General features: G+C 35.2%; 5 protein-coding genes across 5 annotated transcripts; 4 read left to right on the forward strand and 1 right to left on the reverse strand.

Moving 5' to 3' along the window:
- Positions 1 to 17,359: 17,359 nt before the first annotated feature.
- On the forward strand, positions 17,360 to 21,194 carry LOC130954425 (mitochondrial phosphate carrier protein 2, mitochondrial-like). Its single transcript, XM_057881162.1, has 6 exons — positions 17,360 to 17,765; positions 18,489 to 18,850; positions 19,141 to 19,184; positions 19,834 to 20,048; positions 20,161 to 20,285; positions 20,800 to 21,194. The coding sequence occupies exons 1-6, from the start codon at positions 17,493 to 17,495 to the stop codon at positions 20,882 to 20,884; spliced, it is 1,104 nt and encodes a 367-aa protein (XP_057737145.1). The 5' UTR covers positions 17,360 to 17,492; the 3' UTR covers positions 20,885 to 21,194.
- Positions 21,195 to 21,820: 626 nt separating this feature from the next.
- Positions 21,821 to 26,338, reverse strand: LOC130954424 (putative disease resistance RPP13-like protein 1). Its single transcript, XM_057881161.1, has 2 exons — positions 26,258 to 26,338; positions 21,821 to 25,955 (listed from the first exon to the last, which is right to left on the reverse strand). Exon 2 carries the CDS (start codon positions 25,929 to 25,931, stop codon positions 22,203 to 22,205), a length of 3,729 nt encoding a protein of 1,242 aa, XP_057737144.1. The 5' UTR covers positions 25,932 to 25,955; positions 26,258 to 26,338; the 3' UTR covers positions 21,821 to 22,202.
- A 3,142-nt stretch (positions 26,339 to 29,480) lies between these two features.
- LOC130955003 (UDP-glycosyltransferase 73C6-like) lies at positions 29,481 to 31,093 on the forward strand. Its single transcript, XM_057881785.1, has one exon. It carries the CDS (start codon positions 29,562 to 29,564, stop codon positions 31,032 to 31,034), a length of 1,473 nt encoding a protein of 490 aa, XP_057737768.1. The 5' UTR covers positions 29,481 to 29,561; the 3' UTR covers positions 31,035 to 31,093.
- A 2,316-nt stretch (positions 31,094 to 33,409) lies between these two features.
- Positions 33,410 to 35,113, forward strand: LOC130954914 (UDP-glycosyltransferase 73C6-like). The gene has a single exon (XM_057881683.1). It carries the CDS (start codon positions 33,424 to 33,426, stop codon positions 34,918 to 34,920), a length of 1,497 nt encoding a protein of 498 aa, XP_057737666.1. The 5' UTR covers positions 33,410 to 33,423; the 3' UTR covers positions 34,921 to 35,113.
- Positions 35,114 to 44,097: 8,984 nt separating this feature from the next.
- LOC130954256 (UDP-glycosyltransferase 73C6-like) lies at positions 44,098 to 45,610 on the forward strand. Its single transcript, XM_057880993.1, has one exon. It carries the CDS (start codon positions 44,130 to 44,132, stop codon positions 45,600 to 45,602), a length of 1,473 nt encoding a protein of 490 aa, XP_057736976.1. The 5' UTR covers positions 44,098 to 44,129; the 3' UTR covers positions 45,603 to 45,610.
- Positions 45,611 to 72,089: the final 26,479 nt, after the last annotated feature.

Genomic DNA, 72,089 nt, shown 5'->3' on the forward strand with positions numbered 1-72,089 from the left:
GGGTTTACAGAGATGAGTAAATGACATAAAAATCCACTTCCGGGCCCACTTGGTGTGTGCTTGGGCTGAGCATTGAAGCATTTTTGTGTAGAGACTTTTCTTGGAGTTAAACGCCAGCTTTTGTGCTAGTTTGGGCGTCTAACTCCCATTCTTGTGCCAGTTCCGGCGTTTAACGCCGGGCATTCTTGAGCTGATTTGGAACGCCGGTTTGGGCCATCAAATCTCAGGCAAAGTATGGACTATTATACATTACTGGAAAGCCCAGAATGTCTACTTTCCAACGCCGTTGAGAGCGCACCAATTGGGCTTCTGTAGCTCCAGAAAATCCACTTTGAGTGCAGGGAGGTCAGAATCCAACAGCATCTGCAGTCCTTTTCAGTCTCTGAATCAGATTTTTGCTCAAGTCCCTCAATTTTAGCCAGAAAATACCTGAAATCACAGAAAAATACACAAACTCATAGTAAAGTCCAGAAAAGTGAATTTTAACTAAAAACTAATAAAAATATACTAAAAACTAACTAAAACATACTAAAAACATACTAAAAGCAATGCCAAAAAGCGTATAAATTTTCCGCTCATCATTTTTCAATCATTTCTTTTTTAAATCATATCTTTTTCAAATCACATCTTTTTAAATTCTAATTTCAAAATCTCTTTCTAACTTCTTATCTTTTCAAAATTGATTTTCAAATCTTTTTCAACTAATTACTATTTCTTATCTTTTTCAAAACTACCTAACTACCTTTCTCTCTCCAATTTTTGAAAACCACTTTTTCAAAATTCCTTTTTTAATTATTTTAAAAAATTTATTTTTTGTTTTATTTAACAATTGTTTTCGAAAATTTTCCCCCCTCTCACCTCCTTCTATTTAAGGACTAACACTCCTCATCAATTAGCAATTCAGACTCTATCCTTCTTTAGATGTTCGAGTTCTTCTTCATTGGATCTTCCTCCACACAACTATTGGGAGCAACTCAACACCTCTTTGGGAGATTTGAGTTCCAATATAGAGTAACTAAGGATGGAGCACCAAGAGCACTCTATTATTCTCCATGAAATTAGAGAGGATCAAATAGCCATGAATGAAGAGCAACAAAGGCAAGGAAGAGACATAGAGGAGCTCAAGCGTTCCATTGGATCTTCAAGAGGAAGAACTAGCCGCCATCACTAAGGTGGACCCGTTCTTTGATTTCCTTGTTCTTGTCTTTCTGTTTTTCGATTTTTATGCTTTATGTTTGTCTATGTTTGTGTCTTTATTACATGATCATTAATGTCTAGTGTCTATGCCTTGAAGTTATGAATGTCCCATAAATCCTTCACCTTTCTTAAATGAAAAATGTTCCTAATTACAAAAGAACAAGAAGTACATGAATTTCAAAATTTATCTTGAAACTAGTTTAATTATGTTAATGTGGTAGCAATACTTTTTGTTTTTCTGAATGAATGCTTGAACTGTGCATATTTTTTTATAGTGAAATTTATGAATGTTAAAATTGTTGGCTCTTGGAAGAATGATGAACAAAGAAAAATGTTATTGATAATATGAAAAATCATGAAATTGATTCTTAAAGCAAGAAAAAGCAGTGAAAAAGAGAAAGTGGCGAAAAAAAAGCGAAAAAGAAAAAGAAAGAAAAAGAAAAAGCAAGCAGAAAAAGCCAATAGCCCTTTAAACCAAAAGGCAAGGGTAAAAGGGATCCAAGGCTTTGAGCATTAATAGATAGGAGGGTCCAAAGGAATAAAATCCTGGCCTAAGCGGCTAAATCAAGTTGTCCCTAACCATGTGCTTGTGTCATGAAGGTCCAAGTGAAAAGCTTGAGACTGAGTGGTTAAAGTCGTGATCCAAAGCAAAAGAGTGTGCTTAAGAATTCTGGACACCTCTAACTGGGGACTTTAGCAAAGCTAAGTCACAATCTGAAAAGGTTCACCCAGTTATGTGTTTGTGGCATTTATATATCCGGTGGTAATACTGGAAAACAAAGTGCTTAGGGTCACGACCAAGACTCATAAAGTAGCTGTATTCAAGAATCAACATACTGAACTAAGAGAATCAATAACACTATCTAAAATTCTGAGTTCCTATAGATGCCAATCATTTTGAATTTCAAAGGATAAAGTGAGATGCCAAAACTGTTCAGAAGCAAAAAGTTACTAGTCCCGCTTATCTAATTGGAGCTAAGCTTCATTGATATTTTGGAATTCCATTGTATATTCTCTTCTTTTTATTCTATTTTGTTTTCAGTTGCTTGGGGACAAGCAACAATTTAAGTTTGGTGTTGTGATGAGCGGATAATTTATACGCTTTTTGGCATTGTTTTTAGGTAGTTTTTAGTATGATTTAGTTAGTTTTTAGTATATAATTATTAGTTTTTATGCAAAAATCATATTTCTAGACTTTACTATGAGTTTGTGTGTTTTTATGTGATTTCAGGTATTTTCTGGCTGAAATTGAGGAACCTGAGCAAAAATCTGATTCAGAGGCTGACAAAGGACTGCAGATGCTGTTGGATTCTGACCTTCCTGCACTTGAAATGGATTTTCTGGAGCTACAAAAGCTCAATTGGCGCGCTCTCAATTGCGTTGGAAAGTAGACATCTTGGGCTTTCCATCAATATATAATAGTCTATACTTTACTCGATATTTGATGGCCCAAATTGGCGTCAAAACACTGGTCAGAGACCTTTTTCTGGCGTTAAACACCAGAACTGGCATAAAAGCTGGAGTTAAATGCCCAAACTGGCACCAGAGTTGGCGTTTAACTCCAAGAAAAGCCTATGCACGTGAAAGATTCAATGCTCAGCCCAAGCACACACCAAGTGGGCCCCAGAAGTGGATTTCTGCATCATTTACTTATTTCTGTAAACCCTAGGTTACTAGTTCACTATAAATAGGACCTTTTACTATTGTATTTTCATTTTTTGATCATCTTTGATCTTGGGATCAGGTCTTTGAACCCTTTTTTGATTGTTTCATGTTATTTGGGAGGTATGGCCATTCAGCCATGCCTAGACCTTGTTCTTATGTATTTTCAATGGTGGGGTTTCTACACCCCATAGATTAAGGTGTGGAGCTCTGCTGTTCCTCATGAATTAATGCAATTACTACTGTTTTCTATTCAATTCAAGCCTATTTTTGTTCTAAGATATCCATTCGCACTTTAACATGATGAATGTGATGATCAAGTGACACTCATCACCATTCTCACTTATGAACGCGTGCCTGACAACCACTTCCGTTCTACCAGAAAACAAGCTTGAATGCATATCTCTTGGTCTCCTGGTCCACGACGCATGGTTGCCTCTCCTGACAATAGAGCCCTCCATTCCGTGAGATCAGAGTCTTTGTGGTATAAGCTAGAATCAATTGGCAGCATTCTTGAGATCCAGAAAGTCTAAACCTTGTCTGTGGTATTCCGAGTAGGATCTGGGATGGGATGACTGTGACGAGCTTCAAACTCGCGAGTGCTGGGTGCAGTGACAGTGCACAAAAGGATCATTGGATCTTATTTTGACACGATCGAGAACCGACAGATGATTAGCCCTACGTAACCCGTAGCCGGACCATTTTCACTGAGAGGACGGATGGTAGCCATTGACAATGGTGATTCCCAACATACAGCTTGCCATGGAAAGGAGTACGCATGACTGGATGAAGGCAGTAGGAAAGCAGAGGCTCAGAGGGAACAAAGCATCTCCACACGCTTATCTGAAATTCCCACCAATGAATTACATAAGTATCTCTATGTTATTTTCCGTTTTATTTCTCTTTTAATTATCAAAATCCCATAACCATTTGAATCTGCTTGACTGAGATTTACAAGATGACCATAGCTTGCTTCAAGCTGACAATCTCCGTGGGATCGACCCTTACTCACGTAAGGTATTACTTGGACGACCTAGTGCACTTGCTGGTCAGCTACACGGAGTTGTGAAGAAGTGTGTGTATCATGATTTCGTGTACCAAAGGGTATATGTCCTTCCAAGCCGTGCAAGGCCAGAGGATCTTTGGGCGTTTTGAGGACTTATTCCACGGCTTCAAAAGCACCTTCTTTAAGGTCAGGCCAGTTTAGGGTTACCATCCGTTCTGGCTGACCCTGGAAGAAGAGAGGCGGATCCCCACCTATTGGATCTTTGAGGCTGGCTCTGACTACTTAATAAAGGTGACTTATGATGGATTACACGAGGAGGACCACCTGATTGCCGACATCTTGTTGGTGATCTTTGGCCCTCAAAACTTAATCCCCATTTGTTACTGGGTGATCAGGAAATTGGTCAGGCCCATGTCGGTAGGTTATTCCCCCGTTCTTTCGATTCATCTTTCCTTTTCGTTTCCTTTGGAGTTTCTCATTAAAAACTTGGTTCCTGACTTTTTTACTTGCGTTTTACTTGTAGTTTCTATGGATGACGAGAAGACTACCATGGCGGAGCTGATGGCCCACTTTTTTGATGAGAGCGATGACGACGACTCCTTAGCGACCTATTCAGATGTCCCGGGTCCCAATGTCGTCGGCGAGGGTAGTGGTCGGATTGCAGCTGAGGATCAAGGTGATTCCCAGCCTTCTGGTAGCGCCTAACCCGATCATCCTCCGAGGGGTGTTGTGGAAGAGCCGATCCAAGAGCAGGGGACTGGTTTTGAGGCTGACCCTAACTTGATCATCGTTCCCAACCCCAAGAAACGAAAAGGTCCTATTGGAAAGACCTTGACAGTGATGGAGAGGAGCTTTGATGCCGGCCATTTTATTGATTCCCATCTCCTTTCGGGGACTGAGGAATGCTTTCAGGAGGAGGACCTCGCTGCTCAGGTGAAGTGGACTTATCGCAGTCTCCTTCGAGCCGCAGCCATTGCCCGAAAGGTGGAGCCTGTTCTGACTCAGTGTCAGGCTCTAGAGGGGAAACTTCGCGCTTCTCAAAAAGGACATCGCTGAGTTGAAAACCTAACTCACCGAGAAAGAGAAGAGAGCGGAGGAAGACACTTCCGAGATCAATAGGTTGGTGGAGCGCGACCTCACTGTCTCTAAGGAATTGAACACTGCTTGGGGACAAGCCGTTTTTGCTGAGGCCAAAGTTAAAAAGTTAGAGAAAAAATTAAAAGAGTTGGAGGAGAAGCACAGCGAGGTCGAGAAGTCGGCCCAGGTTGCTCAGCAAGAGGTCGCTTTTCTGAAGAAGAAGAACAAAGACCTTGTGAGGGATGCCAGGAAGATTGTCAAGGCTACCGAGGACGGGATCAAAGCCCAGGTTGCTGTCCCATCTCCTGATCTTGATACTTCTTTGATTAGTGCTTTCAAAATGGTTTAGGACGGAAAGATTGTGGACATCCCCAAGAAGTCGGGACCCCCTTCGTAGCTTTGATATTTTTGGACTTGTCCTGTAATTTTAATTTGTTTCTTTAACTTGTTAGGCCGATGTGATGCCCTTGTGTTGTAATACTTTGACTTGCCGGGCCGATGTGATGCCCTCATTTTGTGACATTTATCACGACTTGCTTTATATTGTTTTTGGACCAATTAGTTACCTTTGGAGAATATTTGTAGCTCTCTATTTCCTAGCTTTATCGTTTGGCCGGTAGGCCATAGGCTTTTGCCTGTATGGTGCTCGTTGCACCGACTGGGGCTTCTAGGGTGATCAGTCCCGGTTAGCCGTGGAAGGGAAAAATAAAGAGAACATGTAACTTCAAAATTTGTGAAATGACACAAATGCAAATGTTCGTGGTATTTATAATGGAACGAGATAACAAAGTAAGATGACAAAGCAACGAACAGTAATGAACGAAATATTTATAATGAAAAAAAAACCGTTAAATCACGGGGTCGTATTTTAAGAATAAAATCTTTTAAAGTTTGTTGCGTTCCACGTTTTTGACACCTCACTCCCGTTCAAACGTTCCAACTTGTAGGCCCCCTTACCGAGTACTTGTCTTACTCTGTATGGGCCTTCCCAATTTGCCGCTAGTTTGCCTTCTCTTAGAGTAGGTAACCTGATGTCGTTTCGTTGTAGTACCAGGTCGTCTGGTTCGAAACTCATTTTTAGCACTTTGGCATTGTACCTTAAAAATACCTTTTGCTTTAACATAGTTTCTGTAAAATGGGCCATCTACCTGGTTTCGTCGATTAGGTCTTTTTCCATTGCCTTCTCAACAGCCCCAAGAAGCAGCTTTGGGCTTGGTTCCATAATTTCCACAGGGATTACTGCGTCGACTCCTTAGGTAAGCCGAAAAAGCGTTTTCCCGGTAGAAGATTACGACATTGTCTTATATGACCACAGGACCAAGGCAAGCTCGTTTGCCTATAAGCTCTTTTTCTGATCTAGTCGTCTCTTTAGGCCTTGGAGGATGATCTTGTTTGCCACTTCTACCTGACCATTGCTTTGTGGGTGTTCGACTGAAGAGAACTTCTGCTTGATCTCCAATCCTGAGAGGAACTCGCCAAACTTCTTATCCGTGAACCGCGTCCTGTTATCTGAGATAACAACCTGAGGGATTCCAAACCTAGAGGCCACTTGTCTCCACATGAACTTTCGACAGTTTGCCGACGATATGCTGGCTAATGGCTCTATTTCAATCCACTCGATATAGTAATCAACTTTCACGAATAGATACTTAACCTGGCCAGGAGCCGCCAGGAACGGACCTAGGAGGTCGACTCCCCACTGAGCAAGGGTCGGGAGGCCATCATTGAGCTTAACTCCACCGCCGAGTACTTGTGAAAGTTGGCTTTCTCTTGGCATCTTCTACACTTCCTCATGAACTCTTGTGCATCCGACATCATAAAAGGCCAATAGTATCCAGCTCTAACAATCTTCCTGGCTAACGCCTTTCTCCCGATATGGTGGCCACATCATCCTTCGTGGATTTCGCTAAAGACGTTTGATTAAGCCCTCGTTTGTACATCTTGCCCTGTATCGCTACGTACTTGGCCGCATCCCGTCTTACTGTTCTAGCATCCTTCTCGTCCTTCGGGAGTTCGTCGTCCTCCAAGAAATGGAGGATTGGATTGATCCACGAGGGAGGGCTCAGTGCTTGTGTTATGTAGAGGGTTACTGACGGCTCCTTTACCATCCCTTGAATCAAAGATCGGTTTTCCATGCCTGGCTTTGTGCTTGCCAGCTTCGATAGGAGGTTAGCTCTCACATTCTTTTCTCTGGGTACATGTTGAATCGTGACTTCTTCAAAATCTTCGCACAACTTTTTCACCTTTTCCAAGTACTTCTGGAGTAAGGAGTCTCTAGCTTGATATGTCCTGTTGACCTGGGAGGTAATGATTTGGGAGTCACTGTTGACCTCGACTCACGACACTCCAACTTCTTTGGCTAGGAGCAAACCCCCTATCAAGGATAGGGGTGGCAAGAGTATCCGACCCGTCCCAACCCGGTCGGGGCGGGTTTAAACCCGACCCAAAGCGGGACGGGGTCGGGGTCAGGCTAAACCCGCCCCTACCCACCCCGAAGTACATATATATATATATATATATATATATATATATATATATATATATATATATATATACACACACAATTTAAACTTTTAGGGTTCCTTATCCTCACAGCCACTGAGCCACTGTCCTCATACTCATTTACGTGTCCCTTCATCCCCGACCCTAGTAGAGAAGAGGGAAGAAAAGTCACTTCTTCTTCTCCCCAAACCCCAGTAAACCTCAGATCTGGTCACCTTCACAACTTCACTGCACCGTCGAGCCTTCCACCGAGCTTGTCGCCATCGCTGCGCTGCCGTCCTGCCGAGCCGAGTCGCTGCCGCTACGGTGTCGTCCTGTTGACGTCGTGTCGCCACGCTGCCGAACGCTCGAACCTACTCATCGTTGCTGCACTACCGAAGCTACTGAGTACTAAACCAGTGAATCCCTCTTTCTCACCGTCTTCCTCCAATACGTAAGTTTCCCTGTCTCTGCGCTGCCCTCTTAGATAATATTTTTTCAGGGCTCTGAAATGTTCATATCCTGCTTATTGGTTATAAAAATTTGAAGTTAGAAACATTGGCATCAAGGTATCTATTCCATTGACTACTAATATGGTAATTTCTTTTATTTAGATTTATCATGTTGTCCATAAAATGTGGAGCATGCAGGCAATTTGCATAAGAGAAAGATTGATTAAGAATTTTAATCTTGTCTATCTTGTCAAGCAAGAGCTTAAAAGAATTTAAATTGCATTCTTTTAAGGTGTACTGTTGAATTGCATTGCTTAAAACTATAGTTTCAATGATTGGTACTGGTTTTTCATCTTTTGTATGAATGCTGGTTTTTCCAACCTATCATTTAAGATGATTTGTGCATGTTGTTGCTAACTTGATAACTTTTTCTTTCATTGCATTCTAGTGTACTTCTTTTATTCATTACTTTATTTATTTATTAATCTAAATGACTCAAAATTGAGGATGGCATACTGAGAATCTATATTACCTCCATTGGACATCAAAGTTTTTATGTTGTTTTGCCTAGCTTTTCTCTAACTTTATTCTCATTAAATTAATGTGCGGCTTCGGGTATATTTGAAACATGGACATAGATTTGTAAATAATCGAATTTGATTTGCTTCAGAGTCTGATGATATCTTAGTCAGGCCAATCTGTATTTTTGGTTATGTTAAAAGTAAATATCTGCATGGATTGAAGAAAAAAGAGCTGTTACCAAATTTGTTTCTGCATTTTTCTTTAATACCATTTACTTAATTTGTCATTTTTTCTGCTTAAAGTTAGCAACTTACAGGCTTGATGGGGTTAAAGTTTTGAAATTTTGTGCTGTTTAGTTCAATTTCTATGTCAATTTGTGTTCAGTTTATATAATAAAAATACTTTATATGATTTGTGTTTGCAATGTAGGTTTGTTAAGATAATTTCATGGCTAGTAATGCTAAAGAAGACACACTAAACAATAATGTTGCACCTACCAATAATGAAGTTGAAGTTTAGAGTAATGCTAATCTAACTTCAGAAACTCCACAACCAACGGATAATAATGCCTCAAATCCAGAAGGATCAACTCCTGTTGAAGGTGACAATAAGACTAATGTTAAGAGTGCTTATTGGGAGTATTTTAATCGATTAAAAGTTGAAGGTGAATGGAAGGAAAAATACAAATTTTGCAAGAGTGTGCTTAATGCAAATCCGAAGAATGGTACTAAGTCATTGAGAAACTATGTGGACTGCTATTGTAAGAGAATAAAAGTGGTGAACTCAAGGCAATCATCAATTGTTGAATAATTAGCAAAACAAGCACAGGTGCAAAAGGTAAATGAAGATGGCTTTGTGTTTGATCCTTCAAAGACAAGAAAGTGTGTCGCCGAAATGATTGTCCTACATGAGTATCCTTTGTTGTGTGGACCACCATGGACTGAGGTGAGCGTCTGCATCAATGCAACCAACATTTAAAATGTCTAGTCGCAACAGGGTTAGGAAAGACATCTTGAAGATGTTTGGGTATGAGAAGCTGAAGTTAACTCTTCAAATAGATGAAAATGATAGTAGAGTTGCAATAACTAGCGACATGTGGACTTCCAATCAAGAAAAAGGTTACATGGTTGTCATAGCTCACTATATCGATAGTTCGTGGAAGTTGCAAATGCGCTTATTTAGGTACTTCAAAAACTTCAAAAACTTCTATATATTGTGTTGTCTTTGTATGTTGACATCTAAAATACATGCATGTTTGTTTTATTTTTCAGCTTTTTCTATGTTCCTTGTCCCCATACAAGTGAAGTTCTTACTCAAACATTGATGAAAATATTGTTAGAATGGAATGTTGATAGAAAATTGTCTACTATTACATTGGATAATTGTTCTACTAATGATGCTATGATAGATGAATTGTTGGGGCGGCTAGATTCTTCATTCTTGATGTTGGGGGGTAAATTATTGCATATGCGTTGTTGTGCTCATATATTGAATTTGATTGTGATGGATGATTTGAGTATAGTTAAGAAAAGTATTGAAAAGATTCGTAGTAGTGTATTGTATTAGACTGCAATGCAGAAAAGGAACGAAACTTTTGTGAGTTGGTGTGCTAAAATAGCGATTTTATTTACTAAGAAATTGGTTCTTGATTGTTTGACTAGGTGGAACTCAACTTATTTCATGTTAGACACTGCATTATTGTATAGAGCCATCTTTCCTAGGTTAAGGCAGAAGGAACCCCAATATAAAACTGTGCCAAGTAATGAGGAGTGGGAACTTGCCAAGGAAATATGTGATAGATTGAAGTTGTTTTATGATGTTATGCAACTGTTTTCTTGTTCTAAATTTCCGACTGCCAATCTTTATTTTACTCTGGTTTGTAAAATAAAAGTCTCATTGGATGAATGTTAACTTTCTAGTAATTCTTTAATTTCTAATATGGCATCTAGCATGAAGAAGAAATTTGAGAAGTATTGGGATGAGATTCATGGCATTATGGGTGTTGCTGCTGTTTTAGATCCTAGGTACAAGATGGTTGAGGTTGAATTTCAATTTGAAAAAATGTATCCAGATCCAATAAAATGTTCCAAGCAAGTTGACAGAATTCATCAGTTGTGTAATGAGTTGGTTAATGAATACAATCAAAAAATGAGTTCTGATGTGTCACATGTTGGTACAAAAGAAGTTGATGAAAGTGGAAATACAAGCTTATTTGGGGGTGATGATTATATGGTATATCTTAAGAGAAGAAAGATGACAAGGGGTTCATGTGTGAATGTTAAGTTTGATCATTATCTTGAGGAGTAAATTCATCCTCCAAATGATCCTAACTTTAATGTTTTGAAATGGTGAAAGAACAATCAAATGAAATTTAAAATTTTGGCAAAAATAGCCAAGGATATATATGTCATTTCGGTATCCACTATTGCTTCTGAATCTGCTTTTAGTACAAGTGGTCGTGTGATTTCTCCTCATCGCGGAAAGCTCAAAGAAAGCATAATTGAAGCTTTGATGTGTGGCCAAAATTAGTTGTGGGCAGCTTTAGGGAATAAAGGTGACATACTACTTAATATTCATTTATGTTAATTTTTTACATAATAGTAATTAGTTTATTAATTACCATCTCTTTTGATTTTTAGGTTTAAATCTTGATCTTCAAACCTTTAATGATGATGAAGATGTGGAAAGTGATCAAGAATGAGGATTGAAGACTTTTTAATATTTTAATGATGTAATTTCTTTATGTTTGTATTTTAATTTAGTTATTTGACATTGTATGAATCTTATGTTTGTATTTTAATTTAGTTATGAATTTTAAGTTTGTATCTTAATTTATATATGAATGTGTAATAATTAAAATGTCATTTAATTTTTATAGGGGCCGGTACCCGTGGGGGCGGGTTAGGGTAGAGTAGCCTACTACCCGCAGGTAGGGGTGGGGGCGGGTAGTAGTGGAATGCAACCCCCTACCCGTCCCATTGCCACCCCTAATCAAGGCTTTATATTTCGCCTGGTTGTTGGAGACCGGGAAGTCAAACTTGACTGATTGTTCATAAGTCATCCTAGCCGAGCTTTCGAGGATTATCCCTGCCCCTCCAAATGCTTGGTTGGAGGCTCTGTCAACATGGAGCTTCCACCATGTGCTCGTGTTCTTGGGTGTATCACCAACTACCTCTACCAGGAAGTCTGTCATTGCCTGGGGCTTAATCGCGTGCCTGGGTTCGTAGTGTAAGTCGTATTGTGATAGCTCAACTGCCCATGTCATCATACAGCCTGCAAGGTCGTGTTTTTGTAACACTTGGCGAATGGCTTGGACAGTCTTGACAGTGATCGGGTGTCCTTGGAAGTATTGCCTCAACCTCTGGGACAAGGTTAGCAAAGCATAAGCCAATTTCTCCAACTTAGTGTATCTGAGCTCTGCTCCTTGGAGTGCCTTGCTGATGAAATACACCGGTTGTTGAATCTTACCCTCTTCTCGAATGAGGATGGCTACCAAGGTATGGTCTGTTACTACCAGGTATAAAAACAATGTCTCCCCTTCTTTTGGCTTACCGAGGACAGGGAACGCCGATAGTATCCATTTGAAATGACTGAATGCCTCTCCACAGGCCGGGATCCATTCAAAGGCTATTCCCTTTTTCATCAAATTGAAGAAAGGGAGGGCATTTGCTGCCGAGGCACCGAGGAAACGGGATAAAGCGGCGAGCCTCCCAGCCAACCTTTGCACATCCTTGACGCACCCTGGGCTCGTTATTTGTAAGATGGCTTCACACTTGTCTAGGTTGCCCTCTACTCTCTTCTGCGTTATCATGAAGCCGAGAAACTTCCCAGCCTCCATGGCAAAAGCGCACTTGAGGAGTTTGAGTCTCATGTTATGCTTACGGAGAGACTCGAAGACAGCCTCTAGGTTTCCGACCAGGTCACTTGGCTCGCTAGTTTTTACCAGAATGTCATCAACATAAACCTCAACCGATTTACATCTATCGATAAGATCGCTAAAAACCTTGTTCATCAGCCTTTAATAGGCTGCTCCGGCGTTTTTTAGTCCGAATGACATTACTTTGTAACAGTAAGTACCAGTTGACGTTATAAACGCCATTTTCTCCTCATCAGGTCGGTGCATGGGTATTTGGTTATACCCAGAGTACGTGTTCATGAAGCTTAAGAACCGGTATCCCGCTCCTGCGTCAACCAGGGCATCAATGTTTGGAAGGAAAAAGAGTCTTTCAAACACACTTTATTGAGATCCAATTAATTGACACACATCCTCCACTTCCCGTTGGCTTTCTTGATGAGTACTACATTTGACAGCCATGTCGAGTACTCGAGCTCCCTGATGAATCCGGCGCCTAACAGGATAGCAGTCTGTTTGGCTACCTCGTTAGCCCTTTCTTGCAACATTTTCCTCCTTCACTGTGCTATGGGCTTAGCATCTGTTTTTATGGCGAGCCGGTGAGACATGAACTCGGAGTCCACCCTTGGCATGTCAGTGGGAGTCCAAGCGAAAAGGTCGCCGTTTGCTCTGATAGCTTCCATGAGAGGCTCTTTTAGGTTGTGGGGAGGTTTCTGTTCACGAAAGTGAACTTTTCCTCCGTGTTCCCAACTCGAAGCTTCTCTAAGCCCCCATGGGGCTCCAGCTTTGGTCTGTCGTCTATTCTTGCATCCAGATCGGCTAGGAAAACCCAGATCCCTCCTTCGACTTCTTCCTCAGGGAGAGACTGACGTTGTTGCATGCGAAGGCCGTTTCTAGATCTCCTCTGATGGAACCGACGGTTCTGGCATCTGTGACAAACTTCATTGCTAAAAACTTGGTGTATATTATGGATGAGAACTCATTGATTGTCTTCCTTCCTAGGATGATATTGTAGGCTGTGGAGTCTCTCAAGACAACGAACTTTGCCATTACCAACCTCTTTCCTTCACCCGACCCTATACAGGCCGGAAAGGTAATTAACCCGTCGGGTTTTCTGTAGTTGTCCTCAAGGCCTATGAGGGTCTTGAGGTCGGTTTCCTTGAGTCCCAGGGCATCGAACACGTTTCTGAACATGATATTTGAGTTAGCGCCAATGTAAACGAGAATCTGTTTGACTAGGCCCATCCCGATTCTTGCTGTGATCACCATGGGTGGGTTTTCCGGAAGCTCACGAAGCAGTTGATCCTCCGGGCCAAAGGATATCCTTGGGGGCTCCTCAGATTGAGTCCTGTGGCTTCCCGATGACACAGCTAAGACTTTGGCATCCTTTTTTGTTGCCGACTTAAACTTGGGGGGCGCGTCTCGCCTGATCACGATGTTGACAACTACCATAGGGGAGTTGTCAGCTGGCGTTTGCTTTGGTTTCACAACCCGGCTGCGATCTTCTTTGGATCGCTCACATTCCCTTTTTCTCGGTTCCCTTATGAATTGGGAGAACTCAGTCAGCTTCCCCTTGCGAATGGCTTGCTCCAAGGCGTCCTTTAAGTCAAAGCAGTCTTGCGTCTTGTGGCCATAACCTTTGTGATAGTCGCAGTACACGTTCTTATTCCCGCCTGTTCTATCTTTCAGTTGCTGGGGCTTCGACAGGATCTCCTTGTCCGCAAATTGCTGGTACACCTCCACTATAGGGGTCGTGAGGGAGTGTAGTTTGTGAACTTCCCCACCAGAGGAAACGACTTAAAATTGTTTTGCTGGTATCCCTTCCTTGGGGGCCTCTTTTGGTTTTTCAGTGTACCCGAGCTGACGAGTAGGTGGGTTAGTCGGCTGCTGTTTGTTGGCTGCCACTACCTGGCTAACCTCCTCATCGTTGATGTATTCTCTTGCCACGTTTTGGATCTACTGCATAGTCCAGACGGGTTTAGTGGTGAGGTGTTTCCTGAAGTCTTCATTCAGCAAGCCGATCGTCAAGCACAGGCCGGCTACCGAGTTGGTTAAGCCATCAATTTCCAAGCATTCATCATTGAGCCTATCCAGAAATTTCCAGGTTGGCTTACCGTTTCTCTAGGTGATGCCGAGAAGGTTGATCGGGTGTTTGGCCTTGGCGATACGTGTGGTAAACTGTGCCAAGAAACTGCGACTTATATCCGAGAAGGCCATAATGGACACTTGCGGAAGCGCGTTAAACCACCGGATCACAGGACTTGCTAACGTTACCGGGAAAGCCCGACACCTCACTGCGTCTCCGACACCTTCCAAGTTCATCCTGGCCTCGAAAGCCGTCAGGTGTTCTTGAGGGTCTTGGGTACCATCGTACCTCATGTCTGTTGGCTTGTTGAAATGTTTCAGTAGCCGGACTTTAAAGATGGAGGAGTGAAAAGGGGTAGCTTCCATGATGATGGGTTCTTGTCGTCTTCTTGGTCTCTCTCGGTAGGTCTCCCAGTGTCCTTCCGACCTGTCCTGGGTCATCTGTGACTGGCATTTGTTCGGTGTCTGTCATCTCTTCGAGGGCTTCTGCCCTGAGCTTCCGACCTTCTTGGAGGAGATCGGGTGCGAGAGAGACTTGGGCTAGGACGGTAGAGGTCCTTCGTTGCTAGCTCTCTATCGAGGTTCTGCACCCAATGGCACAACTCTTGCATGATTTTGGCATTATTATCACCCGTGCCCCGAACAGGCGTCTCTCATGAGAGCTAGAGGGTGGGTCATCTCTGCGGGAATGTGTTCTCATGTGCTCACGGAACGATGCCATGGAGGTTTAACCTACTCATCAAGCGGGTTCCCTCCTCCTCATGTGCCTCCTCCTCCTCGTGCTCGTCCATCGGGTCCAACAGAAAATCCATTCACGCCAATCCCCACAGACGACGCCAATGTTCGGTGGCTCGTGTTCTGAACGGGTCGGATATGGTGAGTATCAAAGGTTAGTGGGTCACTGGTAGCCGGACCTGGATAGACTCCAAGAATGGGATTTCTCCGAGCTGACATGGTTAGAGACGAGAGGAGGCCACCTGCAAAGACTCCAACGATTAAGTCAGTGTCCGTACTTAAGCGGCCATTAGGGTTAGGGTAGGTGACATATCTCTGGGGAGGGTAGGGTCCTCCCCTTATATAGTCTGTGCTCGAGTGGGTCCTCCCCTTATGTTTCTGGAAGCTTCCTTCCAACTGTCCATGTGCTGTGACCAAGAGGAAAAAAGAGGAGATTTGTGGGTTGGAGGACCCATCAGGTCGTTGCCTCGGTACCCAGACTTGACTCGGTAATGGATTGGGCCAGAACAATTAGATAATATACTTTAAATATGTATAAACTCTTTATTTATAGTATTTTAAAGATGGATTTGAGAGACTAAAATATATAAATCTATTCTAAATATTTACATAATCTTACCTGAATATGATCTCGATTTTGCCTTTTATGAGCTAGTATGTCCTTGGGAGAAATGTTAATAGGTTGGCCAAAGTCCGACCTTGAGGGTTGGATCTTAATAAACCTATATTCCCTTTTGCATCTCTCTCTTTCTCATCAGGCGCTCTCTCTATTTCGGATTTCTAAGCTATTAGATTTATCGAACATGGAATATTTTTGGCACAATATGGGCGTAAAAAAAATAATAAGTCCAAGACTGACGAATTCAAAAAATTTTGATAGTGAGGACAAAATATAAAAAATATTATGTGTACACTAAAAATTAGTCACAAAATTAATAACAATATATTTATGTTATATTTGATATTTATTTTATATTTTAATATATAAATGATCGGGTGCTGATTTTTTATGTACACTTAACAAAGTTGACAAATTATAAACATAATACGATAATAATTTTTATAATTATATTTTGTTATTATAAAATTTGATTAATCTTTAAATTATCTAACTAACAAATTAAAAATACTAGTAATTTAAATAATAATATATAATTTAAAATTCTATTCTTTAACTAGGTCATATTTTAAAAAGAATAATTAATTTTTTATTATCAGTACAATCAAATATCGTTTTTTTTAAATATATATTACTAAATAATCATTTATAAATTTATCTTTTATATTATAGACTTTTTATAATATTTATAGCTAATTTTTTTTAAACTAATACAGACAAACAAAATTAAAATTAATTTTTTAAAAATATCAATAAATAAATAATATTTTTTCGAATCTTAACTAATTTTATAATAATTTAATTTAGTGAAATTAAATTTAATCATTTAGTAAGGACAAAAAAATATTATCTTTATATACTGTTTACAAATTTTTCAAATGGTAATGGAAGCACTTACCCACAACTTCCTTAGTAAATCCGTCCCTGCATGTTATCTTTGCATAATAAGTATTCTATTTGATCTTTCAAAGATCTGACTAGGGTCATATATTTATTAATTACTAAAGATATCATATTTCATCAATTGACGTTTCTATCTCGTGACATACTGGAATACGAATGCCTCCACAATTGAACCATTACTCCACATGGAGACGAAGATTCCATTACTCCAAGGAACCTTTGAAGTTTCAACGGTATATATAAAACCACTTTAATTTAAAAGAGTATTTCCGTTTGCACTCCATTTTTTATTACTATCTAATTAACTATATTTATCTATATCTATACGCATAAAATTATTTTCTATTTATTAAAATATCAACTTAAATATAAAAAGAGAAAATAAAAATGAGTGAATATCTTAATATAATTAGTAATTGCAAATTGAGTATACAAATATTATATTTCTCTCTCTTTTTTTTAAGTAGTTTAATTTTACTTAATTGTGATTAATTATTATGCTATAAATCAGAATGATTTGTTTAATAAAATAATTTGTTGAGAATTCAAATGTTGCGTGCATTAAGAATTTGGTTCAATGTAAGAGAACCATCCTGGGTACTACTCCTTTATTCTACATAAGTTTGTTCAATGTACGTAATTTAGCGAAGGGAAATTAAAAAAAAAAAAAACTCAATTGAACCGTGCCAAACACGGTTATAGACTAGTTTATTTCACACATGAAACATTCTGTCGCACTTTTTCTTAGTATAAATAAGAGGCAGTATGTAGTTGCATGTAGAAAAGCATTGAATCTATTCCAAGGAAACAGGAGAAATTAAAATTCAAAGAAGAAAGTGGTCCTTTCCATAATATTTTCCTCAAATTAATTGTTGAATCAATCTCTCTACTATTTCATCAATGGCTGTCTCAGTTTCAGACAGAAGCAGCCATTCTTCTTCTTCTCTGATCCCCAGCTTCCTCTACTCCTCCTCTTCCTCTTCTTTGTCGTCTTTGTCATCAGGTTCTTCAGGTCAGAACTTTATGATTCGTTCTCCGAAGGAACCTTCCGGAAGACGAATTGAGATGTTCTCGCCGGCGTATTATGCTGCTTGCACCGTCGGGGGAGCCCTCTGCTGTGGCCTCACTCACACGGCCGTTACGCCTCTTGACCTTGTCAAATGTAACATGCAGGTCAGATATTTTTATTTTTAACTATGTTAGATTATTGTAAACTAAATGTCTAAATTAGTTATTAAAATCAGTATAAAATGCATTATTAATGGTACATTATTAGTAAATATTATTATTTTTTATTATTTGATTAATAATAATTTGTATCTATATTTACAAAATTTTATACACACAAAATATATAGTTTGTACTTATATTTATCAGAATTTGTTTATAACACATGAATCAATACAATTTGTATTTATATTTTTCATTGTTTGCATACTTAATAAAATTTATTTATTAAAAATAATTTAGTATTTGTATTGATCAAATAATAGTAAAAAATACTAAAAATTACTGATTCTTAAAAATTTTTTAAAATACATATTAAAATATAAAATATATATTTAAATTAAATTAAACTACATATATTTATATACAAATATATGATAGTTGATTTTAGTGTGTAAATAATATTTTGTTTTATTTTTCAATCAATAATGTGATCTTTGTTTTCATTAGTCTCCTTTTCACTGCGCTTTAATTTTAATTAAATTATCATATAATGATTTTTTCTTATCTTATTTGTATAAAGATATCTTCACATGAGTAGTGACTAAATATAAAAAATGAGTGGAACATTTTTATTTGTTTTATTTTTAGTGCATATTTTTTTATATATATTCTTAAGTTTTAATTTAACTAATGTATAGTTGGCTTTGAAAATTATTATAATTTCAGATTGACCCTGCTAAGTACAAGAGCATCTCTTCTGGATTCGGAGTTTTGTATAGGGAACAAGGGCTTAGGGGATTTTTCAGGGGATGGGCACCTACCCTTCTTGGATACCATGCCCAAGGTGCCTTCAAATATGGACTCTATGAGTACTTCAAGAAATACTATTCCGATCTTGCTGGCCCTGAGTTTGCAACTAAGTATAAGACCCTCATCTACCTTGCCGGTTCGGCGTCTTCCGAGTCCATTGCTGGCCTTGCACTCTGTCCTTTTGAGGCCGTCAAGGTTCGAGTTCAGACTCAGCCTGGCTTCGCCAGAGGACTCTCCGATGGCCTGCCTAAGTTGGTCAGAGCGGAAGGAGTCTCAGGGTATGCTTGTAATTTTCACAAATATTGATTGCTTTGATTACAAGAAATGTTACACAAACTCATTTTTCTTGAAACATTGCATCGTATCATTTAGCATATAAAGTGTTTTCGCGTGAAGATGATAACTAAGATGTTGATACGTATTATGTTAAGTATTTTAAACAAAGTGCTTAATAAAGATTTTTGCTTGTTAATACTTAAAAAGTAAAGCTCTTATATTAATGTTGGATAATGGACGAATGAACACAATGTTTCTCATGTTAGATACTTGCTATATGGTGTTGTTTCAGGCTGTACAAGGGACTTGTACCTCTGTGGGGACGGCAGATTCCATGTAAGTTGGTGGTTCTTGTTCTTTTTTTATTTTTTAATCTCTCAAGTTTTCACATTTCCTGCTATGTTCAACAAAATCCGGTACCAGGTTTTATTTTTTCGATTTTTAAACCGGTTTTACTTAAAAAGAGCAGTTCCAATTTGGTTCTTAAACCACAAATTGGTTTGAATTTGGTTGGGTTTGAATTTCATACAATCCAATCCATACACAACTATACTTTCAAGTGTCCCAATAATAGTTAGATACCAGTAATCAAGTAATGAAGTATGAAAATGGTTAATTCAGTCATCATTTCTGCATTCCCTCCTGGATCATCTCTCTTATAAACTCCTTTACTCATTGGTGTCTGAAATCATGATCCAATACTCTGTTAATAATCGCATGCAAGTTATAGTACATAGTAGCAATTTCATCATAAATAATAACATACCTTGTAACTTACAAATAAGGACAGAACTACATCTCCTATGACAAAAGTTTTGTGTGTATTCTAGTTCTCTTATAAGTGGTAATAAAGGGGATAGAAGTAATTGACCCAACACTTGTTTAGGTTGACGAGTGAACTGACCACTCAACTAACTCAAGTTGCCTGTAAAAGTTAGTTACATTGAGTAACTTAATAAGATAATTAAATTTGTAATAATTGCAGATACAATGATGAAGTTTGCTTCATACGAGAACACAGTGGAGATGATATATAAGCATATGATTCCCACAACAAAGGAAGAAAGCAGTAAAATGGTGCAACTTGGTGTGAGCTTTGCAGGTGGATACATAGCTGGAATATTATGTGCTCTTGTCTCTCATCCTGCTGACAACCTTGTCTCTTTCCTCAACAATTCTAAAGGGGCAACTGTTGCTGATGTAAGTAGAGTAACACTAACATATATATAGTATTCAATTCAATTGTTTTCTATGAATGAAAAATATGGTGTCATGTAGAATATTGACAAGTTTGTTTATTAATTTGTTGCAGGCTGTTAATAGGCTTGGATTATGGGGATTAGCAACCCGTGGTCTGCCTCTTCGTATATTTATGATTGGAACACTCACAGGATCTCAATGGCTCATTTATGATTCATTCAAAGTTGCTGTTGGCCTGTAAGTATATTTTTTTTTCCCCAATTTAAGTCATATATATAAATATAATTGAGTTTCCGTTGCAATACCCCAAAAAAATGTGTTATATATTGTTATGGATCCCGGTAGGGAGACAATGGACTATTTGTACAATGTGTACAATGGCACTCACTCGAAAAATTAGTTTAATTTTTGGATTCACTAAGGATCGAACTCTTGACCTTTCAGATCTAACACTTTAATACCATGTCATGATACCACTCATCCCAAAAGCTTCAACTGATGGAAAAATATAACACTAATGATTATATCTCTAATACTCCATAAACCTCCATTGTACACATTGTATAAATATTTCATTGGCTTCTCATACTTTTTCTATTGTTATTGAATTAATAGTTAAAATGATTTTTGATATTCTCTTATATAATGTTATTTTATTTTAAAAGAGTTCAATAAATAAATTGCATATAGAAAATAATTTGACATGTTCTACATTTGTATGATCTAACGATTTTTTTTTAAATATTTATAGGCCAACTACCGGTGGTGCTGCTCCTGCCACTACTCTTGCTTCCGATTCTACATCTCAGAGGGAAAACATTATAGAAGTTGCTTGATTGCAAACATTATAAAAATTAAAAATCATTAATTATTGTTGGATTTGCTAGGAGCCTAGGAGCATTAGTTTTTTTTTGTTTTTTGTTTTTTGTTTTTTTTTTTTTTTTTTACCTTTCAAAGATTAAGTGATTTTATTTATTTCAAAAAAAGAATGGAGGTGTCCAAGCTTGGGAATAAAGAAAGAAAAGAGGGGAACTCCCGATTTCTGAGCCAATAATATCGTTAGTTACCTCCTAAATTTTATTCATAATTCATAACTGTTCATTAACTATTTTGTATACTTTCTTTATTTCATAGTATTTTCTTTTAGTTTTGTACAAATATTAAGATAATTATTAAAATTTATTAAAAATAGGATAAAGTATACTTTTTGTCCCTAAAGTTTAACAAAAGTTTTAAAAATACTCCTAAGTTTTATTTTGTTTCAATTTTACCCCAAAAATTTTCGATTTACATCAAATATACCTTTGATGGCTAATTTTTCAAAAAAATTAAGACTAATTCAACAATAATTTCATAAGAACAACCCTCAACACAAGCAAATCAAGATAATTTTCATGCATTATTGTTAGATTGGTCTTAAAGTTTTTGAAAATTTAGCTGTTGAGGGTATATTTGATGTAAATCGAAAATTTTTGGGACAAAATTGAAACAAAATAAAACTTAAAGGATATTTTTGAAACTTTTGCCAAACTTCAGAAACAAAAAATATACTTTACCCTTAAAAATATAAGCAATAAAAATATATATATCTAGTGTTATTTTCTCTTATCTTTTTATTAATTCTTTAATCTTTTAATTTTTTCTATTTAATAATAAAAGACATGAAAAATAAAAATTAAATAATAACATTTTGAAATCAGAAAACGACACTTAATTTATAAAAAAATAAAAATAAAAATACGTACTTAATAAAAAGAGAGTCACTTATGTTACATGATACAAGAATCACCATATTTATAGGAATATTATCAACTAATTTTATAAATATTCTATGTACTAACTAGTAGCCATTATTAACTTAACTCTCAATTACTAACAACTCTAATAATATTTTAATACTAAATACTTATATTTATGTGCATTTAGAACATTTAGTTTGTATATTTCTAAAAACAAAAATGGTACGTACACACTAAAATCAGATGGAGAATATTATCCTCTGCTTCAAGTCACAGCAAGTTTCCCCCAACTCCACAAGCATGGTTCACAAATAGTTTGCTACAACCTATGAAACAAGTAAAATACAAGAGTGAATGGTGTTATAAGGATATGACTCTATACATTCATAATATTTTAATGGCTCCCCTAGACACTTCAAATGATGACCTTCTTATCCATAATAATGCAAGGAATGTGAGCAACTTTAGGCCACTCTTTCCCCCCATTACTCCGACAACTCGCTTCTAACAATGGACAACTCCCTATAGTCAATACCGAAAGAGATGAAGGCAATCCTTCCTGTGGCAATGACTCCAAGCTATCACAAGATGAGATCTTAAGACATTCAAGAGAAGTCAGATTCTGAAGCCATTTCCCATCCAAATGTCTTATACCATCAAGATGATAGATGTGAAGGGAGATAAGAGTAGAGGGTAATAGTGGCACTTCCATCTTCATTAGCATGTTAACCAGATAACCACCTTCAATTTCTAACTCTGAAAGGCAAGTAAGATGGTCAAGGCCCCATTTAATGATATCTGCATTTGAGAAATTCCCTCCAAGATTGCCGATTCGAAGTGTTCGTAAACTGATTGGAAGACCTTCATTTGCAAAAAATTGCATACTTGGGAGGTTAAGAACTGTCAATTCTTGAAGGCCAACAAGAGCATTAACCGGCTCTGGTAGTGAATTAAGCTTGTTGCAATATGACACCCAAAAACGTCTGAGCTTAGGAGTTGGCAATCCAAGATGAGGAAATGATTCGAGTTCAGGACATTCTAGAATGTAGAAACCTTGAAGAAATGTGAGACACTGGGGTGCATCTTCTTCTTCTGAAATTGAAAATGATTTCAGATTCTTACATTCTATAAAGTAGAGCCACTTGAGCACAGGGAGAGAGCCTAAGGGAAATGATGTCAGTGAGCAACAACTATTCCATATTGTCAAAGATTCAAGTGCCCTGTAACTATGCAGGGATTCATGATTTGGAAATTCAAAGTTCTCACAATTTTTGAGGAACAGAACTCTTAACGTTTCCGGCAGACCATCTCTAGGGAAGGCGGTCCGAGAAGGAATGCCTTCGATATGTAATTGTTCAAGAGAATTAAGACCAAGCATTAATTCACTGAATAGATTTGATGCATTGATAATGTTTCTGTTATCTACTTCAACAGAAAATTGTGACTCAAGTAGAGAACAACTGGATAAATGAAGTTTAGTCAAGGAAGGAAGGTTGCTGGGTAAATTTCCTTGGAGTTTCGGACAATCGCTTAGAGACAGATGAGAAAGACGAGGGAAGTGTGTAGCTATACCGCCCATGAAGTTCCATTCCTCCCATGCCGGCATCTCTCCGAAACTCAGTGTCTCCAAGGAGGGAAATGGTTGAAATGAAGGAGAACAACATCCATAAAATTCAGGACCAATAGTCTTCACTGAGATAATATCAAATATGATGAGTTCTTTAAGATTTTGAAGCTGTCCAACAGGTGGTAGTAATGAACAATAGTGACAACTTCGGATGCACAAATACACCATGTTTGCAAATGAGGAATTACCTAACCAGTTGGGAAACCAGGTTCCACCATAGAATTTGATGGTTAGTTTCTTCAAGTTTGTTGAAGGCTGCAGGTGCTCCAATACAAGATGTTGGGACTCTTGAGCAGTGCAGCTATCCCATTCTAATGATAGATCTTCAATTTGTTCTTTCTTCTTCATATTGGCTTGTGAAGCATCATTGGGGTCAACAATATTTTGTAGCTTTGAAATGCAGAGCTTTCCCTGCAAATTGGGAAATTTTTGCAATTCTCCCACCTTCAATCCATTTTGCTGTCTGCTAACAACAAACCCAGATAAAGTTTGGAGATTTTCTAGTCTTGCTATTTGTGCAGGTATCTCCTGTAATTGAGTTCCACTAATGTCGAGGTGGCGAAGATTCACCAACATTCCTATCTCCTCAGGTAATTCAGTGAGAAACTTACAATCAGACAACAGCAAGGTCTGTAGATTGTAGAGCTTGCAAACCACAGAAGGCAACCTTTTAATGTTAGTGCCAGAGAGATCTAGATGCCGCAAATGTTTTAAACCTCCAATGGAGTCTGGTAACTCAGAGATATTCTTGTAGTGTGACAAAGATAATACCCGCAACTGTTTTAACTTGGGCAACAAGTCATGTATTACCTTGTTTGATAGGTAATAGTCAAATGACCATCCATTCAATGGTAAGGGAAGGAAGGTGCGCAGGCCTTCTAAACCATAAAAGGAATTAAATTTATTGAAATAGTCATACCAACTTCTGTTGTATGACAAATGTCGAACTTTTTTTGGATTTTCAAGTGCCTTTTGATCCTCATACCTGATACAATAAGCAGATGAAACCATTGCAGCTAAATCATTGACGAGGTCATGCATTTCGAAGCTTTTCCCATCCATGGACCGTCGACGAATTAGTGACCTTGATACTAGTTCATCAAAGTATTCGTCACCAACTTCTTCCAGGATTTTCTTACTTTTTGACACATGTACTAAGCCTTCTGCAATCCATAGCCGAACTACCATCTCTTTTTCGAAGGCTGAGTTCTTTGGAAAAATTGAACAATAAGCAAAGCAACGTTTCAAAGGAGCCGGAAGGAAATGATAGCTTAGTAGCAGAGCAGGTTGCACATTCAAATTTGGCAGATCCCAAATGTTACTTCTAAGTACCTTATTCCAATCATTTTTCGACAATTTGGTGCGAAGAAGACCCCCCAATGCAACTGCAGCTAAAGGCAAACCATCACATTTTTTCACAATTTCTCTTCCAATTCCTTCTAGGTTGGACCTTTCACTGGAATTATTTGCTCCAAATGCGTGTTCAGCAAGTAAAGACCAGCAATCTTCACTATCAAGAGATGTCAAATGGAAGATAGGAAAGGTTTGCATAGCTTTTGCAACGTTTTCATCTCGTGTTGTGACAATGATTGTACTTCCCATTTCTCCAGCATTAAAAATATCCTTTAGATTGGCCCAATCAACATAGCTTGTGCCGCGAATGTCATCCAACACTAGCAAAAATCTTTTTCTCCACAACCTTTGCTGCAATTCCACTTGCAGAGTATTCAAGTTATCAGTATTTGTTGTTTTTGAGGTAACCGATTCAAGCACAGTCTTAGTGACCCTGAAAACATCAAAATCCTTAGAAACACATGCCCATGCTTTTAAATCAAACTTGTCTTTAACTTCATCATCATTGTATAGGAGTTTAGCAAGGGTTGTTTTACCAATCCCTCCCATGCCAACAATTGAAATCACTCCTATTTTATTGCCACTAGCACCAACATCTTCTGACAGCAAATACTCTCTAAGTTTCTTTCTCTCATCATCTCTTCCATAAATGACAGATTCGTCCACCACAGAACTTGTAGGCATCCCTTGCCAAACACTGTTGGAAACACCTTCTTTCAGTTGAAGAATGTGTATTTGCTGTGCAAAGTGCTCTAGTCTTTCAAATAATGTCTGCATTTTAGAATTGATCATACCATATGATCGTCCGAAACGAGAGGAAAACACGTTTCGCACCTTGGCACTGCATGATGGACTTTGATACCTGGCTTTCACTTTGCATCCAAGAGCCTCAGTGTTGATTTCATCCAACAAATCTTCAGCATCAAAGACAGCTTGTGTGAGCTCATTCAGCCATTCCTTGACAGCAGGATTTGTGATCTGCTTCTCCTCGGCATCATTTAGAACAGCTTGAACACTCAGCAATGTCATCTTCATCTTTCCAAGAAGCGAGACATTAAGCTTCCTTCTCCTAAAGAAGTCCAAGAACTCATTGGAAATGATCTTATCCAACACCACCTGAACAGAAGCAGAGAGTAATGCCCCTCCCACAATAGCAGCAGCCATATTTTCTTTGGTTTAAATAAGACCCTACAGTTAATGATGATTACAAGAGAAGTAGTGTGTAAGTAAGGATTAATAGCACACAAATTTCTCACAAACAAGTTTCTTAGTATTTGATGAATTTACAATTATACTTTTATCCATTAATGATGATTATTCTTAAGTAATTAGTAACAAGTTAGAACAAATGAATAGGATAAAATAGAGAGCCATGAGGAACAAAATGTGGTTTATTGATTCTATCAGCAGACGTTATTACAGTCTCCCTCTAATTTTGGATTTCACTAATTAAAGAAGAGAGAAAGAGAGAGAGAGAGCTGAATTCTTACCTTAGAAGTAGAATTTAGTCAGAAACCAAATGATTAGAAGCAATTAGCAGCAGAGCTTCTCTCAACTAAGATATTTCATTTCCTTCATATCCAGATCCTGCTTCTTGTTGATGAGAAGTAACTCAAAACTCAAAGTCAAAGTCAACGTCAACTTTAACAAAAAAATTCAATAAACTAATCTGTATTATTATTATTATTATTATTATTATTATTATTATTATTATTATTATTATTATTATTATTATTATTATTATTATTATTATTATTATCTTCTGGTACATAATTCTGATTATTGAAAATAAAAAAGATATTTATTTTCAACAAATTAAAAGTGTATGTAATTTGTATTTTTAAGAGAAAAATGACACTTTCTTTTTTATGAAATGTCTAAAAAACATAACTTTTTCTCAATTTACAAAACATACACATTTCTCTCTTATAAAATAAAAATAAGGTGCACTTTTTGCATCTTACAAAACTATCCTTAAATAGAAATTATATATATGCAGATTAAAAATAATTCTTTTGTCATGTAGGTAATAATTTTTGAAGCAAAATTTCACTTATTTTAACATGATTCGTAATATCTAAAAAATAGTTGATAAAAGTTATATAAAAACTCAAAATATCATACATATTTTAGTATCTAAAACTACATTATTTTTATACTCATGTAGTAACAACAAGGCATGTACTATTATAGATAATAAAATATACGAGTATTTTCGGTTTATTTTGCAATATCTATTAATAAAAGTCCGTCGTTTATTATTATAAATTGTTTAATTAATATTTTTTTTCAAAAATTAATTAGTCTAAAATCAAACTTTCGAAGATAAATTGTTATTCTAGATATTTCTTAATTAATTCCACCCGTTTGAACTTTGATCCCATTCAAGTTGGAAAATACAAATTTGTCAAATGCAAGCTATATTATCCCTGTACGACGGTGGGTGATAATCAGGGACGGATCTAGAAATGATATTATGGGGGGGCCAATAACACATATAATATTAAAAATTATGTAAAAAATTATATATTATAAGATGTATTACAAAAATATACCGACAGAAAATATATCTTAAAGTAAAAAAAATATGTGTATACTTTTTACTAATAAAGTGGTCGATTTTTCGTATCATAAAATTCACCGATAATAGAATTTGTATCAAATTTTTTAGTAATTTTCTTTTCAATATAATTAAAAGACAATTAGCAAGAAATTCATCTTTTATTTTGTTTCTAAGTTATTTTTCACAATATTCATAGTTGAAAAAGATCTCTTAATTGTAGCAGTTGAAACAGAGAGAATTAATACCAAATGAATAAAAAAAGATGATCACAAGAAGAAAAAGAATTCACTTATGAGATTTGAAAATTTTTATTTAATTAAAAAATATTAGTAATAATATCTTTTTCAGATTTCTTTAATATTGTTACTTACGTTTTAGATATTAAAAATTATTAATATTTAAATTAGACTGAACTTTTATTTATACTAGACTAAATACTAAATAATTTTTTTAAAAAAATTAAATTATATATAATAACTTATTACTATTAAAAAAAGTTGGGGGGGCCGAGGCCGCCACTCGCCCCCCCCTTATGTCCGTCCCTGGTGATAATGATCTCTTTAGCAACGAGAGTGGGTGATAATTAAATAAATATATTCTCGTAATCTCATTGTTCATAAATTCATCAAAATGTGTCATTTAAATTCAATTAGAAAATCAACTTTTTTCGATTAATATTAACTAACTTTTTAAAATGACTTTTATAATAAATTATAAATTTTAAATCTTAAATTTTGATTCTAAATTTTAAATTTTCTAAAGAATAAAGATTGAAAAAATATTTTTCTATAACAAATTAAACTGACATTAACTAATAAAAAATTAGTTATTTGTGCTTATTCATAATGAATAAAGAAAACATGTGTTAGGTTGTTGGTTAACAAATAATAAGTACCAATATAATCAATGGAAGTACTAATAATAGGAGCTAACAAATTAATGGGATTTACATAATACATACTCTCATGTAGATGAAGATTTGCGGCATTTCACCAAGTGTTTAAGAGACGGTAAGAGAAATGAATCTATACATAGAGACAAATTGAAACGTACAAATAATTTCTTAAGAAGACAAATGATGTATGTTGTTGCTAAGAGACGTATAGAAATGAACGATTACTACAATACACTTGTACTATTATATAAAAGAAAGTCTAGGAGTCAGTATTTTTATTAAAGTTTGGCCAACACTTAACCAGTAAAAGAAAAATAAGTAATTCCATACCATTAGATATAAGAAAAATATATACCATTAAAAATACTAATAATAGCTAATTGATAGCTATAAATCATAAAACCTGTTAGCCCTTTAGGTAGCGTTTGTTTTCAGGTACTGAGACAGAGACTGAGAGACTGAGACTCAGTATTGTGTTTGTTAGTTCAGAGACTGGTACTAAAATTTCTGTCTCTGTCTCCAAAATTTCAGTATTTCAGTACCTCCAAAAAATAGGGACACAAGAGACTGAAATTTTTAGAGATGAAGACTGAAACTTTAATAACATTTTATACCTAAAATACTTTCATTTCAATTAATTAATTCCAATTTTACCCTTTGTGTAAATTAAATTAGAGTTTCATTCCTATTTCAATTTCTGTCTCCCATTTTGCACCAAACAGAATACTGAAATTTGTTTCAATCCCTGTCTCTTAGTCTCTGTCTCTCAGTCTCAGTCTTTCTGTCTCTGTCTCTCCACCAAACGCTACCTTAACAATCTTCGTTATATAAACTGTATACTTTTAGAAGGAAATATTTTTTTAAGTGTCCAATAATTTATCTTCTTTCAATATAAAACTAAGAAAATGAAATTTTCTGAGAAATATTTAAATGATATTTCTCTTTTTTTTTTTTAATTTATAGAGTTTATATAAAAATGTATTCATTTTTTAAAGCACATATTAAGATCAATCACTCATCAAAATACTTTCTAAAAAATGTTAGGAAACTAACATTTTGGGTGAAAAAAAGGAAGAATTGGCTAGCATTAATTCAAAAATAAGACAAAAAAAAAGAGAGAAAAAAAATATTGACTACCTAGAATTCTTTACTTAAAAATCAGGAGAAGATTAGTGATGCAAGGGGAAAAAAATTGAAAAAGAAGTTATACAATCATATATAGCTGGCGAGTGCAGGCACTTACATCACCAAGAAAGGAATGTAGTTTATAAATATCAAGTCCAAGTAAAATTATTGAGTGCACTAAATCCAAATTACCATATCCTAAGAAACAAGAATGGCTTCCCAAACACCACAGCTCCATTTCGTTATGTTCCCATTCATGGCTCAAGGCCACATGATTCCAATGATGGACATAGCAAAGTTATTGCTTCAGCGCACTAATGTTATTGTCACGGTAATCACGACCCCCCAAAACGCAGCAAGATTCACATCAACCTTTGCTCATTTCGTCGATTTGGGTTACCAAATTCGACTAATTCAGCTTCAGTTTCCATATCAAGAGGCGGGTTTGCCAGAAGGGTGTGAGAATCTTGACATGCTTCATTCACTTGGCAATGCCACGAGTTTTTTCAATGCAATAAGCCTTCTAAGGGAACCCGTGGAAAGAATCTTTGAAGAGTTGTTGCCGCCACCAAGCTGCATAGTCTCCGATATGAGTCTACCGTACACAATCCACATTGCTAACAAATTCAACGTTCCAAGGATTTCTTTTGTTGGAATGAGTTGCTTCTTTCTCATGTGTAACCATGCTTTGCGCACCAGTAATGTGACGGAGAGCATAAAGGATGAAACAGAGTACTTTGTTATACCGGGTTTACCTGATGAAATTGAAGTCACCAAAGCGCAGGTACCAGGTCCATCGGACGAGAACTGGATTAAGTTTTACCAAGAGGTATATGCGGCCGAAGCAGACACTTATGGAATAATCATGAATTCGTTCCAAGAATTGGAGCCTGAGTATGAAAGAATGTACAAGAAGGTTAGAAAGGATAAAGTGTGGTGCGTGGGTCCGGTGTCACTAAGCAATAAGGATCAGTTGGAGAAGGCTCAAAGAGGCAACAAGGTTTCAACTGAAGAGTGGATGCACCAAAAATGGCTTGATTCTCAAAAGCCTAAGAGTGTAATTTATGTATGTCTTGGAAGTTTATGTAATCTAACTGCAACTCAGTTGATTCAGATTGGTTTAGCCTTAGAAGAATCAAAGAGACCTTTCATTTGGGTCATAAGGGAAGGGAGTCAATTAAAAAAGCTAGAAAAGTGGATTAAGGAAGAGGGATTTGAAGAAAGAATGAAAGATCAGAGCCTTATAATTCGAGGTTGGGCTCCTCAGCTGCTAATACTATCACATCCTTCAATCGGAGGGTTCTTGACACACTGTGGCTGGAACTCTAACTTAGAAGCTATATGCGCCGGTGTGCCAATGCTGACGTGGCCGTTATTTGCAGACCAGTTTCTGAATGAAAAACTAGTTGTCAAAGTACTAAAAATTGGAGTGATGGTTGGTGTGAGAAGTCCTATGGTGTGGGGGAAGGAAGAGGAGATTGGTGTATTGGTTAAGAAAGAAGATATTAAAATAGGACTAGAAAAGTTAATGAATGAGAATAATGGTGAATGTGAAGAGAGAAGACAAAGGGTAAGAAATTTAGCGGAAATGGCTAAAATATCTGTAGCAGAAGGTGGATCTTCTCATAGTAACTTGACTATGTTTATCCAAGATATTTTGCATAAAAGCATGGGAGGTATATGATAATCTAATTGTCAAAAACTAATGGCACAAAATCATGATTATTTTGTTCAATAGTACTATTATACGAAGTAAAAATCAATATGGAGGCTCCAATAAGATTTTTTTTTTTTTTTTTTTTTTTTTTTTTTTTTTTGTAAAGCATGTCATCAACTAGTATTGGTATTAGCAAATTTATGTAAGAAAAAAAGTTTCCTCCATTATATTAAGTGTTTTTTCTTTCATTTTTATTTTTGCTGTAAATTACGTGTCATTTTCTATTTTCAAAAAGTCATTAATTAAGTTTTTACTTATTATGCCTTTTATTATTAAATAAAAGAAGAAAGTTAGAAGATTATTGAATTAGTTAAGAGAGAAAATAGTAGTAAGAATATTTTTATTTTTTATGGCTTATATTTTTAATAAAATTTAATAATTATCTTAATACTTGTACAAATAATCCTATATACATGTTTTATTAATAAAAAATACTACATGCATAATAAAAATTAACTAATAAATTAATTATTATGTATTTGTATATATTTATATATTGATTCACATAGTTTTTTTAACTAAATAATCAGCTATTAAAATAATCAAACTTATCATAATAAAATAATCAAATTTGTAATAAACCAATGGGTTTAACTAATATGCACATGTTAAGATTGTTATTAATAGAATTAATAAATAAGCAAAAAATGCACTGAAAATGTAAACTTCATATTTTTACTACACAAATTTTCTTACTTGGTAATATTAATATGTATGTTTAGGACACATATTAGTTAAATCCTAAACCAATAATCAAACATATTTACATAATATTTTTAATAAAATGCCAAATAGATATTTCTATATGTTGATTATTACTGATAGCATGATTGTTTATTAATAGAATAATCAATCATCAAAATAATCAAAATTTTCTTTACCAAATAATCAAATTTTCTAACAATAGAATAATCATACTTTCTATTAACAACTAAAAAAATGAGTTATTGCTGTATTTTTGTATTTTTATTATATTTTGATAATAGATGTGAATTTGATTTTTAAATATATTATTTACAAAATTTGATTATAAATGTAACTATGATGTCATTCATTTTTCTATGCAAATGGTTTATTAGCCATGTGAGTTCATAAGATGATTGTTTGAATATATAAAATTTTAGGGGCACACCAAAAATCAGTCATTATATATTTTTGTATAAATATATATGTTGTTAAATTCAATTTTAATGTATATTTTGCATATCAATATATATTTTATATATGTGGTTGATTTGATGGTTGATGTGTATATCTAATGTTTGTTGAATATAAGTAGATGATTAATGGCTAAAACTAGATGAACATAGAGTTCTTTATTTTTATTTTTTTTAAGAAAAAAAAGGGGTGAGTTTAATCTTTATCCGTGGCTAATGTTATGTTAGAGAGTTTTTAGGGTTTTTTTTTTTTATGTATATGATTGGAATCTAATAAGGATTCACTTGTTTATAAATATATTTTCATGTTTATGCTATAATTTAAAAATAATATATGTGTATTGATAATTAATGCAGGATTAGTTAAGATAGTAAACTTTTTAGTCTCATAAGCAAAGATATTTAGTTCAAATCTTAGGAGAAAAAAATGAATAAAAGATTAAAATTTAAAAGGGCCAAACTAATATTTTTCTTTTCTTAGTAGAAACAATGGAATAATCAATCAAAATATGGTAAAAAAGATCACCATAGAGCACTCAATCCCCAACAAATAAGACCACGAAACATTTAGTCTAATTTAACTTAACAATGTGTATTTATTAAAAAAAAAAGGGTAATGCAACTACATGGTAGTATTAAAACCATTAATATGATCCTAGAATAAGTACAAAATTTTTATTAAAAAACCCAAAATTACATGATGTTAAGATTATCTAACTTGGAGTCCTTAATTATTCACATTTCTTCTTTATCAAAATGCAACATTTGTAGTATATAGTCATTTTATATAAAAATGTTTCAAGCAATTCAAATGGGCATTCAGTAACAAAAAACATTTCACCAAGTTAATATATTCTAAGATGAAAAAAATCTGTATGACTTTATGCTTGGCGACATTTCACCAAGTGGTTAAGAGACCGACAGAGAAATGAGATATACATAGAAACATTGAAACGTACAAATAATTTCTGAGGAAGACACGTGATGTATATAGGTTGTGTGCTAACAGACGAAAAGTAGAAGCTCCAAAATACTTAAAAATCAGTGGTAGATTAGTGATGTGAGACACACAAAACAATAAATAAAATAAAATAGAATAAAAATTTATAAAATGATGTAGACACTGACAATTATTCAGTTTATAAATATCTTCTAAGTGAAATTATTCAGTGGTCTAAATCATATCCAGAGAAACAATAATGGCTTCCCAAACACCTCAGCTCCACTTCGTTATCTTCCCATTCATGGCACAAGGCCACATGATTCCCATAATGGACTTAGCAAAGTTATTGCTTCAGCGCAATAATGTTATTGTCACGGTAGTCACAACTCCGCAAAACGCAGCAAGATTCACATCAACCGTTGCTCGTTTAATCGATTCTGGTTACCAAATTCGACTAATTCAGCTTCAGTTTCCATATAAAGAGGCAGGTTTGCCAGAAGGGTGTGAGAATCTTGACATGCTTCATTCACTTGGCAATGCCTTCAGTTTGTTCACTGCACTAAGTGTTCTAAGGGAACCTGTGGAAAAACTCTTTGAAGAGTTGTCGCCCCCACCAAGCTGCATAGTCTCCGATATATGTCTCCCGTACACAATCCACATTGCTAAGAAATTCAATGTTCCAAGGATTTCTTTTTCCGGAGTGAGTTGCTACTATCTCGTCTGTAACGATGCTTTGCGCTTCAGTAATGTGACGGAGAGCATAAAGGATGAATCAGAGTACTTCATTATACCGAGTCTACCAGACGAGATTGAAGTCACCAAAGCGCAGGTACTAAGTCTAGCGGACGAGAACTGGAACAAGTTTTATGAAGAGATATACGCGGCCGAAGCAGACAGTTATGGAATAATCATAAATTCCTTCCAAGAGTTGGAGCCTGAGTATGCAAGCATATACAAGAAGCATAGAAAGGATAAAGTGTGGTGCGTTGGTCCAGTGTCATTAAGCAACAAGGATCAGTTGGAGAAGGCTCAAAGAGGCAACAAGGTTTCAACTGAAGAGTGGATGCACCAAAAATGGCTTGATTCTCAAAAGCCTAAGAGTGTAATTTATGTATGCCTTGGAAGTTTATGTAATCTAACTGCAACTCAGTTGATTGAGATTGGTTTAGCCTTAGAAGAATCAAAGAGACCTTTCATTTGGGTCATAAGGGAAGGGAGTCAATTAAAAAGGCTAGAAAAGTGGATTAAGGAAGATGAGTTTGAAGAAAGAATCAAAGATGAGAGTCTTATAATTCGAGGTTGGGCTCCTCAGCTACTAATACTATCACATCCTTCTATTGGAGGGTTCTTGACACACTGTGGCTGGAACTCTAACTTAGAAGCTATATGTGCTGGTGTGCCAATGCTGACATGGCCCTTATTTGGTGACCAGTTTCTGAATGAAAAACTAGTTGTCAAAGTACTCAAAGTAGGAGTGATGGTTGGTGCGAAAAGTCCTATGGTGTGGGGGAAAGAAGAGGAGGTTGGTGAATTGGTTAGGAAAGAAGATATTAAAATAGGAATAGAAAAGTTAATGGATGGGAATAATGGTGAATGTGAAGAGAGAAGAGAAAGGGTAAGAAAATTAGCGGAAATGGCTAAAAGATCTGTAGAAGAAGGAGGATCTTCTCATAGTAACTTGACTATGTTTATCCAAGATATTTTGCATAAAAGCTTGGGGGCCGTATATGATAATCTAGTTGACAAAAACTAATGGCACAATATCTTTTTTGCATATGTATGATTATTTTGTTCCATAGTGCTATTAATATGGAATAAATATCAATATGGAGGCTCCCAACAAGGAACTTATGTTTATTTGGAAAGCATGTCATAAATTAGTACCGTATTAGCAAATCTTTGTAAGAAAAAAATTAATAAATAATCCTGTATGCCCAATTTGTAATTATGAGCCTGAAACTATTAAACATTGTCTATTAAGATGTCAATGTACATATCTCCTAGTGAGCAGAATGTTTGATCTCTAAACAATTGGTTATTAAAACTTAATTCAAGGGATGAGGGACTTGGGCAGATTTCGGTGGCAGCAAATGTTATTTGGGAAATTTGGAAATCTAGAAATGAATCTGTTTACAGCAAACATACTTTATAGAGAAGGAATAAAACAATCCAAGCAATTCAACATCAAGATCAAAATCAAATTACCCTTTGGAGGCCTCCGCCGCAGATTGTTTGAAGTTGGTGTTTGGGCGGCTAGAATAACAAATTCAGTTGCCCAATTGCATCTGAAACAGTGCCTTCTATTGACTTGAGGTCGAGCATGGTTAAGGGAGTAGATAAATTGCTTCATTGCTTGCATGCTTTCATTTGTGTGAGTGGAAATATGCTTTGTTTTTCTCTTCTCCTCTAGTGTTTGTTATTTTCTTTGCATTGAGACCTCTCTTATAACCCGCTAACTCAATTTCAGCCATTTGACTCTCCAAAAAGAGTGATTATGAATTTAAATATTAATATTTTAGATTTTTTTTTTACATAAAAAGGGAATCCAAAAAATTCAATATATTGTACTTTATATATATATATATATATTGATAATAGATGTGAATTTAATTTTTAAATATATTATTTATAATAAAAAATTTGATTATAAATATAACTATAATGTCATTCTTTATTCCTATGCCAATGGTTGATTAGTCATGTTTATATAGATGATTGTTTGAACATATGTAAATAATCAATAGTTAAAACTAAATGAACATAAAGTTGTTTGTTTCTTTTTTTAAATTAAAAAAAAAAAGATAACGAGTGATTTTTTTTATTAATAACGGGACTTAAGAGTTAAGATTCAAAAAAATAAACTAAAAAATAATAGTTCTTGAAAATGAGATCAGCATAAAGACAAAAAGAAATACAAAAAAAGAAATTAAAGAATACATGACAGCTAAAAAATAAACTATGACCATAATTAGTTATTCCATCTGCACAAGAGTTTGCTTTTCAAAACTGATGTTATATTCTCCAGTTGATTAGTTTGCTGCAACTCTTTATAATTGCCAAAATAAGAGATTGAGAAAAATACAAATTAATATCATCATGAAGAACAATCTTTACTGCAGCAACTGAGTCCATCTCCGCAATCACATGATTATATCCCAGGTTTACAGTATAGTTTACATTCATTAAAATTCTCCAGAATTTTGCCGAAATAACCGAGGTAAAAGCTAAGTTTAGAACTGAACCGTCTGTATTTAACTTAACAAAAGGAGATTTTGGAGGTGCCATTTAATCTGCCTCTCAACATAATTTTTAACTACCTTCCTAACTCGACTCAGTTCAGCCTGTGCATGCTGAAAGTCCTTTGCTAGATAGATAGCAAAGGGAGCAACATTCTCTTCCTCAATGATATTATCAACATCAAAAACAAATTTATTCCATTGATACCATAAGAAATTCATCGTAGTAACAAAAAAGAAAGGGCCGAGATTGTCCTTGGTAGAGAGATTTGGTAGATAAATTATCTAACACCCAAGCCAAGAGAAGAAAGTTAAAGAAGTTACCCAAAACTAAACTATTATCAATTCTCATCCTCGTACCTTTCGCCACCCTGCAGTCACGGAGCACATGGAGCAAAGATTTAGGGGATACACCACAAATGGCACAACTGTCTTTCTTTTCCATATGTCTTCTAGCGCGTTCTGCGTTGCTCAAAAGGGCCTAGTGCGCTACGAGCCAGTAGAAAGAACGCAGTTGTTGCAGAACCTCCAACTTCCATATTTTCGAGAATAAAAAAGCATTTGAGTCATCTACATGCCCCAAAAATATAGCACAAGCCGACTTTATCGAGAAGACATCACTCGATACCAGAAGTCAAGCCAAGCTATTGACTTCTAACTTAGGATTGGGAGGTTTAATAGAAGCAAAAATAGAATACCAAACTTTTTTCCGCATAATACCAATCCGGCCATAGTCTCAATGACCATTAATAACAAACTTGCAAACTCTCTCTTCTAGCATCTCTTCGGTAACTTTTGGCTGAGCAAAATTCACAAGTTTATGAATACTTGGAATCCGATCTAGAAATTAATCTCAGTGCCCTATCTGACCTTCCATATAAGATTATTCTGAAAATTCTTTAAAACTCTTTGGAGGCCTTGCCAGCATTTGAAGCTGTTTTGATCCCTTTAACAACAAGAATAGTAGCCTCACCGCATCCATATTTATTTCGAAAAACTTCAACCCAAAGATCTCATCTATTATAGATAAGTTTTCAAGCTAATTTCATCACATTTGCATTATTAAGAACCCATGAAGGTCTAAAACTGAGACCTCCTTGCGCCTTAGGTGAACAAAGAGTTTTCTACTTAAGAAGATGAGGCTTTCTAACTAAATTAGCTCCCCATAGATAAAATTGTGACATATGTTGTCAATTCAATTACAAATACTCAAAGGAAGCTTCATGACTTGCATTACATAAGATAGGATAGTTGATAGAGTCGACTGAGCAAGAGTGACTTTACCTGCCAAAGAAAGGTTGCGGACTTTTCAAGAGTCAAGACTTTTCGATATTCGATCTATCAAGAATGAATTGAAAATTCTCCTTCTTTGATCTGCCATGTAGTAGAGGTACTCTCAAATACTTACCTAAATCCGTTGTAAGTATCATCCTAAGGGCATTACTAAGAGTATGTTTCCTCTCCAAGTTCATATTCTCTAAAAAGAAGACAGAAGACTTTGTAAAATTTACCTTTTGTCTCGAACAATGGCAAAAAATATCTAAGATACTCCTCACCACTTGTACCTGATCCATAATTACCTTAGCAAACAGCATAATATCATTAACAAAGAAAATGTGAGATAAATTTAGACATCCTCTATTAAGTGTGATCGATTCCCAAAAATTGTGGTCAACCGCAAAAGAAATTATCTGAGAAAGAAGCTCAATATATAGAACAAATAGATAAGGAAAAATTGGGTCACCCTGGTGCAAACCTCTAGTGGGCTTTAAAGGAAGTTGATAGAGTATCATTCCAAAGAACTTTCATTTCTGCAGAAGAATAGCAATGAAAGATTAAGTCAACCAAGTTCTCCAGAATATTTGCCTCAGAAAGAATATCTCTGATAAATTGCCAGTTAAGATGATCGTTGGCTTTCTCAAGGTCAATTTTAATGGTCATAAAGCCATTATTCCCCTTCTTTGATCTCATGGTATGAAGAACTTCTTGCGCCACAAAAATGTTATCTGCACTTTATCTCCCAAGGACAAAACTACACAAGAAGGAGCTAATAAGCTTGGGCATAACTTCCTTTAACCTTTAAGAGAGTATCTTGGTAATAAGCTTGTATGAGACGTTGCATAAACTCACCGGCCATAACTGTACTATTGTTTTAGGGTTATCCACCTTCAGAATGAGAGAAAGAAAAGTATTATTAGCTACCTTTATCTCCTGATAATTATGAAAAATCCTTTCTACCCAGCTAATAAGTAAGTCTTTCACTGAATCCCAATTATTTTGAAAGAACATAGGCGGAAGACCATCCAGACCTGGTGCTTTCTAAGTGCCCATAGAGAAGAGAAACATTTTGATTTCTTCAGGTGAGACAACCCTATCTAAACGCTCCTTTTATTCATCTATAAGCATAAGGAACAAACCCGGAACTTCTAGCTTCTCATACTCACTATCCTCAGTATAAAGATTTAAAAAATAATCAACAGTAATCTCTTTCAATTGCTGGTCATCTTCAATCCAGATCTCTTGTTGATTTTTCAGCATACTGACCTTTTTTCTCCTTCTCCTGGCAGTGGCTAAACTACAGAAATAAAAAGTGTTCTTATCCCCATAATTTATCCACTTACACTGAGAACATTGCTTCCAGTAAACCTCTTCTTGGATTAATAAAGCTTCCAGATCTTTTCATAATGATGATTACAAATCTTCCATAAAAGAATTTAACTCAAAAGATAGTTTTGCAGAGATGCCTTAGAGTCTAGCTAAAACCTTTATTTTCTTTTAGCTAGATTTCCAAAAACTTTCCTATTCCAGATCTTGGCAGCAGATATGAAAGAAGATACATTATCCTCTAAAAGATTATCTTTGCTTCAATTATTTGTAAGTAAATTTTGAAAATCATTATGAGCAAGCCAGGTAGTTGAGAATCTGAATGGCTAGGACAAAGAGCCACCTGATTCTCCCATATCTTGGAAGATGGGCACATGATCAAATTTTAATTTAGGCAAATACTTAGTTGAGACTTAGAAAAATCTAAGTGACCACGAATTGGTAACCACATATCTATCCAATCTTTTGCAAATTGTACCTTGTTGTCAGGTAAAAGATTGACCATGGAAGCCAATATCTTGCAAACCCGAATCAAGCAAACAGGCAGCAAAGCGAGATTGATCTCCAGAAATGTTAGAGCTTCCTCCAGTGTTCGCACTAGATAAGACACAATTAAAACCACCCCCAATACATCATTCTCCCTACACTTGATTAAATAATCTTCGAATATTAGTCCACGACTTAGATTTAGGTTCAATATGAGGTGAACCATACACAACAGTCAAGAACCATGACATTTTATTTTGGAAAGAGACTTTGCGATGAGAGAATTGTCTATGATATTCGAGATGCTCAATCGACCAATAATTATTGTTTCACAGAACCCAAATTTCACCTGAGAAGCCTACACCCTCCACCAAATGCCAATAAGAAAAACCAAACTTGCTTTCTATTTTATTTGCTTTTACTCCAAATACATGAGTTTCTAGCAAACAGAACAAATTTGAGTGAAATCTCTCACATAAGTCCTTAATCAATCTGAAAAAACTTTCAAACCTACAGCTCTACAATTCCAAGTTATTATATTCATGATATAACAAATAAAGGAAAACAGGCACTAAAAAAATTGTTGCACGGAGGTAGAATTTTCCACCACCATACAATTAAAAGCTATCTCCAATTAGGGAGTACTTGAAGTTTTTGCTCCATTAACAAGGCCTTGAATTGACCTTTACACTCTTGGGTATGAAAAATTTGAGGCCGATTTCGGGTTTCTAGCACGAAGGTGAAGATGGTTCACAACTAAATAATTCTCTTTTGACGGGAGGTGTGTCTGAACAAAAAGGATCCCCTCCATATCAAAGCTATCTTTCTCGGTCATGAATCTTGCTTGTTTGATCAAATTAATAATAGGAGTATAGGTAGCGACTTCCTTACCCTTGTTTATAGTCACTTCCATCTTTCTATTCCCATCGTCTTTCTTCTCCTCTTTGGTCTTCTACATTACTTTGCCTTGAAGCAGCATTCGATTTGCTACTAGAGAAAATCTACAGTTCTGAAATTCTCTTATTTCTTCCTTCATGAGTATTTGTCCTTATATTTTTCTTTAAGACTCCTTTACCTTCTATAGATAATTCCGTCATAAACGATATTCTATAGATAATTTTACATAAATATTCTAAAGTTAGCCTTATATATATATATATATATATATATATATATATATATGTATATATATATATATATATATACACACGTGCTTCTGTTTTTTTTAATAATACACAATGGTTAAAAGAAATTGGAATTGAATATTTGAAGTTAATGGTTATGTTTTGAGGATACATGGTAGTGAATAGTTGAACATTTGAAATATTAACTTTTGAATGTTTGAAGGATTTGGTTATGTTTAAATCTGTTTCTGTTTTTTATGAAGGTTGAGATGGATTTGCAGAAGATCTTTGATGGTTGATGGTTGATTTGTGGATTTTGTTTAAATTTTGTTTTTGGATTAGTGATGGCTAAATGTAAATTGGTGTTTAATGTGGCTGGTTGATTAATTTGGTATGAGGTTGTGTTCAAATTGAAAGAATGGATATGAAAATTTTTATGGTTTGAGTATTTTTTGGTGTTTGATTGATTTGATTTGGCATGAATTATAAAATTATGACTAAATATTGTTGGTGATGAAGATCATGATTGTAATGATAATTGAGTATTATTTTTTTTCAATTTTTATATTTTTTTATTTTTTCTGATTTTTTTAGTTTTTTTTTTTTAAACCCACAGAGACCCTGATCCCCGGCGGATACGGGGTTCCCATTACCCATCGCGAGGATGGGAACGGGGACGGGGCGGGGGTGGGGACATGTTTCCGCCTCCATGAGAATCCGTTGCCATCCCTATTTCTAATTGCTGGCTTACCTCTTCCTTTTCTTTGGGCCTCACTAACTAACATCAAAGGCCCAAACGAATTTGACTACTTACTCATCACCTCTCTGTCAGCTTCTGGAGACTTTACTTGATTAACAATCATGAGAACATTTTTGGAATCTACATTTGGATTTTTCGGAGTCAATCCCACAGCACCAACAACACGTTCCAAATTTGAACTTGATCCCTGCAACTCTATCATTACAGCTGATGACTGTTGAGCACATTTATTTGACCTTTCACCTTTCGAACATGCTTCCGATCTATGGCCATAGCGATTGCAACCAAAACAAATCAAATGTAAACCTTCATATTCAATTCTAAATTCTTTTCCCAACATTTCGATGGCTGGAACAAGCTTTTGTCTTAGGTCTATCTCTACGCATAGACGCAAATTTTTCTTTAGAATGGATCAAAGTAGTCTGATCGATCTTGAGCATGATCCCAATCTTTTCTCCAGCTCTCCATTAAAAAAGCTAGATATAAAGTTCTACTAGAAGCTCTGAATCCTTATCCATACAGCAATTCATTGAAAATCATACGTACTTGGATTGAAAAATGGGTGCCATCTTTATACCAACAAATAGTGATCAGAAACTTGTCGAGGCCCCTCAAATAGAGCATGTTGATGGTCTTCTTCATCAAGAAAGCGGGCCAAAAAAATTCTCTATTAAATCGAAGACCTTCACTTCATCTTTTTTAACCCATACCCTCTGCACCCAAGAATCCATAACACGAAATTTAAAATTTTTACCAAGCAACTTGATAATCAGCGAGAATTTTCACAGCCTACATCAAGAATCATATTCTTCTAACGATTTTTCCACAATTGATTTTGGATTAAAGGGAACCACTTTCTTATTTTCACTTTCTCTCACCTCTTTAGAGTATAGTCTTCTGCTACTAAGTGAACGATCTCTTTCGAAAATAGATCCATACCTGCACTTCCTAACATCAAATTGTCCTTGTAGAAACAATTTTTTGTTACACCTCTTTGACGGCGTTAGAGTTTTGTGGTTCTACCATTATAGGATTAGACTAACTTTTCAAATCCATTTTTGCATTCTTTTCTTTTATGCAAGTTTCCTTTTCAGCATTCAATAGAATTTCGTCACCATTAGATTTTGCTTTTTTTTAACACTTCGAAGAACTGATCTTTCAAAAAAATTTCGTTCGAAGTCGCTGTACCCGTACTTATACTCGTAGTCACACTACTTTAATCAATTAATCTTTATACATGGCTAATGTAAGAGAGTTTTTTTTTTTTTGTATGTGTTTGGAATCTAAAAATTAACTTGTTTATCATCTTTTTTATATTTATGTTACAATTTAAAAATAAAATGTGTAATAATAATTAATGCAGAATTAGTTAAGATAGGATCTTCTTTTAGTCACATAATCAAAGATATTTACTTCAAATCTTAGAAGAAAAAATGAATAAAAGATTAAAAAGGCAAACTAATAATTTTTTTTTCTTAGTAAAAAATATTAACAATCACGTCATAAAAATCACCAGAGTACTTTTAGGGCTAAAATTTTTATATATGATTAATTTTAATGTAAAATACAAAAGTATTTGATTATTTTAGTGTTTTATATAATTGTGATAATAGCACAAAATGTTATTGACGTTTTGTAATAAAAAAAATTAATTATAAGAGAATAAAACGTCACTGACGTTTTATAGTAAAAAATATTATTTTAATTATTAAAACACAAAACATTATCGACATTTTGATAAAAGAATATTATTTTAGTTGTAAAAACACAAAACGTCATTGACGTTTTGTAAATAACCATAACAGTGTTTAACACATAATTTAGTCCATCACAAAAAATTTCATACTTAGTAATACAATATAAAAAAGAAAAAATTCTACTTTTAGTCCACAACAAATTAGCCCCCGAAATATTCGCTCTAATTTAAGTTAACAATGTTGTAGTAGTAGTAGTAATAATAATAATAATAATAATAATAATAATAATAATAATAATAATAATAATAATAATAATAATAAAGTAATGCAACTACATGGCAATATCAAAACCATTAATATGATCTCAGATTAAGTACAAAATTTTAATTTAAAAAACCTAAATTACATTATGTTAAGATTATCTAACTTAGAATCCTTAATTATTCAAAGTTCTTCTTTATCAAAATGAAACATTTATACTATATAGTCATTTTATATAAAAAATAATTCAAACAATTCAAATGAACAGAGTAATAAAAAAACATTTGGCTAAGTTAATATATTCTAAGATGAAGATAACATCTGTATGACTTTATGCTTGGCGGCATTTCACCAAGTGGTTAAGGTCACGGACAGAGAAACAAATTGAGAAGTACAAATAATTTGTGAGGAAGACACATGATTTATATAGGTTGTGTGCTACAGGCCCACAGAAATGAACAATTACTACAACACAGTACTAACTGATTTTTAACTTTCCAAATACTTAAAATGTGAAAATTTAGATTGCAGTTAATTTAGTTGATAGTTGAGAATGATTAAATTTATTTGACTGATTTTATTAAATTTTTATTTAATAATTCTCAATTATCAATTTCACATCAAGTTAACAGCACATATATTTTGACTGAAGAGATGCCAGACACCCACAAAAATAAATAAATAAATAAAATAAAAATTAGACAATGATATATAGCTGGCCGATGTATGCACTGACATCACCAAAAAAGAAATGTAGTTTATAAATAGCAAATTACCATATCCAAAAAACAAGAATGGCTTCGCAAACACCACAGCTCCATTTCGTTGTCTTCCCATTCATGGCACAAGGCCACATGATTCCAATGATGGACATAGCAAAGTTATTGCTTCAGCGCAACAATGTTATTGTCACAGTAATCACAACCAAACAAAACGCAGCAAGATTCACATCAACCTTTGCTCGTTTCATCGATTCCGGTTACCAAATTCGACTAATTCAGCTTCAGTTTCCATATCAAGAGGCGGGTTTGCCAGGAGGGTGTGAGAGTCTTGACATGCTTCATTCACTTGGCAATGCCTTCAGTTTATTCAATGCACCAAGCCTTCTAAGGGAACCTGTAGAAAAAATCTTTGAAGAGTTGTCGCCCCCACCAAGCTGCATAGTCTCTGATATGAGTCTACCGTACACAATCCACATCGCTAAGAAGTTCAACATTCCAAGGATTTCTTTTGTTGGAGTGAGTTGCTACTATCTCATGTGTTACGAAGCTTTGCGCACCAGTAATGTGACGGAGAGCATAAAGGATGAAACAGAGTACTTTGTTATACCGGGTTTACCTGATGAAATTGAAGTCACCAAAGCGCAGGTACCAGGTCCATCGGACGAGAACTGGAACAAGTTTTACCAAGAGGTATATGCGGCCGAAGCAGACACTTATGGAATAATCATGAATTCGTTCCAAGAATTGGAGCCTGAGTATGAAAGAATGTACAAGAAGGTTAGAAAGGATAAAGTGTGGTGCGTGGGTCCGGTGTCACTAAGCAACAAGGATCAGTTGGAGAAGGCTCAAAGAGGCAACAAGGTTTCAACTGAAGAGTGGATGCACCAAAAATGGCTTGATTCTCAAAAGCCTAAGAGTGTAATTTATGTATGCCTTGGAAGTTTATGTAATCTAACTGCAACTCAGTTGATTGAGATTGGTTTAGCCTTAGAAGAATCAAAGAGACCTTTCATTTGGGTCATAAGGGAAGGGAGTCAATTAAAAAGGCTAGAAAAGTGGATTAAGGAAGATGGGTTTGAAGAAAGAATCAAAGATGAGAGTCTTATAATTCGAGGTTGGGCTCCTCAGCTACTAATACTATCACATCCTTCAATTGGAGGGTTCTTGACACACTGTGGCTGGAACTCTAACTTAGAAGCTATATGCGCCGGTGTGCCAATGCTGACGTGGCCGTTATTTGCAGACCAGTTTCTGAATGAAAAATTAGTTGTCAAAGTACTAAAAATTGGAGTGATGGTTGGTGTGAGAAGTCCTATGGTGTGGGGGAAGGAAGAGGAGATTGGTGTATTGGTTAAGAAAGAAGATATTAAAATAGGACTAGAAAAGTTAATGGATGAGAATAATGGTGAATGTGAAGAGAGAAGGGAAAGGGTAAGAAAATTAGCGAAAATGGCTAAAATATCTGTAGCAGAAGGTGGATCTTCTCATAGTAACTTGACTATGTTTATTCAAGATATTTTGCATAATCAAATTGTCAAAAGCTAATGGCACAATATCTGTGTGCATGTGTATGATTATTTTGTTTTTGGCTCATTTTTTAATGAAAATTGTTGTTGTGATGTCCTTAGTCATGGAAAGGTGGAGTGTTTTAATTCAATATGGCGGTGACTAATTTTTTTGTATTTTTTGACAAGACAAATCGGTTGATCAAATTTTTAAATAAAAAATTTTAAATTTAGAATTAAAAAATGTGTAGCCATAAGTTACTATTTGATAAGGAATGCTAGGATCGAGACATTGGAACTGGAACACAATCTTGTATTTTGTGGTTAGAGGTTAGAATTAAAATTTTATTCTGTTTTCAAAATTTTAATTTTTTCAATATTTTTAAAAAATAGAGATATAGAAAATTAAAATTTTAAAAAATAAAAATTGAAATTTTAACAATATTTTATTTCTAAAATATCTTCATTCAAAATTTTATATTTTAAATTTATCCTTCATTTCTAACCCTACTCCTCCTCTTACTCCACCACCACACCTCTGCCACTAATAAAAATAGTGTCTTATAAATCAGATTCAATAACAACATCAACAATCTTATAACATCCTACCAAATTCCACCATCAACAACAATAATAATACCAAAAACAACAATAATCAAAATCAAATTCAACAATCTCATAACACAAGAGGATTTCAAAATGAATAGAAAAGAGAATAATAGAGGCGATGCAAAACTGGAACTGAGGTAGCACGACAGACCGAACACGGCGGCAAGATCTGAATAGAGACGGCACGGCGCAGAACTAGCATGGTACGACTGTAACGATGGCAGAACATGACGCAATGAAGACAACGAACACGATGCAACAGAATAGGATCCAACAAACATAATGACTGATATGACGGTCGTAGGTATTATCGTCGCTGCTACTATTGCCGTGGAGAAACAGAAACGTCGCTGCTGCCAGAGAGAAAGAGAGAGGAGAAACAAGAAAGGAGCTGGCGGGTATAGAAAAGGAAAGGAAAAGGGGTAGGGTTTTGATTTTATTAAAGACATTTTAATAATTTGTATTATTTAAGATATTAAGATGAGAAAATACTCAGTTTGATTCATGATGTTATACTCGAGTCTCAATTTAGTCTTTGAAATTTTAATTGCCTCTATTTTTAATTGCATGTACTCTGTACCTATAAATTTTTCTCATTTCATTAGGAACCATTCAGATAAAGACGCTTAAAACGTCTTTTTTTAAATATGTTTTTTAGTAATTAAAATTTAATATATATAATCGATTAAATTATGTTATTTTCGTCAAAATTAGATCAGATAAATTGATTTGATCGAAAAATTAGTAAATCAAATCTCGAACTGGTCTAAATTAATATTTTTTTATAAAAAATGATTATAATAATCTTATTATAAAAAATAATTAAAATACTTCTATTATATATATATATATATATATTTTTTTTTTTTTAAATTTTAAGAACTCTAAATCATAACTCTATATCATATATTATATTAGGATTTAGGGTTCTCAAAAAAAAAAAAAATATATATATATATATATATATATATATATATATATATAAAATAAGAGTATTTTAGCCATTTTTTATAATAGAGATATTGTAATTATTTTTATAAAAACTATTAATTTAGATCAATTCAAGGAGTAGTTCACTGATTTTTTGGCTAAATCAGTTTATCTAATCTAATTTTGATAAAAATAACACTATTTAATCAATTATATGTATTGAATTTTAATTATTAAAAAACATCTTTTAAAAAAAAGACGTTTTAAGCGTCTTTATCTGATAGGCTCCCATTTCATTATTGTCAGATATCCATCTCAACACTTTCTTGATGCGCAAAAGAAAGAATAGAGAATATTATTCTGTAAATTATTATTTAGTGTAAGGTTTGACTCTGTGAGTGTATAGACAAGTCAAGTGTTCTTCATTGTATCTTACAGGAAATTCGGCAGTAACTTATTTTGTAGACCATTGTACGTTGGTGGGGCGAATTAATCCTAAAGAAAAGTGTGTGTAACACACGCCTTGAAAAATTGTGCTATTTTATTCACCATTCCCTACTCTCATAATTTACGATCTTTAGGTTTAATTGTTCACCAATAAAACAAAAATGACCACCGCATCAATCAAGGAGATGACATTGGATTTAGTCAAATTAAAAAGATTTGATGGTGAAAATTTCATACGATGACAAAAGAAGAAGCACTTCCTTCTCACAACACTAAAAGTGGCATATGTTCTTACCATACCAAGACCTCCAGAAGTTGAAGGGAAGGCCATTGCAGAAACTCGAGCCAAGCAAAAATGGAACAACGATGATTATATATACACTGGACACATATTAATGCACTGTTTTATGTCGACCAAAATGTTGGGAGCGCAAAAGAACTATGGGACAAATTAGAGGAAAAATATATGGTCGAGGACGCAACAAATGAGAAATTTCTTGTCACTCGCTTTAATAATTATAAGATGGTTGATGGTAGATCTGTTATGGAACAACTGCATGAAATTGAGCGTATTTTAAATAATTTTAAGCAACATAACATGCACATGAATGATACCATTATTATATCTTCAATTATTGACAAACTCTCCCATCATGAAAAGAATTCAAAAGAACTATGAAACATAGAAAGGATGATGTTTCTTTTGAGCAATTAAGTAATCACCTTCGCCTTAAAGAAGAATATCGTATACAAGACGATACTAAAGAGAAAAGTACTCATGCTAATCTTCACGTAATGGAAGATGAAAAATCCAATAAGCCCAACAAGAAGAGATACCGAAATTTTAATAAATTTCAAGGTAACAATGGTGATATCAGAAAGAATAAAAAGAAAGAAAATTATTTTCATTGTGGAAAACTAGAACATTTTAAGAAAGAATGTCGTTTCTTAAAAAAAGAAAGAAAAAAAAGAACATTAAAGCAATAAAAGATAATCTTATTGCTGTTATTTCTGAGATCAACATGATTGAAGACATTGAATCATGGTGGATAGATTCTGGTGCAACTCGACATGTATGTAATAATAGAGATTTTTTCAAGACATTCAAAGAAGAGAATGAGGCTATTTTGTACTTGAAAAATGTATCAACTGTTCAAGTAATGGGCAAAGGGACTGTGGAACTTGAATTTACTTCCGGAAGAGTACTTATTCTTACTGATATATATTATGTATCTAAAGTCAGAACAAATTTAGTTTCTGTACCTTTACTTAACAAGTATGGGTTTAAGTCTGTATTCGAAAGAGACAAATTTATTCTGTCTAAGGGTGGAGTGTTTATGGGTAAAGGATATCTATGTGAGAATATGTTTAAATTAAATAATAATAATAATAATAATAATAATGTTTCTATTTATATTGCTAAGTCCTTTGATTTATGGCATAATTGTTTAGGACATGTTAATTTTCATAAATAAAATGATATGATATGATAAAATATGATCTTATTTCAAAATCAATTAAAGATTCAGATGTATGTACAACTTGTATGTTAACCAAGATAACAAGACTTTTTTTTCAAAGAGTAAAAAAAAAATCTAAATTATTAGAATTAATACATTCTGATGTATGTGATTTGTATAGTTGGCCTACTATAGGTGAAAAGAAATATTTTGTAACTTTTATTGATGATTTTAGTAGATATTGTTACATATATTTGATGTATTCTAAAGATGAAGTCTTGGATAAATTTAAGAATTTTAAAATTGAAGTTGAATTACAACATGAAACCTTTATTAAATGCTTAAGGTTTGATCGTGGAGGAGAATATTATAATCCTAGTTATTTTGAGTCCATTGGTATTATTTATCAAACCACTGCACCATATTCTCCACAACAGAATAGTATTACTGAAAGAAAAAATAGGGTGCTAAAAAAAATGGTTAATGCTATGCTATCTTATTCTGGTCTAGCAAAAGGTTATTGGAGTGAGGCTATGTTAACTGCCTGTTCTATTTTAAATAGAATTCCTAATAAAAGAAATAAAATAACTCCATATGAACTTTGGAATAATAAAAAGTCTAATCTTAAATATGTTAAAGTTTGGGGCTGTAGAGCAATAGTAAAAGTTCCTGAACCTAAAAAAAAGAAATTAGGAAAAAGATGTATAGAATGTATTTTCTTAGGATATGCAAAGAATAGTAAAGCTTATAGGTTTGTAGTTATTGAATCTAATGAATCATACTCTACTAATATAATTATTGAATTAAAAGATGTAATTTTTTTAGATGATAGATTTAATTCAACTCCAAGACCTAAAAATAAAATTTACTTAGAAATAGAAGAAAATGTAGAAAATAGGCCCGTTGAAAATATTGAACCTATAAAAAGTAAAAGAATAAAAAAAGCAAAGACTTATGGACCAGATTTCTTTATGTTCCTTGTGGAAGGGACAGGAGAATCAATAGATAGCATTGCACCTATATGCCTTCATATGGAAGGTGATCTTGAGACCTATGAAGAGACTATAAAGTCTCGAGATTCAAATCTTTAGAAAGAAGCAATACATGATGAAATGGACTCAATAATGAGAAATGATACTTGAAAATTAGTGGATCTTTTTCGTGGGTCAAATGACATTGGTTCTAAATAGATTTTCAAAAAGAAAATAAAAGTAGATGAAACTGTTGATACTTCAAAGCATAGTTAGTTGCTAAGGGATTTGTATAAAAAGAAGGAATTGATTACTTTGATACATATGCACCAATAGCAAGAATTGCTACAATTAAAGTGCTTATAGCACTCATTTTTAATTTTGTTATTCACCAAATGAATGTTAAAACAGTTTTTTTAAATGATAAACTAGACAAAGAGGTGTATATGAAGCAACTAAAAAGATTTATAGTTGCTGGTCAAGAAAATAAAATGTGCAAATTAGTTAAGTTTTTATATGGACTGAAACAAGCCCCTAAGCAATGATATAAAAAGTTTGATGAAACTTTTCGTGCTAATGGATATAAAATAAATGAATTTGATAAATGTGTGTATAGTAAAGTTAAAAATGGTAAAAATGTTATAATATATTTATATGTTGATGATATGCTTATTTTTTGTACTGATTTAAAAAAGGTAGAAAAAACTAAATATTTTTTGTCTAGTAATTTTGATATGAAAAATACGGGAGTTACAGATATAGTTTTAGGAATTAAAATTGTTAGAGATGGTCATAATTTAGGATTATCTCAATCTCATTATATAGAAAAAATATTAAAAAAGTTTAATGAGTTTGAAGGATATTTGGTGAGTACTCTTTTTGATTCAAGTATTAAATTAGTACTCAATATAGGTTCTTCTGTTTTACAAATTGAGTATGTAAAAATAATTGGATGCTTAATATATGCTATGATCTGTACTAGAGCAGATATAGCATATGCTGTAGGTGGCTTAAGTCGGTATACAAGCAATCCAAGTAAAGACCATTGGCATGTTGTCCAAAAAATATTAAAATATTTGAAAGGAACAATAAACTATACTTTGTTGTATAGTAGTGAACCTTCTATTTTAGAAGGATATATAAATACCAGTTGAATAAGCTATATAGAAGATCATGCATCAACAAATGATTGGATCTTTACCCTTGATGGGGGTGCTGTTTCTTGGGGATCCAAGAAACAAACTTGTATAACGGACTCTAACATGGCTGCAGAATCTGTTGCGAAACTGAATGGCTTAGAGATTTATTACATAAAATTTCAGTTTGGCCAAAACCAATGGCACCCATCTCTATACATTGTGATAGTCAAGTAACATTATCAAAGGCTTATAGCCAAGTTTATAATGAAAAATCTAGACATATTGGAGTAAGACATAACTATGTTAAAAATCTTATTGGCAATGGAGTTATACCTATAAATTTTATAACAAAATTTTGCAGATTCTTTGACGAAAGGATTGACAATGGATTTGGTGTTTAAAATATCAAAAGGGATGGGACTAAAATCTATATTTTAAATAATTACCAATGGTGGAAACCCAACTCACACTTGAGTAACATCAAGTCTTGATTTCAATGTGGTAAAATACACTATTAAAGTAATTGCAAGTACTCGTAATTATTTCTTTCCTCCCAAGATAAAAAGTACTTGAACCTGTTTTACTCAAATTTTTGTTAATGTTTAAAATAAAATATGAGTGTTTCAATATCGCAATTGTAACGTCAAATAAAATTAAAAGGAATAAAAGAGAATAAACATGAAATTAAAAAGAAGATGAAGGAAGAAACATGAACGTAAACGAGAATAACAAGTAAAAGTAGAAGAATTTTATTAATAAAAACTGAAAAAAAGCAAAGTACAAGTGTTTGAGTTCAGAGGAATTACTTAAGATTTCCAATTATTCTGTGATGCCAAGGGGTTGAGAGCGTTTTGGGTTTCTAAGTGTTTTTCAAGAAGAACTGAACTGCCTACAATGTGTTCCTAAAGCTTTATTTATAGACTAATCTAATGTCAGCTGAGGATTACCATTAGTACATCTGTTGCGGAAAATTTAGATTGGCTCGTAACCGTTCCCGCACTTCATATGAATTTCAAAAATAAAATAGATAACCAACTATCAAATAATCTAATTTAATTTAAAATAAATATAAATATTATATATGGAGACATTACTATGTAACTAATTATTTCTTTTTTATAATTTTCTTATAAAAATTATATTTTGTCTAATATAATGTCCCCAAAATTTTTCACTTAAAGTTATATAGTGATTGAAAGTTAAAAATTTTGTTGTTTATAATAATAAAAGAAGTATATACAAACGTATGTTTATTTATTATTATTATTATATATATATATATATTTTTTTTTTAAAATGTATATAAATAATAACAATACGTGTTGATAAGAATGAAATTTTGAGATATCACTTAGAAAGCACACAAAAATACTGTACTCTTTCTCTTTTCTTTGTTATTTTATACTAGGGATAATAAACATCTTCTTGAAAAATTAAACTAATTTTGGTGTTCACCAAGGATCGAACTCTTGACCTTTCGGATCTAACGCTCTAATACCATGTCATGATAGCACTCATTCCAAAAGCTTCAGCTAATGAGAAAAGATAACACTAATGATTATATCTCTAATATTCCATAAAATTCCATTGTACACATTGTATAAATATTTCATTGGCTCCTCATACATTCCCTTTATTTATTTATTTTTATTTTGGCTAAACAAAAAGTAAAATAGCTTAGTACTCTTATCTTCTTGTAATACTTGTGAGAGAGAGAATACGTTAGTGTTTGAACATCAAAAGGCTTCTTCTTCAACTTTGTGCCTCCCACTCTCCCAAATTTCATCTACTACCGTGGGCTTTCTCTATTCATAAGGGTTTGATTATACCTAATCCTTCTAATATTTCAGATAAGATTTCACTACTAGGTCTATCTTTATCTTTCTCTTTTCTATTGTTGATTGAGAAGAACCCTAACCCCAAAAATGACATGCAAAATATCTCTTGTATTATGCATGACTATGAGTACTAGAATTTTACTCTAAAGAACATTTTTCTTTTTTCTTGTATATTCTTTTATTCAAATTATGATTGGACAGTTGAACCTTATTCTTCAATTCTGCTATGTTGCTGTCTTTTTTCTATTTTCAAATATGAAAGAAGAGGTGGGAAAAAAGAATATATATATATATATATTTCTGTCCATTTTGCTCCCAAAAACAGGATAAAAGGGATAGTTCATTTTCTTGGCACAAACATGTCGAAATTTCATCCCCTTTATTATTATTATTATTATTATTATTATTATTATTATTATTATTTTTATTATTATTTATTTTGGTAATATATTATTATATCTACAAATATAACCTAATGTTCCTGATTGAAAATTGTGTGCTGTCCCAGAAACTGTTCACAATACGTTGAGGATCAAGGTCTTTAATTTCTTCAATTTTTTCTAGTTCAACTGTCTTCTAATCCTTGAGGTCTTGCTGAAGAAAATACTTTACCAGACTTCTTTGTGTATATATTTGCCAGCTTCTTTCTAACAGTAAGTGAGCTTGTTTTGTCCCCTTCGTTAATATGATCTATTTTAATTCAACTAGACTTTTCTAATGTAAGTAGAAATAATTGCTATCTTATGACTATAATAATTAGGAATAATTTAGCTTTTGCATCATTTTTTGTTATTGGAATTTTTAATGAAAAATGCAATTTTAGGATCCCCTGCCAATGCTCTGAAACAACGTTACATAAATGCAGTAAAAAAACAAAAAAATTTGCTTATATTATATACACATTCTTCTTACTTTCAGCAATGATCAATCTAGTAGATAATGAATTTTTTTCATGTTTCATTTATTTTTTTTATTTTTTTTATTTTTTCTTTTTAATATTCATGAGTGTTGCCAAGCAGTATTAAGTCTTGTCTCATGTTAAATCCTTGCTTACTACTTAAACCAAATTAAACCCATATAAGTTCAATATCATTTTTTTTCTACCTTTACAGCTTGTTTGTTGATCGTTGACAACCTCAATACCCAATACTTGAATTTTTTTTCCAATTTTCATTGTTATGGCAACCTCAAGCCACCATCTGTCAGCAAGTCCTCCTTCTTCATCTAAAGTGGCCTTTTGTGATAAGCCTTTCTTTATCTAAAGTGGCTTTTTGTGATAAGCCTGTTGTCAAGAATGGCAAGGATTTTACTCCTGAATCTGAGGCATCAAAATCAAAGATATGGGAATCTCAGGTACTACTCCCTTTAACCATTGACGGTGTAGATTTAGCTTTTATTGGCCCTATTGTCTCTCTTAAAGTAGCAAACAAGATAAAAAAATATTTTTCCTGCTCACCCTCAAAGAAAACCTGTTGTTTTTCAAGACTCTATTCCCATTGGATACTTCGACTCCAACAACAGGCTATTCAGAAATCTCCCAAAGACCAACATTGAAGGTTACCAAGCTTGGTTAGATGGGGTTGAAACTGAGAAGATGACCTTGTGGAAAGAGATTGTGATATATGACCTAATTCAGCTTAGTAAGAACTCTTACACTATTAATTCAAGACTAATGGGAGGTGCATTGTATTTCTAGGATGAGACTTCTAATATTTTTCACACTCCATACGGTATGATTATTCCTACTCTTCTGATGTAGCTGCAATAACTGGCCTACTTTCCTTGGGAGAAGAACTTTTAACTACTACCCGGTCAACCACAAGGGTTGAGTATGCCATTGATATCTGTTCCACCACCTACCAGAGCTTCATTCAAGATGGAGAACCTGTTTCTGATAATGAGCACATAGCCTTCCTTTTCTATTGGTTGAGCGGCGTTATTTCCTGTACCCGGAGCATTCAAATTGAAGTCACTTATTTCCCATTGGCCATTATGTTAGCTGAAGGTAAGAGGCTGTGTTTAGCCAAATTATTTCTGGCTCGACTATACCTCACTCTAGATTGGATCACAACCCTTATAAGGGAGAAAAAAAATCACTAATGTTGACGGTCCCGTTTGGTTTTTTCAATTGTGCCTATCCACTATTTTTGAATCTGAGCTACAACCACGTTTGACCCGAAAAGGTCCTACAGATTCTGTGATTGCTGGTCACCATCTGCTCAACTTAGTCTTTCCTGATAAGTTAATGGCCTCACATGATAAGATGAAACACTTCTTTCGTGTTTTCTATCACTTGCCAGAAAAAGACCATAACATCAATCTGACTCCCTTTGCTAATTGTCAAACTGGTCCGGAATGGTTGATGCAATCTCTTACCCTGGCTAAGGTTACATAAAAAGAAAGCATCATTATTTGGTCACGGTTCTTGACTCCCCAACTATTTTTTGTTGGATTTCCAGGTGAAGATGACCTAAGAACAATGATCTATATGCCAAACGCCATTTCTAGACAATTTGGGTTAGCTCAGGCCATTCCATCTCCTTACCATCTTTAAGAGCCACAATCTTTACATGTCAAAGTTACTTTACTAGAGGATCTGTTGCACATTCAGAAAGATAATGCTTTGCGAAGAGATAAATTTCACCTATTCCCTTTTTAACCTTGGCTGTTAACCACATATTCATTCTTTTCTTGGTGGAAAAACTATTACTCCTCCACTAAAGTTGCTTTCAGTACTTGTTGTCAAAGGATGACTATTGTTCTTGTAATGCAACAAGTGAGAAGAGCACCAATCGTCAAAAAGGATAATGACAACTAAATCATTTGCTCATTTTGATTTCAAAAATTATGGTCCTTTCTGTGTTGTTGCTATTAATGTTATTTTCTTCATGCATAATGCCTTCTAAGAATATCACAATGGCTCCTGTTTTAATTATTTTATTATTATTATTATTATTATTATTATTATTATTATTATTATATTTTTTATTACAGAGAAAATAATTATCTCACTTGCTGCAAATCCTCCTTTGAGAAAGTCTTCTAGTAGACTTGTAGAAAAAAAAATTCAATTTTAATTACTCAAGCTTCCAGGTAAAAAGAAGACTTAAACCAATTAAAGTGTCAATATCTTCAAATAGTGATGATAAGGATGACACATCAAATACATCCAATGACAATCTTGATGGACCGATAATCTCTTAGCACAATAAAGGGGAAAACGAGAACACCTCGTCAAGTGATAAATCAGTGAGTAAGTTCTCTTCGAAAGATGATGTCGATGCTCTTAGCCCCAGTGGTCAACTTGCTTCTCATGTATCTTTATATATTTTCACATCCTCCATATTAAAATAGCATTATCTTAAAGAACTTACATGACGATGATATTTCTCATCCTGAACTTTTTTTTGGTTAAGTACCTTTGTCCTCATTTCACTTCTTGTTTTAGGTCACTGTGGCTCTGTTTTACTCGAATTTTTGTTGCATTGTTAACAATAAATAAATCAACAATTTTTGAGTTTTGTTTCACAATCTTAATTCAAAGAGCGAAAATGACTCTTTTTGTGGGTATCTCAAAGTCTCAATTGTAGTTTTGAAAGTAAAATTAAAGATAAAAACAAAAACATACAAGGTGCCAGAGGCAAAGTAAAATGCAGAAATTAAAACAAACAGGAAATTAAAAAGAAGATGAAAGAAGAAACATGAACGTAAAAGAGAAAAAGACATAAAAGTAAAGGAATTTTATTAATAAAAACTGGGAAAAAGCAAAGTATAAGTGTTTGAGTTCAGAAGAATTACTTAGGATTCCCAATTTTACTCTGTGATGCCAAGGGGTTGAGAGCGTTTTGGGTTTCTAAATGTTTTTCAAGAAGAACTGAACTGATTACAACGTGTTCCTAAAGCTCTATTTATAGACTAGCCTAATCTCAACTGGCAGTTACTCTTTGTACACCACTTGTAGGAAATTTGAATTTCTTGTAGTTGTTTCCCGCACTTCTTGTTTGATGTTAATTTCAAAATTTAAATAAATAACTAACTATCAAATGATCTAACTTAATTTAAAATAGATATAAATATTATATATAGGAATATTACCAAATAACTAATTATTTATTTTTATAATTTTCTTATGAAAATAATATTTTGTCTAACATAATGCCCCCCAAAAATTTTTACTTGAAGTCATACAGGGATTGAAAGTGAAAAAATTTTGTTGTTTATGATAATAAGGGAAGTATATACAAGTGTATGTTTATTTATTTATTTACTTATTCTTTTTTTAGTATATAAATGATAATAATAAATGCTGATAAGGATGAAATTTTGAAACACCATTTAGAGAGTACGCCAGAGTACTGTACTCTTTCCCCTTTTTCTTGGTTGTTGTTTTGTTTATTTATTTGAATTGGCTCAACAAAAATGAAATCACTCAGTCCTCTTGTCTTCTTGTGGTACGTGTGAGAAAGATAATACGCTAGTGTTAAACTTTTCTTCAACTCTGTACTCCCCATGTACTCTCCCAAATTTTATCTATTACGATTGGCCTTCTCTGTGTTGTTACTATCCATTTTCTTCATATACAATGCCTTCTAATACTATCACAATGGCACCTGTTTTAATTATTATATATATATATATATATATTATTACAGAGAACACAACTACCCCACTTGCCGCAAATCCTCTTTTGAGAAGTCTTCTAGTAAGCTTATAGGAAAAAAGAAATGCAATTTTAATAGCTCAAACCGTTGGATAAAAAGAAGACTTGAACCAATTGAAGTTTCAGTATCTTCAAGTAGTAATGATAAGAATGACACATCAAATACATCCAATGACAATCTTGATGGACTGGTAATTTTTCAACACAATGAAAGGGACAACGAGAACATCTCATCAAGTGATGAATCAGTCAGTAAATTCTCTTCGGAAGAAGATGTCAATGCTCTTAGCCCCAGTGACCGGCTTGCTTCTCAGGTATTCTTATACATTTTCACATTGAAATAACATCATCTTAAAGAACTTACATGGTGATGGTATACTCATGCTGAGTCCCCTTTTATTACCTTTGTCCTCATTTTACTTTTTGATTTAGGTCACTGTGACTCCTACTATTTCTTTGATCGTGCCTAATACTGAAAATATGATGGCTGCCATATCTAATAAACATATGCCCAAAACCAATGCAAATAAGGTATGGCATGTCATTTAGCCTGATGGTTGGTATCTCCTCCTTGTATCTTCCTTAGTTTTGTGTTAACGTTTGCTTTTGTATTTTTGTCTAGCTTCAAGCTTCTGAACTCCCCCCAAGTGAGCGGTCAGAAAAACAAATACCCATCACTTCCATCCATGCTCAGACCCCTAATGTGGTGAATGATTTATTGGCTGATTTAGAAAGTCTAAATGAAGCATATGCATGTAGCATGGATACACAGAAGGCCATAGTTGAATCTTGTTCCACCATTCAAAGTCACCCTTCAACAGAGCAGCCCCATACTACTCTTCCCACAACCAAGATTGTTGACACTTCCATCCTGCTTCCATTAAGCCAACAACTCAGTGTCATTCTATCCAAACCTGTTTTGACACTTGCTACGGATCCGCAGTTTAAGGCTCAGCTTTCTGATATTCTTCAAACTTTTTCAACTACACCACATCCTGAGGCTACTGATCCTTTGTTGACTCACTTGCAGATAGTTTATGAGGATCTTTATGCCAAATTTCCAGATTCTCAGGCAGCCATCTCATCGTGTCAACAATTAACTGAATCTCTTTCTAAATTGAAACAAGACACCTCCTCTTTTGAAACTGTCAAAGCTACCCTGGCTGTCCATATTACAAAAGCTAAAGATCGGGGCCATGAGCTATCTGAGGAGATTCGAGACTTAGAACAACAGCTGGCTGTCAAGAGAGGAGCAAAAAGTAGGCTGGACGCTGCTTTGATAAAGAATGAGGCTCAATTTGCCAAAGCAAGTAGCATGCTTGACAGTAGCAATGCAACTCTACAATCACTTGAAGAGAAGATGCTCTCCGCACAGGAAGGTGCCAAAGAAGCCAGAAACTTCCAAACCGCTCTCCAAGCTGAAGTTATTCGCTTGAAGGAGATCTTTGAATCCTAGTCTTGCATTTCTTGTGTGAACCTTTGTGATTTTAATTTGTGTCTGCAATCTTTACTCTTTGAACCTTCAAAATTTTGTTTATTATTCGCTTTTGAATGCACTCTATCCTTACTTTTGAGATTGGACACTTGCTATTTTTTTTATAAAAATAAATGCCTACTAGTAATAGACTTAACAGAATTTCTAAGTCTATAAAATTTTTACATTATTAGTTGAACTGTCAGTGGGGTCTATTCTTTTGTATGAAATAGTCTTGACTCTCAATATTAAAAATATCTCCACACTAACATAAATATCTCCATACTAACATTCCAATAGTCTTGACTCCAAGCGCTAATAGACTCAACAGAATTTCTAAGTCAATTAGGCTCTTGTATTTATGAAGTGCATACCCAAATTTCAATGAGAGATTATTTTTGTCCAAGATTTTAAACCTGATGCTTTGGACACATATTTGTCTCATAATCTTAATGCTTTACACTGTCAATAGAACTAGCAATTCAAAGAAATCACAAGGACATGTTTGCTTTTACAAACTGAATTGCAAATATTAATTAGCTCTTTACTTTTTCCTTTGACACTTCAACTGGATATTTTTGTGTCTTTAAGCATGTGGAATGTTTATCTCATGTATGTCTGGCCTATATACTTTTAAATATTTTCCATTTATTGAAGGAATTCTTCTTCCTGATCCGATTTCAATAATCTTATAGGCATTTCCAGGGTAAACCTTGTCAACTACATAAGGTCCTTCCCAAGTTGGAGACCACTTACCATAAGTTTTTGACTTTCTTTCTATAGGCAAGATTGTTTTCCACACTAAATCTCCAACTGCAAATGTCTTTGCTTTAACACGGCGGTTGTATGATTTTGACATAATCTCTTTTTGTCGAATCACCTGCTCTAAAGCTCTTAACCTTTCGTCATCTAGTTCATTAAGCTCATCATGCAAAGAATCCCAATAATCTACTACTAGTATCTCATCTTGTCTAGCCACCTTTATACTTTGCAGATTAATATCAATTGGCAACACTGCATCATGACCGTAAACTAACTTATACGGGGTGGTTCTAGTAGATCCTCTCGGAAAATTTCGGTAAGCCCAAAGAACTTGACTGAGAGTTTGGTGCCAATTTCTTGGCTGCCTTCCAATGTGTTTTTTAATTAATGCAATCAGAATTTTATTCGCTGCCTCCACTTGTCCATTGGCTTGGGCATAATATGGTGTAGAAGAAAGCATTTTTATATCCCTAGATTTGGCATATTCCATGACCTTTTTCCCAATAAACATGGTTCCTTGATCAGTGGTAATAGACTGAGGAATTCCAAACCTATGCACAATATGCTCCTCAATAAAATTTATTATTTCATTGTAAGTCACCTCCCTTAGAGGGATAGCCTCTACCCATTTAGAGAAATAATCAACACCAACCAAAATGAACTTATGACCTTTAGAAGACGGTGGGTGAATCTGTCCGATAAGATCTAGAGCCCAACCTCTAAATGGCCATGACTTAATTATAACATGCAGTTCTGACGCTGGAATATGTTGAAGGCTTCCATGTTTTTGGCATTCGTCACAGGACCTGGCATAGTTTATACAATCTCTTTGAATAGTTGGCCAATACAATCTTCTCCTATTTATCACCCATTTCATTTTTTTCCCTGATTGATGGGCACCACAAATTCTCTCATGCACTTCAGCAAGAGCCAAGTACGCTTCTTTTTCTCCCAAACATGTCAAGAGGTTTCCATCAACAGATTTCCTAAACAAGACATTACTTATTAGAACATAACTTTGAGCCCTATATTTAAGTTTTCTATCTACACTAAGACTTAGATTTTTTAAATTTTCTACAATTGGTACTCTCTAATCTTTTGGGTCTAGTTTTTCTAATGACAACACTTCTCTTTCTCTCAAAGGCATAAATATGTCCTTTATCCTTACCAATTTTTCTAGTGTTGAGGGCTTGATCTTATATCTTGAAGTAATTTGAGCTAATTCATTTGCTTCTTGATTTAACTCCCTTGGAACATGCCTTACAATGACACTATCAAATTTACTCAACAACTCTGTAGCCACATTGAAATACTTTCTTAAATTTTCACTAACACACCTATATTCAAGTGATACTTGACGGACTATAAGCTGTGAATCTCCAAAAATTTCCACATTTTTAACTCCTCTTTCTAATAATAATTCCAGTCCCATTATTAATGCTTCATACTCTGCCTCATTGTTGGAACATGAATAATTCAATTCAAAGAGGAATTTACTTGGCTCATCACTTGGAGAAATAATTAAAATTCCTATACCAACACCACCCTTATGGCATGAACCGTCAAAATATAATTTTCAAGGCACCAAACCAATGAAACTCAGTAAATTCTCATCAATGTCAATACAAGGGTAATCAACCAGGAAATCGGCTAGAATCTGACCCTTAACCGCTCTTGCAGGAATAAAATGTAAAGAAAATTCCGTTAAGGCCAGCATCCATTTTCCTAGTCTACCATGCAATATTGGAGAAGACAACATATATTTAAGAACATCAAACTTAGAAATTACATAAACATTCCTAAGAATTAGATAGTACTTAAGTTTTAAACAGGAAAAATATAAAGCTAAACAAAGTTTCTCAATTGGAGAATAACGGCTCTCAACATCATTTATCACACGACTTAGATAATAAATCACTCTCTCGTTGCCATTCTCATCTTCTTGAGCCAGCATTCCACCAATTGTTACTTCAAAAGCTGACACGTAAAGTTCTAGAGGTGCTCCGTGCCTTGGAGGTGTCATAATAGGAGGATTAGTCAAATACTGCTTGATGTTGTCAAAAGCTTCTTGATGCTCTATTTTCCATTGGAACTCTTCCTCTTTTTTTTCAACTTGATCAGAGGCGCAAAAACCTTGGTTTTTCCTGACAGATTGGAAATGAACCTTCTAAGGTAATTGACATTCCCTAAAAATGCTTGCAGTTGCTTTTTGTTAGCTGGAGGAGGAGCCTTTAAGATAGCCTTTGCCTTATTTTTGTCAATTTCAATCCCCTTTTTTCTGCACCAAAAAACCAAGAAAATTTCCTACACTAACACCAAAGGCACATTTTAATGGATTCATTTTTAATTTATGCTTTCTCATTCTTTCAAATGCTTTCTTTAAATTTTCTAGATGCTCTTTTTTAACATTTGATTTGACAACCACATCATCAATATAAATTTCCATAAAATTTTCAATAAAGTCATGAAAAATTTTATTCATCGCCCTTTGATAAGTTGCACCAGCGTTTTTTAACCCAAATGGCATCACAACCCATTCAAAAGTTCCTAAAGCACCTGGACACCTAAATGCTGTTTTTGACACATCTTCCTCAGCTATGTATATTTGATTATAAACTGAATATCCATCCATAAAACTTAACATTTCATGACCAGCAGTAGAATCTATCAACATATCAGCTATAGGCATTGGATATTCATCTTTTGGATATTTCCATTCTTTTTCATGACAGGGACAATATTAGAAATCCAGTTGACATACCTTGCTGTTCTTATAAACTTAGCCTTAAGAAGTCTTTCAATTTCTTCTTTAATCTTCTGCATGACTTCAGGAGCAAATCTCCTTGGTGGCTGCTTGACAAGTTTAACATTGGCTTTCAATGGCAATTGATGTTCTACCAATTCACGACTCAAGCCTGGCATCTCTGCATAATCCCATGCAAAACAATCGCAATATTCCATCAAAATCTCCACCATTTCTTTTTTGAAATCATCAGGCAGCATCTTGCTCACATATGTTGGTCTAGGATAATCACCATTACCAATATCTACTTCCTCCAAAGGATCCTGCACTTCAACCTTTTTTACAGTGTCAGTATTTGTTCCGTGGGTTACCTGAAACTATAGGTTGATCTCGGTTGAGATCTTCACTGTAGGTCGGAGCTGACGTTTCCGGTAGGTGTATAGCGACTGGAGCTGGTGTGTCCGACTTGTGGGACTGAGAGTGCTGCTGATCCTTCGTTCCTGGAGGGTGGGGGGTACCTGCAAGGGACTCCGATGCTTAAGTTAGCAAGGGTATTAAGCAGGTATTGAGTAGAATCAGAGTATGAGTTATACCTGGGTGCTCCAACGTATTTATAATGGTGAGATGTGGCCTTCTGTGGATAAGATAAGTTAGTTATCTTATCTTATCTTTATCGTATCTTTAAGTGATGTCATCTTATCTTTTAAGGGAACCGCCCTTCTCTCTGTAGGCTTGGGCTGCCTTGGGATTTGGGGCGTGTTCCTCTATTTGGGCCCTTCTTTGGGCTTTCTTGGGGACTTGACCGAGCTCTTTGGAAAGAAGTCGGGTTGTTCTGACTTGAAGAGGGTGGTCGCTTTGTCTGTCGAACATCCCGGGTCGGTCATCTCGACCCAGGGTATGAACAGTGCCCCTGCTTGAGCAGAGTCTTCTTTTTTGAGGTCGAGTCTTTGACTTCGGTCCTTCTTTGGTGAAGCCGAACTCAAGCATTTTGTCGATTTCTTTGTAGCAGTCTTTTGAATGTAGAACGTTTCCTCTAAAAGGCGCGCGCTTTTATATCGGCGCTTTGGGAATGTGCGAGGGTTTAATGCCTTCTTTAATTTTAGCATTAATTGCCCCGTTTCCCTTTGGCTCTTTATTTCGATTTTGAAAACTCAGAAACGGTTTCTCTCCTTTTGCCTTTTTCGTAACTTCTTTTCTCCGCTCTCTCCACTCTCTGTTTTTTGTTTGCGCTTCTGCTTTCTTTGTGTTGTGGTGTCATTTGGTGTTTCTGGAGCCTGAAATCTTGCGTTTCTTCCTGCGACATTGCTCTTGTTTCCGTTCTTTGTGAGAAGGTGTTCCCAAATTTTATCTTCAATCTTCAGTTCTTTGAAGCTCGCTGCTCTTTCCAGGTTGGTACTAGCTTTCTTGCTTCTTTCGTAGCTTCGTCTTTAGTTTATTTTTGGTAAAGTTCTGATTTTGCATGTTTGAAAGTTTGAATCTTTTCGTGGTCTTGTATTTGCTTGTCGCTGTAACATGCTTTTCCTATCTTTCTCTTATGGATTTTCTTGGAGTTTCTATCGAGGCCTTCTAGGGTTTTACTGTTGCTTCTGATTGTTTCCTGTCTGATACTGATAGAAAATCTGCATCTGTTCCTCACTTTTGGAGATTGCTTTTTGTCTGATCTTGAAAAAGGTTGCATGTTTAATGGTCTCTGCTTGGCGTGCTTGATGTTTGGGAATGCTTTTTGCTTGGTAGACTGTAATGACTTTTGTGTTTTTCTTTGATGAAAAATGTTTGCTGTTTTAAATTTTTTCAGAGAAATGCGGGGTGCAAGCTGTAGATCTTGCCTGGAAACCTTGCTTTGTTACTGCCTCCAAAGGATGCCCCAGGACTTTGGTTTGAGTCTTGGGGTTTTCCTTTTCTTGTTTCTTCGCCTATATCGTATTGACCGAGTTGTTTTCTCCCTTTGCCGGGATGTTTTTAGTAACCCCATCTTCTTTTCTTACTTGTAGGATTAGTTTGGCCTCATGTCTTCTCACAATAACGTTGTAGAGATGTCTTCCTGAGTTCCCGAGGGGATGTCCGATTGGCTGGACTCCCTTGTTTTGTTGTGTGTTTCTGTTGTGGATGCTGAATTTTGCACAGAGCTGAGGAAGCGCCATAGGATTTGTGGTAACAATGCTCGTGAGGAGGATTACGAGCTTGTTGTTCCTGATTCTGATGAGAGAGTTTCTTTTTCGACTTCCATTGAGAGGGAGTGTCCCTTCTTCTATGCCTATGAATACTTCTTCAGCCAGTTGAACGTTATTTTTCCTTTTACTGCTTTTGAGACCAACCTATTGTGGTCGTGTAATATTGCTCCATCCAAGCTTCACCCTAACTCCTGGGGTTTTATTAAAATTTTTCAACTTCTCTGTCGTGAATTAGATGTAACACCTTCCCAGACTCTTTTCCTTTATTTGTTTGTTTCCGCCAAGCCTGGCGGTTCTTCAAAAAAGAAGGCTTCCTGGGTTTCCTTCAGGTCCGCCCAGGGCCACAAAGTTTTTGCTATGTATGATGAGTCCTTTAAGGACTTCAAGAATTACTTCTTTAAGGTTTGTGCTGTCGAGGGGGCCCGCCCCTTTTTTCTTGACAAAAATGATGAGCCTTCTTTCCCTCTAGAGTGGCAGAGGGATGTGAGAGTGTCTCGTTATACTTGGGAGATGCTTGATGATGTTGAGCGTGCTTTTGTTGTTGTTCTTGAGGGAATTTTACAACCACACTAACTAACCGGCAAGTGCACCGGGTCGTACCAAGTAATACCTTACGTGAGTAATGGTCGATCCCACGAGGATTGATGGATCAAGCAACAATAGCGTTTGATAGGATTAGTGGTATGTGAAATTGCAATCACACTTTTGCAATCCCGCACAACTAACCAGCAAGTGCACTGGGTCGTCCAAGTAATACCTTGCGTGAGCAAGGGTCGATCCCACGGAGATTGTCGGCTTGAAGCAAGCTATGGTTATCTTGTAAATCTTAGTCAGGATATCAGAAATTATCAGGATTGATTGTAAAAAGCAAGAGAACATGAAATGGTTACTTGTTTTGCAGTAATGGAGAATAGGCTAGGGTTTGGAGATGCTCCATCTTCTGAATCTCTGCTTTCCTACTGTCTTCTTCATCAAACACGCAAGGCTCCTTCCATGGCAAGCTGTATGTAGGGTTTCACCGTTGTCAGTGGCTACCTCCCATCCTCTCATTGGAAATGTTCAACGCACCCTGTCACGGCACGGCTATCCATCTGTCGGTTCTCAATCAGGCCGGAATAGAATCCAGTGATTCTTTTGCGTCTGTCACTAACGCCCCGCCTTCAGGAGTTTGAAGCACGTCACAGTCATTCAGTCATTGAATCCTACTCAGAATACCACAGACAAGGTTTAGACCTTCCGGATTCTCTTGAATGCCGCCATCAGTTCTAGCTTATACCACGAAGATTCTGGTTAAGGAATCAAAGAGATATCTACTCAATCTAAGATAGAACAGAGGTGGTTGTCAGGCACATGTTCATAGTTGAGAATGATGATGAGTGTCACGGATCATCACATTCATCCGTGTTAAGAACAAGTGATATCTTAGAATGGAAGCAAGCATGATTGAATAAGAAACAGTAGTAATTGCATTAATCCATCAAGACACAGCAGAGCTCCTCACCCCCAACCATGGGGTTTAGAGACTCATGCCGTGGTGTGTACACAAAGAAACGTGTAAAGTGTCATGAGGTCCTAAGGTACTGATACAATGTCAAAAGATCATATTAATAGTAAACTAGTAATCCTAAGGTTTACAGAAATGAGTAAATGACAGAAAAATCCACTTCCGGGCCCACTTGGTGTGTGCTTGGGCTGAGCAATGAAGCAATTTCGTGTAGAGACCTTTTCTGGAGTTAAACGCCAGCTTTCATGCCAGTTTGGGCGTTTAACTCCAAGTTTTATGCCAGTTCCGGCGTTTAACGCTGGAATTTCTGTAGGTGACTTTGAACGCCGGTTTGCGCCATCAAATCTTGGGCAAAGTATGGACTATCATATATTGCTGGAAAGCCCAGGATGTCTACTTTCCAACGCCGTTGAGAGCGCGCCAATTGGGCTTCTGTAGCTCCAGAAAATCCACTTCGAGTGCAGGGAGGTCAGAATCCAACAGCATCTGCAGTCCTTTTCAGTCTCTGGATCAGATTTTTGCTCAGAACCTTCAATTTCAGTCAGAAAATACCTGAAATCACAGAAAAACACACAAACTCAGTAAAGTCCAGAAAAGTGAATTTTAACTAAAAACTAATAAATATATACTAAAAACTAACTAAAAGATACTAAAAACATACTAAAAGCAATGCCAAAAAGCGTATAAATTATCCGCTCATCACAACACCAAACTTAAATTGTTGCTTGTCCCCAAGCAACTGAAAATCAAAATAGGATAAAAAGAAGAGAATATACTATAGACTCCAAAATATCAAAGAAACATAGTTCCAATTAGATGAGCGGGACTAGTAGCTTTTTGCCTCCGAACAGTTTTGGCATCTCACTCTATCCTTTGAAGTTCAGAATGATTGGCATCTATGAGAACTCAGAACTCAGATAGTGTTATTGATTCTCCTAGTTAAGTATGATGATTCTTGAACACAGCTACTTTATGAGTCTTGGCTGTGGCCCAAAGCACTCTGTCTTCCAGTATTACCACCGGATACATACATGCCACAGACACATAATTGGATGAACCTTTTCAGATTGTGACTCAGCTTTGCTAGAGTCCCCAATTAGAGGTGTCCAGGGTTCTTAAGCACACTCTTTTTGCCTTGGTTCACAACTTTATTTCTTTCTTTTTCTTTTTCTCTTCTCTTTTTTTTTTCGAAATTTTTTTTCACTGCTTTTTCTTGCTTCAAGAATCATTTTTATGATTTTTCAGATCCTCAATAACATGTCTCTTTCTCCTCATTCTTTCAAGAGCCAACAATTTTAACATTCTCAAAACAACAAATTCAAAAGACATATGCACTGTTCAAGCATTCATTCAGAAAACAAAAAGTATTGTCACCACATCAAACTAATTCAACTAGTTTCAGAGATAAATTTCGAAATCCTGTACTTCTTGTTCTTTTGTGATTAAAGCATTTTTCATTTAAGAGAGGTGATGGATTCATAGGACATTCATAACTTTAAGGCATAAATTTTATTAATTATGAATTAAGAACAAGACTCAAATATAGATATAAGATGAAACTAAAAATAAGAATAGAAAACAAAAGAAAAACGGAAAAATAGGCTCCTAATGATAGAGGTTTTCACAGAGTTAGGACTCAACAACCTTGATTTTGAGAAGTGGATGCTCCCTCAGCTTGAGAGGAGAGCTTTTGGCGTTTCATCTCTTGGATTTCACGCCCCTGCTTCTCTTGTTCCTTCAGCAATTTGCAGAGCATGCAGTTCTGATTCTGCTGTTCTTCCTTAAGTTGCTCCATAGTCTCTTGCAACTTGGTGATAGATGCTTCCAGGCTGGCCCAGTAGCCAATTTCAGGAAATTCAGGGAGGAACTCCTGTGCCCTCCTTTTGATAGAGTTGTCTTGCACTTGTCCTTCCATTAACTTCTTGGTGATTGGGTGTTCAATGGGTATGAATTCATCTATTCCCATCTTCACCCCAGCCTCTTTACAGAGCAAAGAGATTAAGCTTGGGTAAGCTAGTTTGGCTTCAGTGGAATTTTTATTTGCAATTGTGTAAATCTCACAAGCAATTACATGATGGACCTCCACTTCTTTTCCAAGCATAATGCAATGAATCATCACTGTTGGTGCACGAAATTGCAATAACACTTTTGCAACTCCGCACAACTAACCAGCAAGTGCACTGGGTCGTCCAAGTAATACCTTGCGTGAGCAAGGGTCGATCCCACGGAGATTGTCGGCTTGAAGCAAGCTATGGTTATCTTGTAAATCTTAGTCAGGAGATCAGAAATTATCAGGATTGATTGTAAAAAGTAAAAGAACATGAAATGGTTACTTGTTTTGCAGTAATGGAGAATAGGTTGGGGTTTTGGAGATGCTCCATCTTCTGAATCTCTGCTTTCCTACTGTCTTCTTCATCAAACACGCAAGTCTCCTTCCATGGCAAGCTCATGTAGGGTTTCACCGTTGTCAATGGCTACCTCCCATCCTCGCAGTGAAAGCTAATGCACGCACTCTGTCACAGTACTGCCAATCACCGGTTTGGTTCCCTCCCCTACCGGAATAGAATCCCTCTTTTGCGTCTGTCACTAATGCCCAGTAGGTTACAGGTTTGAAGCACGTCACAGTCATTCAATCATTGAATCCTACTCAGAATACCACAGACAAGGTTTAGACCTTCCGGATTCTCTTGAATGCTGCCATCAGATCCTGCCTATACCACGAAGATTCCGATTAAAGAACCCAAGAGATAACTACTCAATCTAAGATAGAACAGAGGTGGTTGTCAGGCACGTGTTCATGGTTGAGAATGATGATGATTGTCACGGATCATCACATTCATCCGGATTAAGAACAAGTGTTATCTTAGAATCGAAGCAAGCATGATTGAATAAGAAACAGTAGTGATTGCATTAATCTATCAAGACACAGCAGAGCTCCTCACCCCCAACCATGGGGTTTAGAGGCTCATACTGTGGAAAGAAACGTGTACAAAATGTTATGGGGTCATAAGGTACGAATACAATGTCAAAAGATCCTATAAGTAGTAAACTAGTGTCCTAAGGTTTACAGAAATGAGTAAATGACAGAAAAATCCACTTCCGGGCCCACTTGGTGCGTGCTTGGGCTGAGCAATGAAGGAATTTTGTGTAGAGACGTTTTCTGGAGTTAAACGCCAGCTTTCATGCCAGTTTGGGCGTTTAACTCCAAATTTTATGCCAGTTCCGGCGTTTAACGCTGGAAATTCTGTAGGTGACTTTGAGCGCCGGTTTGGGCCATCAAATCTTGGGCAAAGTATGGACTATTATATATTGCTGGAAAGCCCAGGATGTCTACTTTCCAATGCCGTTGAGAACGCGCCAATTGGGCTTCTGTAGCTCCATAAAATCCACTTCGAGTGCAGGGAGGTCAGAATCCAACAGCATCTGCAGTCCTTTTCAGTCTCAGGATCAGATTTTTGCTCAGAACCCTGATTTTCAGTCAGAAAATACCTGAAATCACAGAAAAATACACAAACTCATAGTAAAGTCCAGAAAAGTGAATTTTAATGAAAAACTAATAAAAATATACTAAAAACTAACTCAAAAATACTAAAAACATACTAAAAACAATGCCAAAAAGCATACAAATTATCCGCTCATCACAACACCAAACTTAAATTGTTGCTTGTCCCCAAGCAACTGAAAATCAAAATAGGATAAAAAGAAGAGAATATACTATAGACTCCAAAATATCAAAGAAACATAGCTCCAATTAGATGAGCGGGACTAGTAGCTTTTTGCCTCCGAACAGTTTTGGCATCTCACTCTATCCTTTGAAGTTCAGAATGATTGGCATCTATAAGAACTCAGAACTCAGATAGTGTTATTGATTCTCCTAGTTAAGTATATTGATTCTTGAACATAGCCAGTGTATGAGTCTTGGCAGTGGCCCAAAGCACTCTGTCTTCCAGTATTACCACCGGATACATACATGCCACAGACACATAATTGGGTGAACCTTCTTAGATTGTGACTCAGCTTTGCTAAAGTCCCCAATTAGAGGTGTCCAGGGTTCTTAAGCACACTCTTGTTGCCTTGGATCACAACTTTATTTCCTTCTCTTTTTTTTCTTTTTCTTTCTTTTTTTTTTCGAAAAATATTTTTTTTTCTGCTTTTCTTGCTTCAAGAATCAATTTGATGATTTTTCAGATCCTCAATAACAGTTCTCTTTCTCCTCATTCTTTCAAGAGCCAACAATTTTAACATTCTTAAAACAACAAATTCAAAAGACATATGCACTGTTCAAGCATTCATTCAGAAAACAAAAAGTATTGTCACCACATCAAACTAATTCAACTAGTTTCAGAGATAAATTTCGAAACCCTGTACTTCTTGTTCTTTTGTGATTAAAGCATTTTTCTTTTAAGAGAGGTGATGGATTCATAGGACATTCATAGCTTTAAGGCATATACTTAAATTTTATTAATTATGAACTAAGAACAAAACTCAAATATAGATATAAGATGAGACTAAAGAAATAAAAATAGAAAACAAAACAAAAAAAAACGCAAACATAGGCTCCTAATGATAGAGGTTTTCACAGAGTTAGAACTCAACAACCTTGATTTTGAGAAGTGGATGCTCCCTCAGCTTGAGAGGAGAACTTTTGGCGTTTCATCTCTTGAATTTCACGCCCCTGCTTCTCTTGTTCCTTCAGCAATTTGCAGAGCATGCAGTTCTGATTCTGCTGTTCTTCCTTCAGTTGCTCCATAGTCTCTTGCAACTTGTTAATAGATGCTTCTAGGTTGGACCAGTAGTCAATTCTTGGAAATTCAGGGAGGAATTCCTGCGCCCTCCTCTTGATGGAGTTGTCTTGCACTTGTCCTTCCATTGACTTCTTGGTGATTGGGTGTTCAATGGGTATGAACTCATCCACTCCCATCTTCACCCCAGCCTCTTTACAGAGCAAGGAAATCAAGCTTGGATAAGCCAATTTGGCTTCAGTGGAATTCTTATTTGCAATTGTGTAGATCTCACAAGCAATCACATGATGCACCTCCATTTCTTTTCCAAGCATAATGCAATGAATCATCACTGCTCTCTTGATGGTGACCTCAGAACGGTTGCTAGTGGGCAATATGGAACGCCCAATAAAGTCTAGCCAACCTCTTGCAATTGGTTTGAGGTCTCCCCTCTTGAGTTGGTTTGGGACACCCTTAGAATTGGTTATCCACTTAGTTCCAGGGAGGCATATGTCCTCTAGAACTTGATCCAACCCCTTATCTACTCTCACCATCCTCCTATTAAAGGAATCAGGATCATCTTGCAGTTGAGGCAACTTGAAGATTTCTCTTATCTTGTCCAGATGGAAGTATATAACTTTCCCTCTGACCATGGTTCTATAGGTATGGTAAGCGGTTCCAGTCATTCTCTACTTATCTGTTAGCCACAGATTTGAGTAGAATTCCTGAACCATGTTCCTTCCAACCTTTGTTTCAGGATTGGTTAGAACTTCCCATCCTCTATTTCGAATTTGCTCTTGGATCCCCGGATATTCATCTTCTTTCAGATCAAATTTAACTTCCGGGATCACTGACCTCAGACCCATTATTTTATGATAATGGTCTTCATGTTCTTTAGTTAAGAACTTCTCTTCATTCCAAAGATTCTTTGGATTATTCTCTTTCTTGCCTCTTAAATTGGTTTGTTTTCCCTTGGGAGCCATGATATTGATGAATCTTGGCTTAGTGATCACGGAAAAGCACACCAAACTTAGAGGTTTGCTTGTCCTCAAGCAAAAGAGAAGAGAGAAGAGAGGGGGAGGAAGAGAAAATTCGAAT

Source organism: Arachis stenosperma, chromosome 10 (genome assembly GCF_014773155.1).
Source record: "Arachis stenosperma cultivar V10309 chromosome 10, arast.V10309.gnm1.PFL2, whole genome shotgun sequence".
NCBI lineage: Eukaryota > Viridiplantae > Streptophyta > Magnoliopsida > Fabales > Fabaceae > Arachis > Arachis stenosperma.

What these genes read in the sequence shown, in the direction of transcription:
- LOC130954425 (XM_057881162.1), top strand. Translation starts at nt 17,493, where the DNA reads ATGGCTGTCTCAGTTTCAGACAGAAGCAGCCATTCTTCTTCTTCTCTG. An exon ending in TTGTCAAATGTAACATGCAG is followed by an intron (nt 17,766 to 18,488) that starts GTCAGATATTTT and finishes TTATAATTTCAG; the next exon opens with ATTGACCCTGCTAAGTACAA. An exon ending in AAGGGGCAACTGTTGCTGAT is followed by an intron (nt 20,049 to 20,160) that starts GTAAGTAGAGTA and finishes AATTTGTTGCAG; the next exon opens with GCTGTTAATAGGCTTGGATT.
- LOC130954424 (XM_057881161.1), bottom strand. Translation starts at nt 25,931, where the DNA reads ATGGCTGCTGCTATTGTGGGAGGGGCATTACTCTCTGCTTCTGTTCAG.
- LOC130955003 (XM_057881785.1), top strand. Translation starts at nt 29,562, where the DNA reads ATGGCTTCCCAAACACCACAGCTCCATTTCGTTATGTTCCCATTCATG.
- LOC130954914 (XM_057881683.1), top strand. Translation starts at nt 33,424, where the DNA reads ATGGCTTCCCAAACACCTCAGCTCCACTTCGTTATCTTCCCATTCATG.
- LOC130954256 (XM_057880993.1), top strand. Translation starts at nt 44,130, where the DNA reads ATGGCTTCGCAAACACCACAGCTCCATTTCGTTGTCTTCCCATTCATG.